Here is a 71,864-nt window from a genome sequence, read left to right as displayed (position 1 = left end):
TTTTGCAAAGAGATAGGCATTGGAAAATTCAGGGCTATAACGTGTAGATGAAGCACTAATAGGAGGCTTTAAAATTTTCATTCTAGTGTCCTTCGTTTGGGAGAAAAATGCAAAGGTACAATACAGCTTTTCCTTGCCGATATCTCTCTTTTGCAAAGAGATAGGCATTGGAAAATTCAGGGCTATAACGTGTAGATGAAGCACTAACAGGAGGCTTTAAAATTTTCATTCTAGTGTCTTTCGTTTGGGAGAAAAATGCAAAGGTACAATACAGCTTTTCCTTGCCGATATCTCTCTTTTGCAAAGAGCTAGGCATTGGAAAATTCAGGGCTATAACGTGTAGATGAAGCACTAACAGTAGACTTTAAAATTTTCATTCTAGTGTCTTTCGTTTGGGAGAAAAATGCAAAGGTACAATACAGCTTTTCCTTGCCAATATCTCTCTTTTGCAAAGAGCTAGGCATTGGAAAATTCAGGGCTATAACGTGTAGATGAAGCACTAACAGGAGGCTTTAAAATTTTCATTCTAGTGTCTTTCGTTTGGGAGAAAAATGCAAAGGTACAATACAGTTTTTCCTTGCCGATATCTCTCTTTTGCAAAGAGATAGGCATTGGAAAATTCAGGGCTATAACGTGTAGATGAAGCACTAACAGGAGGCTTTAAAATTTTCATTCTAGTGTCCTTCGTTTGGGAGAAACATGCAAAGGTACAATACAGCTTTTCCTTGCCGATATCTCTCTTTTGCAAAGAGATAGGCATTGGAAAATTCAGGGCTATAACGTGTAGATGAAGCACTAACAGGAGGCTTTAACATTTTCATTCTAGTGTCTTTCGTTTGGGAGAAAAATGCAAAGGTGCAATACAGCTTTTCCTTGCCGATATCTCTCTTTTGCAAAGAGCTAGGCATTGGAAAATTCAGGGCTATAACGTGTAGATGAAGCACTAATAGGAGGCTTTAAAATTTTCATTCTAGTGTCTTTCGTTTGGGAGAAAAATGCAAAAGTACAATGCTGCTTTTCCTTGCCGATATCTCTCTTTTGCAAAGAGATAGGCATTGGAAAATTCAGGGCTATTACGTGTAGATGAAGCACTAACAGGAGGCTTTAAAATTTTCATTCTAGTGTCCTTCGTTTGGGAGAAAAATGCAAAGGTACAATACAGCTTTTCCTTGCCAATATCTCTCTTTTGCAAAGAGCTAGGCATTGGAAAATTCAGGGCTATTACGTGTAGATGAAGCACTAAAAGGAGGCTTTAAAATTTTCATTCTAGTGTCTTTCGTTTGGGAGAAAAATGTAAAAGTACAATGCAGCTTTTCCTTGCCGATATCTCTCTTTTGCAAAGAGATAGGCATTGGAAAATTCAGGGCTATAACGTGTAGATGAAGCACTAACAGGAGGCTTTAAAATTTTCATTCTAGTGTCTTTCGTTTGGGAGAAAAATGTAAAAGTACAATGCTGCTTTTCCTTGCCGATATCTCTCTTTTGCAAAGAGATAGGCATGAGAAAATTCAGGGCTATAACGTGTATATGAAGCACTAACAGGAGGCTTTAAAATTTTCATTCTAGTGTCTTTCGTTTGGGAGAAAAATGCAAAGGTACAATACAGCTTTTCCTTGCCGATATCTCTCTTTTGCTAAGAGATAGGCATTGGAAAATTCAGGGCTATAACGTGTAGATGAAGCACTAACAGGAGGCTTTAAAATTTTCATTCTAGTGTCCTTCGTTTGGGAGAAAAATGCAAAGGTACAATACAGCTTTTCCTTGCCGATATCTCTCTTTTGCAAAGAGATAGGCATTGGAAAATTCAGGGCTATAACGTGTAGATGAAGCACTAATAGGAGGCTTTAAAATTTTCATTCTAGTGTCCTTCGTTTGGGAGAAAAATGCAAAGGTACAATACAGCTTTTCCTTGCCGATATCTCTCTTTTGCAAAGAGATAGGCATTGGAAAATTCAGGGCTATAACGTGTAGATGAAGCACTAACAGGAGGCTTTAAAATTTTCATTCTAGTGTCTTTCGTTTGGGAGAAAAATGCAAAGGTACAATACAGCTTTTCCTTGCCGATATCTCTCTTTTGCAAAGAGCTAGGCATTGGAAAATTCAGGGCTATAACGTGTAGATGAAGCACTAACAGTAGACTTTAAAATTTTCATTCTAGTGTCTTTCGTTTGGGAGAAAAATGCAAAGGTACAATACAGCTTTTCCTTGCCAATATCTCTCTTTTGCAAAGAGCTAGGCATTGGAAAATTCAGGGCTATAACGTGTAGATGAAGCACTAACAGGAGGCTTTAAAATTTTCATTCTAGTGTCTTTCGTTTGGGAGAAAAATGCAAAGGTACAATACAGTTTTTCCTTGCCGATATCTCTCTTTTGCAAAGAGATAGGCATTGGAAAATTCAGGGCTATAACGTTTAGATGAAGCACTAACAGGATGCTTTAAAATTTTCATTCTAGTGTCTTTCGTTTGGGAGAAAAATGCAAAGGTACAATACAGCTTTTCCTTGCCGATATCTCTCTTTTGCAAAGAGATAGGCATTTGAAAATTCAGGGCTATAACGTGTAGATGAAGCACTAACAGGAGGCTTTAAAATTTTCATTCTAGTGTCTTTCGTTTGGGAGAAAAATGCAAAGGTACAATACAGTTTTTCCTTGCCGATATCTCTCTTTTGCAAAGAGATAGGCATTGGAAAATTCAGGGCTATAACGTGTAGATGAAGCACTAACAGGAGGCTTTAAAATTTTCATTCTAGTGTCTTTCGTTTGGGAGAAAAATGTAAAAGTACAATGCAGCTTTTCCTTGCCGATATCTCTCTTTTGCAAAGAGATAGGCATGAGAAAATTCAGGGCTATAACGTGTATATGAAGCACTAACAGGAGGCTTTAAAATTTTCATTCTAGTGTCTTTCGTTTGGGAGAAAAATGCAAAGGTACAATACAGCTTTTCCTTGCCGATATCTCTCTTTTGCAAAGAGATAGGCATTGGAAAATTCAGGGCTATAACGTTTAGATGAAGCACTAACAGGATGCTTTAAAATTTTCATTCTAGTGTCTTTCGTTTGGGAGAAAAATGCAAAGGTACAATACAGCTTTTCCTTGCCGATATCTCTCTTTTGCAAAGAGATAGGCATTTGAAAATTCAGGGCTATAACGTGTAGATGAAGCACTAACAGGAGGCTTTAAAATTTTCATTCTAGTGTCTTTCGTTTGGGAGAAAAATGCAAAGGTACAATACAGTTTTTCCTTGCCGATATCTCTCTTTTGCAAAGAGATAGGCATTGGAAAATTCAGGGCTATAACGTGTAGATGAAGCACTAACAGGAGGCTTTAAAATTTTCATTCTAGTGTCTTTCGTTTGGGAGAAAAATGTAAAAGTACAATGCAGCTTTTCCTTGCCGATATCTCTCTTTTGCAAAGAGATAGGCATGAGAAAATTCAGGGCTATAACGTGTATATGAAGCACTAACAGGAGGCTTTAAAATTTTCATTCTAGTGTCTTTCGTTTGGGAGAAAAATGCAAAGGTACAATACAGCTTTTCCTTGCCGATATCTCTCTTTTGCTAAGAGATAGGCATTGGAAAATTCAGGGCTATAACGTGTAGATAAAGCACTAACAGGAGGCTTTAAAATTTTCATTCTAGTGTCCTTCGTTTGGGAGAAAAATGCAAAGGTACAATACAGCTTTTCCTTGCCGATATCTCTCTTTTGCAAAGAGATAGGCATTGGAAAATTCAGGGCTATAACGTGTAGATGAAGCACTAATAGGAGGCTTTAAAATTTTCATTCTAGTGTCCTTCGTTTGGGAGAAAAATGCAAAGGTACAATACAGCTTTTCCTTGCCGATATCTCTCTTTTGCAAAGAGATAGGCATTGGAAAATTCAGGGCTATAACGTGTAGATGAAGCACTAACAGGAGGCTTTAAAATTTTCATTCTAGTGTCTTTCGTTTGGGAGAAAAATGCAAAGGTACAATACAGCTTTTCCTTGCCGATATCTCTCTTTTGCAAAGAGCTAGGCATTGGAAAATTCAGGGCTATAACGTGTAGATGAAGCACTAACAGTAGACTTTAAAATTTTCATTCTAGTGTCTTTCGTTTGGGAGAAAAATGCAAAGGTACAATACAGCTTTTCCTTGCCAATATCTCTCTTTTGCAAAGAGCTAGGCATTGGAAAATTCAGGGCTATAACGTGTAGATGAAGCACTAACAGGAGGCTTTAAAATTTTCATTCTAGTGTCTTTCGTTTGGGAGAAAAATGCAAAGGTACAATACAGTTTTTCCTTGCCGATATCTCTCTTTTGCAAAGAGATAGGCATTGGAAAATTCAGGGCTATAACGTTTAGATGAAGCACTGACAGGAGGCTTTAAAATTTTCATTCTAGTGTCTTTCGTTTGGGAGAAAAATGCAAAGGTACAATACAGCTTTTCCTTGCCGATATCTCTCTTTTGCAAAGAGATAGGCATTTGAAAATTCAGGGCTATAACGTGTAGATGAAGCACTAACAGGAGGCTTTAAAATTTTCATTCTAGTGTCCTTCGTTTGGGAGAAAAATGCAAAGGTACATTACAGCTTTTCCTTGCCGATATCTCTCTTTTGCAAAGAGATAGGCATTGGAAAATTCAGGGCTATAACGTGTAGATGAAGCACTAACAGGAGGCTTTAAAATTTTCATTCTAGTGTCTTTCGTTTGGGAGAAAAATGCAAAGGTACAATACAGCTTTTCCTTGCCAATATCTCTCTTTTGCAAAGAGCTAGGCATTGGAAAATTCAGGGCTATAACGTGTAGATGAAGCACTAACAGGAGGCTTTAAAATTTTCATTCTAGTGTCTTTCGTTTGGGAGAAAAATGCAAAGGTACAATACAGCATTTCCTTGCCGATATCTCTCTTTTGCAAAGAGATAGGCATTGGAAAATTCAGGGCTATTACGTGTAGATGAAGCACTAAAAGGAGGCTTTAAAATTTTCATTCTAGTGTCTTTCGTTTGGGAGAAAAATGTAAAAGTACAATGCAGCTTTTCCTTGCCGATATCTCTCTTTTGCAAAGAGATAGGCATTGGAAAATTCAGGGCTTTAACGTGTAGATGAAGCACTAACAGGAGGCTTTAAAATTTTCATTCTAGTGTCTTTCGTTTGGGAGAAAAATGCAAAGGTACAATACAGCTTTTCCTTGCCGATATCTCTCTTTTGCAAAGAGCTAGGCATTGGAAAATTCAGGGCTATAACGTGTAGATGAAGCACTAACAGTAGACTTTAAAATTTTCATTCTAGTGTCTTTCGTTTGGGAGAAAAATGCAAAGGTACAATACAGCTTTTCCTTGCCAATATCTCTCTTTTGCAAAGAGCTAGGCATTGGAAAATTCAGGGCTATAACGTGTAGATGAAGCACTAACAGGAGGCTTTAAAATTTTCATTCTAGTGTCTTTCGTTTGGGAGAAAAATGCAAAGGTACAATACAGTTTTTCCTTGCCGATATCTCTCTTTTGCAAAGAGATAGGCATTGGAAAATTCAGGGCTATAACGTTTAGATGAAGCACTGACAGGAGGCTTTAAAATTTTCATTCTAGTGTCTTTCGTTTGGGAGAAAAATGCAAAGGTACAATACAGCTTTTCCTTGCCGATATCTCTCTTTTGCAAAGAGATAGGCATTTGAAAATTCAGGGCTATAACGTGTAGATGAAGCACTAACAGGAGGCTTTAAAATTTTCATTCTAGTGTCCTTCGTTTGGGAGAAAAATGCAAAGGTACATTACAGCTTTTCCTTGCCGATATCTCTCTTTTGCAAAGAGATAGGCATTGGAAAATTCAGGGCTATAACGTGTAGATGAAGCACTAACAGGAGGCTTTAAAATTTTCATTCTAGTGTCTTTCGTTTGGGAGAAAAATGCAAAGGTACAATACAGCTTTTCCTTGCCAATATCTCTCTTTTGCAAAGAGCTAGGCATTGGAAAATTCAGGGCTATAACGTGTAGATGAAGCACTAACAGGAGGCTTTAAAATTTTCATTCTAGTGTCTTTCGTTTGGGAGAAAAATGCAAAGGTACAATACAGCATTTCCTTGCCGATATCTCTCTTTTGCAAAGAGATAGGCATTGGAAAATTCAGGGCTATTACGTGTAGATGAAGCACTAAAAGGAGGCTTTAAAATTTTCATTCTAGTGTCTTTCGTTTGGGAGAAAAATGTAAAAGTACAATGCAGCTTTTCCTTGCCGATATCTCTCTTTTGCAAAGAGATAGGCATTGGAAAATTCAGGGCTTTAACGTGTAGATGAAGCACTAACAGGAGGCTTTAAAATTTTCATTCTAGTGTCTTTCGTTTGGGAGAAAAATGCAAAGGTACAATACAGTTTTTCCTTGCCGATATCTCTCTTTTGCAAAGAGATAGGCATTGGAAAATTCAGGGCTATAACGTGTAGATGAAGCACTAATAGGAGGCTTTAAAATTTTCATTCTAGTGTCCTTCGTTTGGGAGAAAAATGCAAAGGTACAATACAGCTTTTCCTTGCCGATATCTCTCTTTTGCAAAAAGATAGGCATTGGAAAATTCAGGGCTATAACGTGTAGATGAAGCACTAACAGGAGGCTTTAAAATTTTCATTCTAGTGTCTTTCGTTTGGGAGAAAAATGCAAAGGTACAATACAGCTTTTCCTTGCCGATATCTCTCTTTTGCAAAGAGATAGGCATTGGAAAATTCAGGGCAATAACGTGTAGATGAAGCACTAACAGGAGGCTTTAAAATTTTCATTCTAGTGTCTTTCGTTTGGGAGAAAAATGCAAAGGTACAATACAGCATTTCCTTGCCGATATCTCTCTTTTGCAAAGAGATAGGCATTGGAAAATTCAGGGCTATTACGTGTAGATGAAGCACTAAAAGGAGGCTTTAAAATTTTCATTCTAGTGTCTTTCGTTTGGGAGAAAAATGTAAAAGTACAATGCAGCTTTTCCTTGCCGATATCTCTCTTTTGCAAAGAGATAGGCATTGGAAAATTCAGGGCTATAACGTGTAGATGAAGCACTAACAGGAGGCTTTAAAATTTTCATTCTAGTGTCTTTCGTTTGGGAGAAAAATGCAAAGGTACAATACAGTTTTTCCTTGCCGATATCTCTCTTTTGCAAAGAGATAGGCATTGGAAAATTCAGGGCTATAACGTGTAGATGAAGCACTAATAGGAGGCTTTAAAATTTTCATTCTAGTGTCCTTCGTTTGGGAGAAAAATGCAAAGGTACAATACAGCTTTTCCTTGCCGATATCTCTCTTTTGCAAAAAGATAGGCATTGGAAAATTCAGAGCTATAACGTGTAGATGAAGCACTAACAGGAGGCTTTAAAATTTTCATTCTAGTGTCTTTCGTTTGGGAGAAAAATGCAAAGGTACAATACAGCTTTTCCTTGCCGATATCTCTCTTTTGCAAAGAGATAGGCATTGGAAAATTCAGGGCTATAACGTGTAGATGAAGCACTAACAGGAGGCTTTAAAATTTTCATTCTAGTGTCTTTCGTTTGGGAGAAAAATGCAAAGGTACAATACAGCTTTTCCTTGCCGATATCTCTCTTTTGCAAAGAGATAGGCATGAGAAAATTCAGGGCTATAACGTGTATATGAAGCACTAACAGGAGGCTTTAAAATTTTCATTCTAGTGTCTTTCGTTTGGGAGAAAAATGCAAAGGTACAATACAGCTTTTCCTTGCCGATATCTCTCTTTTGCTAAGAGAGGCATTGGAAAATTCAGGGCTATAACGTGTAGATGAAGCACTAACAGGAGGCTTTAAAATTTTCATTCTAGTGTCCTTCGTTTGGGAGAAAAATGCAAAGGTACAATACAGCTTTTCCTTGCCGATATCTCTCTTTTGCAAAGAGATAGGCATTGGAAAATTCAGGGCTATAACGTGTAGATGAAGCACTAATAGGAGGCTTTAAAATTTTCATTCTAGTGTCCTTCGTTTGGGAGAAAAATGCAAAGGTACAATACAGCTTTTCCTTGCCGATATCTCTCTTTTGCAAAGAGATAGGCATTGGAAAATTCAGGGCTATAACGTGTAGATGAAGCACTAACAGGAGGCTTTAAAATTTTCATTCTAGTGTCTTTCGTTTGGGAGAAAAATGCAAAGGTACAATACAGCTTTTCCTTGCCGATATCTCTCTTTTGCAAAGAGCTAGGCATTGGAAAATTCAGGGCTATAACGTGTAGATGAAGCACTAACAGTAGACTTTAAAATTTTCATTCTAGTGTCTTTCGTTTGGGAGAAAAATGCAAAGGTACAATACAGCTTTTCCTTGCCAATATCTCTCTTTTGCAAAGAGCTAGGCATTGGAAAATTCAGGGCTATAACGTGTAGATGAAGCACTAACAGGAGGCTTTAAAATTTTCATTCTAGTGTCTTTCGTTTGGGAGAAAAATGCAAAGGTACAATACAGTTTTTCCTTGCCGATATCTCTCTTTTGCAAAGAGATAGGCATTGGAAAATTCAGGGCTATAACGTTTAGATGAAGCACTAACAGGAGGCTTTAAAATTTTCATTCTAGTGTCTTTCGTTTGGGAGAAAAATGCAAAGGTACAATACAGCTTTTCCTTGCCGATATCTCTCTTTTGCAAAGAGATAGGCATTTGAAAATTCAGGGCTATAACGTGTAGATGAAGCACTAACAGGAGGCTTTAAAATTTTCATTCTAGTGTCCTTCGTTTGGGAGAAAAATGCAAAGGTACATTACAGCTTTTCCTTGCCGATATCTCTCTTTTGCAAAGAGATAGGCATTGGAAAATTCAGGGCTATAACGTGTAGATGAAGCACTAACAGGAGGCTTTAAAATTTTCATTCTAGTGTCTTTCGTTTGGGAGAAAAATGCAAAGGTACAATACAGCTTTTCCTTGCCAATATCTCTCTTTTGCAAAGAGCTAGGCATTGGAAAATTCAGGGCTATAACGTGTAGATGAAGCACTAACAGGAGGCTTTAAAATTTTCATTCTAGTGTCTTTCGTTTGGTAGAAAAATGCAAAGGTACAACACAGCATTTCCTTGCCGATATCTCTCTTTTGCAAAGAGATAGGCATTGGAAAATTCAGGGCTATTACGTGTAGATGAAGCACTAAAAGGAGGCTTTAAAATTTTCATTCTAGTGTCTTTCGTTTGGGAGAAAAATGTAAAAGTACAATGCAGCTTTTCCTTGCCGATATCTCTCTTTTGCAAAGAGATAGGCATTGGAAAATTCAGGGCTATAACGTGTAGATGAAGCACTAACAGGAGGCTTTAACATTTTCATTCTAGTGTCTTTCGTTTGGGAGAAAAATGCAAAGGTACAATACAGTTTTTCCTTGCCGATATCTCTCTTTCTCTATCGTCCTAGTGGATGCTGGGGTTCCTGAAAGGACCATGGGGAATAGCGGCTCCGCAGGAGACAGGGCACAAAAAGTAAAGCTTTTCCAGATCAGGTGGTGTGCACTGGCTCCTCCCCCTATGACCCTCCTCCAGACTCCAGTTAGATTTTTGTGCCCGGCCGAGAAGGGTGCAATCTAGGTGGCTCTCCTAAAGAGCTGCTTAGAGAAAGTTTAGCTTAGGTTTTTTATTTTACAGTGAGTCCTGCTGGCAACAGGATCACTGCAACGAGGGACTGAGGGGAGAAGAAGTGAACTCACCTGCGTGCAGGATGGATTGGCTTCTTGGCTACTGGACATTAGCTCCAGAGGGACGATCACAGGTACAGCCTGGATGGTCACCGGAGCCGCGCCGCCGGCCCCCTTGCAGATGCTGAAGTTAGAAGAGGTCCAGAATCGGCGGCTGAAGACTCTGACAGTCTTCTAAAGGTAGCGCACAGCACTGCAGCTGTGCGCCATTTTCCTCTCAGCACACTTCACACGCTGTCACTGAGGGTGCAGGGCGCTGGGGGGGGGCGCCCTGGGAGGCAAATGTAAACCTATATACTGGCTAAAAATACCTCACATATAGCCCCCAGAGGCTATATGGAGATATTTAACCCCTGCCAAACTTCACTAAAGAGCGGGAGACGAGCCCGCCGTAAAAGGGGCGGGGCCTATCTCCTCAGCACACAGCGCCATTTTTTCTCTCACAGAAAGGCTGGAGAGAAGGCTCCCAGGCTCTCCCCTGCACTGCACTACAGAAACAGGGTTTAAACAGAGAGGGGGGGCACTAATTGGCGATATAAATATATATATAAAGATGCTATTAGGGAGAAACACTTATATAAGGTTGTCCCTATGTAATTATAGCGTTTTTTGGTGTGTGCTGGCAAACTCTCCCTCTGTCTCTCCAAAGGGCTAGTGGGGTCCTGTCCTCTGTCAGAGCATTCCAGGTGTGTGTGCTGTGTGTCGGTACGTGTGTGTCGACATGTATGAGGACGATGCTGGAGGAGGCGGAGAAATTGCCTGTAATGGTGATGTCACTCTCTAGGGAGTCGACACCGGAATGGATGGCTTATTTAGGGAATTACGTGAGAATGTCAACACGCTGCAAGGTCGGTTGACGACATGAGACGGCCGACAAACAATTAGTAACGGTCCAGGCGTCTCAGAAACACCGTCAGGGGTTTTTTTTTATAAAAAACGCCCATTTACCTCAGTCGGTCGACACAGACACAGACACGGACACTGAATCCAGTGTCGACGGTGAATAAACAAACGTATTCCTCATTAGGGCCACACGTTAAGGGCAATGAAGGAGCTGTTACATATTTCTGATACTACAAGTACCACAGAAAAGGGTATTATGTGGAAGTGAAAAAACTACCTGTAGTTTTTCCTGAATCAGATAAAATAAAATGAAGTGTGTGATGATGCGTGGGTTTACCCCGATAGCAAATATTGGCGTTATACCTTTTCCCGCCAGAAGTTAGGGCGCATTGGGAAACACCCATTAGGGTGGATAAGGCGCTCACACACTTATCAAGTGGCGTTACCGTCTCCAAATACGGCCGCCCTCAAGGAGCCAGCTGATAGGCAGCTGGAAAAATATCCTAAAAAGTATATACACACAGACGGTGGTTATACTGCGACCAGCGATCGCCATCAGCCTGGAGATGCAGTGCTGGGTTGGCTTGGTCGAATTCCCTGACTAAAAATATTTTATTGATATGGAGCATTTAATAGGATGCATTCTATATATATGTATGCGAGATGCACAGAGGGATATTTGCACTCTGGCATCAAGATAAGTGCGTTGTCCATATCTCCCAGAAGATGTCATGGACACGACAGTGGTCAGGTGATACAGATCCCATACGGCACATGGAAGTATTGCCGTATAAAGGGAAGGAGTTATTTGGGGTCGGTCCGTCGGACCTGGGGGCCACGGCCACAGCTGGGAAATCCAACCTTTTTACCCCAAGTTACATCTCAGCAGAAAAAGACACTGTCTTTTCAGCCTCAATCCTTCCGTTCCCATGTGGGCAAGCGGGCAAAAGGCCAGTCATATCTGCCCAGACATAGAGGAAAGGGAAGTAGACTGCAGCAGGCAGCCCCTTCCCAGGAAAAGAAACACTCCACCAGTGGGGGGGTAGTCTCAAGAGTCTCAGCGCGCAGTGGGATCACTCGCAAGTTGACCCCTAGATCATACAAGTATTATCCCAGGGGTACAGATTGGAGAGTCGAGACATTTTTTCCTCGCAGGTTCCTGAAGCCTGCTTTACCAACGGCTCCCTCCGACAAGGAGGCAGTATTGGGAAAAAAATTCACAAGCTGTATTTCCAGCAGGTGAAAATCAAAGTACCCCTCCTACAACAAGGAAAAGGGTATTAGTCCTCCACACTATATTGTGGTACTGAAGCCAGACGGCTTGGTGAGACATAGTCTAAATCTGAAATCTTTGAACACTTACATTAAAAGGTTCAAATCAAGATGGAGTCACTCAGAGCAGTGATAGAGAACCGGAAAAAAGGGGACTATATGGTGTCCCTGGACATCAAGGATTACCTCCATGTCCAAATTTGCCCTTCTCAACAAGGGTACCTCTGGTTCGTGATACAGAACTGTCAATATCAGTTTCAGACGCTGCCGTTGAATTATCCACGGCACCCCGGGCCTTTACCAAGGTAATGGCCGAAAAGATGATTCTTAAAAGAAGAAAGGCATCTAAATTATCCCTTACTTGGACGATATCCTGAAAGGGACAAGTTTCCAGAGAACAGTTGGAGGTCGGAAAAGAACTATCTAAAGTAGTTCTACGACAGCACGAGTGGATTCTAAATATTCCAAAAATCGCAGCTGTTTTCCGATGATACGTCTGCTGTTCCTAGGAATGATTCTGGGCATAGTCCAGAAAGAGGTATTTCCCCTGGAGGGGAAAGCCAGGGAGCTATCCGACCTAGTCAGAAACCTCCTAAATCCAGGCCAAGTATCAGTGCATCAATGCACAGGAGTCCTGGGAAAAATGGTGGCTTCTTACGAAGCGATTCCATTCGGCAGATCTCACGCAAAAACTTTTCAGGGGGATTTGCTGGACGAATGGTCCGGATCGCATCTTCAGATGCATCAGCGGATAACCCTGTCTCCAAGGACAAGGGTGTCTCTTCTGTGGGGGCTGCAGAGTGCTCATCTTCTAGAGGGCAGCACATTCAGCATTCAGGACTGTGTTCTGGTGACCACGGATGCCAGCCTGAGAGGCTGGGGAACAGTCACACAAGGAAGAAATTTCCAAGGAAGTGTGGTCAAGTCTGGAGATTTCTCTCCACATGAATATACTGGAGCTAAGGGCAATTTACGATGCTCTGAGCCTAGGAAGACCTCTGCTTCAAAGTCAACCGGTGCTGATCCAGTAGGACATCATCATGGCAGTCGCCCACGTAAACAGACGGGGCGGCACAAGAAGCAGGAGGGCAATGACAGCAAGGATTCTTCGCTGGGCGAAAGATCATGTGATAACACTGTCAGCAGTGTTCATTCCGGGAGTGGACAACTAGGAAGATTTCCTCAGCATAAATGAATTCCACCCGGAAAAGTGGGAACTTCATCTGGAAGTTTCCACATGTTTGTAAACCGTTGGGAAAGACCAAAGGTGGTTATGATGGCGTCCCACATGAAGCGCCAGGTCTAGAGACCCTCAGGCAATAGCTGGGACGCTCTGGTAACACCGTGGGTGTACCAGTCGGTGTATGTGTTCCCTCCTCTGCCTTTCATACCCAGTGTATGGAGAATGATAGGATGGAGAGGAGTAAGAACTATACTCGTGGTTCCGGTTTGGGCCAAGAAGAACTTGGTACCCGGAACTTCAAGAGATACTAGAAAGGATCTTGATTCAGCAAGAATCATGTCTGTTCCATGACTTACCGCAGCTGCGTTGACGCCAGGGCGGGTGAACGCCGGATCCTAAGGGAAAAAGGCATTCCGGAAGAGGTCATCCCTACCCTGGTCAGAGCCAGGAAGGAGGTGACCGCACAACATTATCACCGCTTAGGTGAAAATATGTTCCATGGTGTGAGGCCAGGAAGGCTCCACGGAAGAATTTCAACTGGGTTAATTCCTACATTTCCTGCAAGCAGGAGTGTATATGGGTCTCAAATTGGGGTCCATTAAGGTTCAAATTTCGACCGGTCGATTTTCTTCCAGAAAGAAATTGGCTTCAGTTCCTGAAGTCCAGAAGTTGTTAAGGGAGTACTGCATATACAACCCCTTTTTGATGTCTCCAGTGGCACTGGGCGATCTCAACGTAGTTTGGGATTCCTAAAATCACATTGTTTTAAACAACTCAAATCTGTGGATTTGATATATCTCACATGGAAAGTGACCATGCTGTTGGTCCTGGCCTCGGCCAGGCGAGTGTCAGAATTGGCGGCTTTATCTCACAAAGCCATATCTGATCGTCCATTCGGACAGAGCAAAGCTGTGGACTCGTCCCCAGTTTCTCCCTAAGGTGGTGTCAGCGTTTCACCTGAACCAGCTTATTGTGGTGCCTGCGGCTACTAGGGACTTGGAGGACTCCAAGTTGCTGGATGTTGTCAGGGCCCTGAAAATATAGTTTCCAGGTCGGCTGGAGTCAGGAAATCTGACTTGCTGTTTATCCTGTATGCACCCAACAAGCTGGGTGCTCCTGCTTCTAAGCAGACTATTGCTCGTGGATTTGTAGTACAATTCAGCTTGCACATTCTGTGGCAGGCTTGCCACAGCAAAAAATATGTAAATGCCCATTCCACAAGGAAGGTGGGCTCATCTTGGGCGGCTGCCCGAGGGGTCTCGGCATTGCAACTCTGCCGAGCAACTACGTGGTCGGGGGAGAACACGTTTGTAAAATTTTACAAATTTGATACCCTGGCAAAAGAGGACCTGGAGTTCTCTCATTCGGTGCTGCAGAGTCATCCGCACTCTCCCGCCCGTTTGGGAGCTTTGGTATAATCCCCATGGTCCTTTCAGGAACCCCAGCATCCACTAGGACGATAGAGAAAATAAGAATTTACTTACCGATAATTCTATTTCTCGGAGTCCGTAGTGGATGCTGGGCGCCCATCCCAAGTGCGGATTATTCTGCAATACTTGTACATAGTTATTGTTACAAAAATCGGGTTATTGTTGTAGGAAGCCGTCTTTCAGAGGCTCCTTTTGTTATCATACTGTTAACTGGGTTTAGATCACAAGTTGTACGGTGTGATTGGTGTGGCTGGTATGAGTCTTACCCGGGATTCAAAATCCTCCCTTATTGTGTACGCTCGTCCGGGCACAGTACCTAACTGGAGTCTGGAGGAGGGTCATAGGGGGAGGAGCCAGTGCACACCACCTGATCTGGAAAAGCTTTACTTTTTGTGCCCTGTCTCCTGCGGAGCCGCTATTCCCCATGGTCCTTTCAGGAACCCCAGCATCCACTACGGACTCCGAGAAATAGAATTATCGGTAAGTAAATTCTTATTTTTGCAAAGAGATAGGCATTGGAAAATGCAGGGCTATAACGTGTATATGAAGCACTAACAGGAGGCTTTAAAATTTTCATTCTAGTGTCTTTCGTTTGGGAGAAAAATGCAAAGGTACAATACAGCTTTTCCTTGCCGATATCTCTCTTTTGCAAAGAGATAGGCATTGGAAAATTCAGGGCTATAACGTGTAGATGAAGCACTAAAAGGAGGCTTTAAAATTTTCATTCTAGTGTCCTTCGTTTGGGAGAAAAATGCAAAGGTACAATACAGCTTTTCCTTGCCGATATCTCTCTTTTGCAAAGAGATAGGCATTGGAAAATGCAGGGCTATAACGTGTATATGAAGCACTAACAGGAGGATTTAAAATTTTCATTCTAGTGTCTTTCGTTTGGGAGAAAAATGCAAAGGTACAATACAGCTTTTCCTTGCCGATATCTCTCTTTTGCTAAGAGATAGGCATTGGAAAATTCAGGGCTATAACGTGTAGATGAAGCACTAAAAGGAGGCTTTAAAATTTTCATTCTAGTGTCCTTCGTTTGGGAGAAAAATGCAAAGGTACAATACAGCTTTTCCTTGCCGATATCTCTCTTTTGCAAAGAGATAGGCATTGGAAAATTCAGGGCTATAACGTGTAGATGAAGCACTAACAGGAGGCTTTAAAATTTTCATTCTAGTGTCTTTCGTTTGGGAGAAAAATGCAAAGGTACAATACAGCATTTCCTTGCCGATATCTCTCTTTTGCAAAGAGATAGGCATTGGAAAATTCAGGGGTATTACGTGTAGATGAAGCACTAAAAGGAGGCTTTAAAATTTTCATTCTAGTGTCTTTCGTTTGGGAGAAAAATGTAAAAGTACAATGCAGCTTTTCCTTGCCGATATCTCTCTTTTGCAAAGAGATAGGCATTGGAAAATTCAGGGCTATAACGTGTAGATGAAGCACTAACAGGAGGCTTTAAAATTTTCATTCTAGTGTCTTTCGTTTGGGAGAAAAATGTAAAAGTACAATGCAGCTTTTCCTTGCCGATATCTCTCTTTTGCAAAGAGATAGGCATTGGAAAATTCAGGGCTATAACGTGTATATGAAGCACTAACAGGAGGCTTTAAAATTTTTCATTCTAGTGTCTTTCGTTTGGGAGAAAAATGCAAAGGTACAATACAGCTTTTCCTTGCCGATATCTCTCTTTTGCAAAGAGATAGGCATTGGAAAATTCAGGGCTATAACGTGTAGATGAAGCACTAACAGGAGGCTTTAAAATTTTCATTCTAGTGTCTTTCGTTTGGGAGAAAAATGCAAAGGTACAATACAGCTTTTCCTTGCCGATATCTCTCTTTTGCAAAGAGCTAGGCATTTGAAAATTCAGGGCTATAACGTGTAGATGAAGCACTAACAGTAGACTTTAAAATTTTCATTCTAGTGTCTTTCGTTTGGGAGAAAAATGCAAAGGTACAATACAGCTTTTCCTTGCCGATATCTCTCTTTTGCTAAGAGATAGGCATTGGAAAATTCAGGGCTATAACGTGTAGATGAAGCACTAAAAGGAGGCTTTAAAATTTTCATTCTAGTGTCCTTCGTTTGGGAGAAAAATGCAAAGGTACAATACAGCTTTTCCTTGCCGATATCTCTCTTTTGCAAAGAGATAGGCATTGGAAAATTCAGGGCTATAACGTGTAGATGAAGCACTAACAGGAGGCTTTAAAATTTTCATTCTAGTGTCCTTCGTTTGGGAGAAAAATGCAAAGGTACAATACAGCTTTTCCTTGCCAATATCTCTCTGTTGCAAAGAGCTAGGCATTGGAAAATTCAGGGCTATAACGTGTAGATGAAGCACTAACAGGAGGCTTTAAAATTTTCATTCTAGTGTCTTTCGTTTGGGAGAAAAATGCAAAGGTACAATACAGCATTTCCTTGCCGATATCTCTCTTTTGCAAAGAGATAGGCATTGGAAAATTCAGGGCTATTACGTGTAGATGAAGCACTAAAAGGAGGCTTTAAAATTTTCATTCTAGTGTCTTTCGTTTGGGAGAAAAATGTAAAAGTACAATGCAGCTTTTCCTTGCCGATATCTCTCTTTTGCAAAGAGATAGGCATTGGAAAATTCAGGGCTATAACGTGTAGATGAAGCACTAACAGGAGGCTTTAAAATTTTCATTCTAGTGTCTTTCGTTTGGGAGAAAAATGCAAAGGTACAATACAGCTTTTCCTTGCCGATATCTCTCTTTTGCTAAGAGATAGGCATTGGAAAATTCAGGGCTATAACGTGTAGATGAAGCACTAAAAGGAGGCTTTAAAATTTTCATTCTAGTGTCCTTCGTTTGGGAGAAAAATGCAAAGGTACAATACAGCTTTTCCTTGCCGATATCTCTCTTTTGCAAAGAGATAGGCATTGGAAAATTCAGGGCTATAACGTGTAGATGAAGCACTAATAGGAGGCTTTAAAATTTTCATTCTAGTGTCCTTCGTTTGGGAGAAAAATGCAAAGGTACAATACAGCTTTTCCTTGCCGATATCTCTCTTTTGCAAAGAGATAGGCATTGGAAAATTCAGGGCTATAACGTGTAGATGAAGCACTAACAGGAGGCTTTAAAATTTTCATTCTAGTGTCTTTCGTTTGGGAGAAAAATGCAAAGGTACAATACAGTTTTTCCTTTCCGATATCTCTCTTTTGCAAAGAGCTAGGCATTGGAAAATTCAGGGCTATAACGTGTAGATGAAGCACTAACAGGAGGCTTTAAAATTTTCATTCTAGTGTCTTTCGTTTGGGAGAAAAATGCAAAGGTACAATACAGTTTTTCCTTGCCGATATCTCTCTTTTGCAAAGAGATAGGCATTGGAAAATTCAGGGCTATAACGTGTAGATGAAGCACTAAAAGGAAGCTTTAAAATTTTCATTCTAGTGTCTTTCGTTTGGGAGAAAAATGCAAAGGTACAATACAGCTTTTCCTTGCCGATATCTCTCTTTTGCAAAGAGATAGGCATTTGAAAATTCAGGGCTATAACGTGTAGATGAAGCACTAACAGAAGGCTTTAAAATTTTCATTCTAGTGTCCTTCGTTTGGGAGAAAAATGCAAAGGTACAATACAGCTTTTCCTTGCCGATATCTCTCTTTTGCAAAGAGATAGGCATTGGAAAATTCAGGGCTATAACGTGTAGATGAAGCACTAACAGGAGGCTTTAAAATTTTCATTCTAGTGTCTTTCGTTTGGGAGAAAAATGCAAAGGTACAATACAGCTTTTCCTTGCCGATATCTCTCTTTTGCAAAGAGATAGGCATTTGAAAATTCAGGGCTATAACGTGTAGATGAAGCACTAACAGAAGGCTTTAAAATTTTCATTCTAGTGTCCTTCGTTTGGGAGAAAAATGCAAAGGTACAATACAGCTTTTCCTTGCCGATATCTCTCTTTTGCAAAGAGATAGGCATTGGAAAATTCAGGGCTATAACGTGTAGATGAAGCACTAATAGGAGGCTTTAAAATTTTCATTCTAGTGTCCTTCGTTTGGGAGAAACATGCAAAGGTACAATACAGCTTTTCCTTGCCGATATCTCTCTTTTGCAAAGAGCTAGGCATTGGAAAATTCAGGGCTATAACGTGTAGATGAAGCACTAATAGGAGGCTTTAAAATTTTCATTCTAGTGTCTTTCGTTTGGGAGAAAAATGCAAAAGTACAATGCTGCTTTTCCTTGCCGATATCTCTCTTTTGCAAAGAGATAGGCATTGGAAAATTCAGGGCTATAACGTGTAGATGAAGCACTAACAGGAGGCTTTAAAATTTTCATTCTAGTGTCCTTCGTTTGGGAGAAAAATGCAAAGGTACAATACAGCTTTTCCTTGCCAATATCTCTCTTTTGCAAAGAGCTAGGCATTGGAAAATTCAGGGCTATAACGTGTAGATGAAGCACTAACAGGAGGCTTTAAAATTTTCATTCTAGTGTCTTTCGTTTGGGAGAAAAATGCAAAGGTACAATACAGCTTTTCCTTGCCGATATCTCTCTTTTGCAAAGAGATAGGCATTTGAAAATTCAGGGCTATAACGTGTAGATGAAGCATTAACAGAAGGCTTTAAAATTTTCATTCTAGTGTCCTTCGTTTGGGAGAAAAATGCAAAGGTACAATACAGCTTTTCCTTGCCGATATCTCTCTTTTGCAAAGAGATAGGCATTGGAAAATTCAGGGCTATAACGTGTAGATGAAGCACTAATAGGAGGCTTTAAAATTTTCATTCTAGTGTCCTTCGTTTGGGAGAAACATGCAAAGGTACAATACAGCTTTTCCTTGCCGATATCTCTCTTTTGCAAAGAGATAGGCATTGGAAAATTCAGGGCTATAACGTGTAGATGAAGCACTAACAGGAGGCTTTAAAATTTTCATTCTAGTGTCTTTCGTTTGGGAGAAAAATGCAAAGGTACAATACAGCTTTTCCTTGCCAATATCTCTCTTTTGCAAAGAGCTAGGCATTGGAAAATTCAGGGCTATAACGTGTAGATGAAGCACTAACAGGAGGCTTTAAAATTTTCATTCTAGTGTATTTCGTTTGGGAGAAAAATGCAAAGGTACAATACAGCATTTCCTTGCCGATATCTCTCTTTTGCAAAGAGATAGGCTTTGGAAAATTCAGGGCTATTACGTGTAGATGAAGCACTAAAAGGAGGCTTTAAAATTTTCATTCTAGTGTCTTTCGTTTGGGAGAAAAATGTAAAAGTACAATGCAGCTTTTCCTTGCCGATATCTCTCTTTTGCAAAGAGATAGGCATTGGAAAATTCAGGGCTATAACGTGTAGATGAAGCACTAACAGGAGGCTTTAAAATTTTCATTCTAGTGTCTTTCGTTTGGGAGAAAAATGTAAAAGTACAATGCAGCATTTCCTTGCCGATATCTCTCTTTTGCAAAGAGATAGGCATGAGAAAATTCAGGGCTATAACGTGTATATGAAGCACTAACAGGAGGCTTTAAAATTTTCATTCTAGTGTCTTTCGTTTGGGAGAAAAATGCAAAGGTACAATACAGCTTTTCCTTGCCGATATCTCTCTTTTGCTAAGAGATAGGCATTGGAAAATTCAGGGCTATAACGTGTAGATGAAGCACTAACAGGAGGCTTTAAAATTTTCATTCTAGTGTCCTTCGTTTGGGAGAAAAATGCAAAGGTACAATACAGCTTTTCCTTGCCGATATCCCTCTTTTGCAAAGAGATAGGCATTGGAAAATTCAGGGCTATAACGTGTAGATGAAGCACTAATAGGAGGCTTTAAAATTTTCATTCTAGTGTCCTTCGTTTGGGAGAAAAATGCAAAGGTACAATACAGCTTTTCCTTGCCGATATCTCTCTTTTGCAAAGAGATAGGCATTGGAAAATTCAGGGCTATAACGTGTAGATGAAGCACTAACAGGAGGCTTTAAAATTTTCATTCTAGTGTCTTTCGTTTGGGAGAAAAATGCAAAGGTACAATACAGCTTTTCCTTGCCGATATCTCTCTTTTGCAAAGAGCTAGGCATTGGAAAATTCAGGGCTATAACGTGTAGATGAAGCACTAACAGCAGACTTTAAAATTTTCATTCTAGTGTCTTTCGTTTGGGAGAAAACTGCAAAGGTACAATACAGCTTTTCCTTGCCAATATCTCTCTTTTGCAAAGAGCTAGGCATTGGAAAATTCAGGGCTATAACGTGTAGATGAAGCACTAACAGGAGGCTTTAAAATTTTCATTCTAGTGTCTTTCGTTTGGGAGAAAAATGCAAAGGTACAACACAGCATTTCCTTGCCGATATCTCTCTTTTGCAAAGAGATAGGCATTGGAAAATTCAGGGCTATAACGTGTAGATGAAGCACTAAAAGGAGGCTTTAAAATTTTCATTCTAGTGTCCTTCGTTTGGGAGAAAAATGCAAAGGTACAATACAGCTTTTCCTTGCCGATATCTCTCTTTTGCAAAGAGATAGGCATTGGAAAATTCAGGGCTATAACGTGTAGATGAAGCACTAACAGGAGGCTTTAAAATTTTCATTCTAGTGTCTTTCGTTTGGGAGAAAAATGCAAAGGTACAATACAGCATTTCCTTGCCGATATCTCTCTTTTGCAAAGAGATAGGCATTGGAAAATTCAGGGGTATTACGTGTAGATGAAGCACTAAAAGGAGGCTTTAAAATTTTCATTCTAGTGTCTTTCGTTTGGGAGAAAAATGTAAAAGTACAATGCAGCTTTTCCTTGCCGATATCTCTCTTTTGCAAAGAGATAGGCATTGGAAAATTCAGGGCTATAACGTGTAGATGAAGCACTAACAGGAGGCTTTAAAATTTTCATTCTAGTGTCTTTCGTTTGGGAGAAAAATGTAAAAGTACAATACAGTTTTTCCTTGCCGATATCTCTCTTTTGCAAAGAGATAGGCATTGGAAAATTCAGGGCTATAACGTGTATATGAAGCACTAACAGGAGGCTTTAAAATTTTTCATTCTAGTGTCTTTCGTTTGGGAGAAAAATGCAAAGGTACAATACAGCTTTTCCTTGCCGATATCTCTCTTTTGCAAAGAGATAGGCATTGGAAAATTCAGGGCTATAACGTGTAGATGAAGCACTAACAGGAGGCTTTAAAATTTTCATTCTAGTGTCTTTCGTTTGGGAGAAAAATGCAAAGGTACAATACAGCTTTTCCTTGCCGATATCTCTCTTTTGCAAAGAGCTAGGCATTTGAAAATTCAGGGCTATAACGTGTAGATGAAGCACTAACAGTAGACTTTAAAATTTTCATTCTAGTGTCTTTCGTTTGGGAGAAAAATGCAAAGGTACAATACAGCTTTTCCTTGCCGATATCTCTCTTTTGCTAAGAGATAGGCATTGGAAAATTCAGGGCTATAACGTGTAGATGAAGCACTAAAAGGAGGCTTTAAAATTTTCATTCTAGTGTCCTTCGTTTGGGAGAAAAATGCAAAGGTACAATACAGCTTTTCCTTGCCGATATCTCTCTCTTGCAAAGAGATAGGCATTGGAAAATTCAGGGCTATAACGTGTAGATGAAGCACTAACAGGAGGCTTTAAAATTTTCATTCTAGTGTCCTTCGTTTGGGAGAAAAATGCAAAGGTACAATACAGCTTTTCCTTGCCAATATCTCTCTGTTGCAAAGAGCTAGGCATTGGAAAATTCAGGGCTATAACGTGTAGATGAATCACTAACAGGAGGCTTTAAAATTTTCATTCTAGTGTCTTTCGTTTGGGAGAAAAATGCAAAGGTACAATACAGCATTTCCTTGCCGATATCTCTCTTTTGCAAAGAGATAGGCATTGGAAAATTCAGGGCTATTACGTGTAGATGAAGCACTAAAAGGAGGCTTTAAAATTTTCATTCTAGTGTCTTTCGTTTGGGAGAAAAATGTAAAAGTACAATGCAGCTTTTCCTTGCCGATATCTCTCTTTTGCAAAGAGATAGGCATTGGAAAATTCAGGGCTATAACGTGTAGATGAAGCACTAACAGGAGGCTTTAAAATTTTCATTCTAGTGTCTTTCGTTTGGGAGAAAAATGTAAAAGTACAATGCAGCTTTTCCTTGCCGATATCTCTCTTTTGCAAAGAGATAGGCATTGGAAAATTCAGGGCTATAACGTGTATATGAAGCACTAACAGGAGGCTTTAAAATTTTCATTCTAGTGTCTTTCGTTTGGGAGAAAAATGCAAAGGTACAATACAGCTTTTCCTTGCCGATATCTCTCTTTTGCTAAGAGATAGGCATTGGAAAATTCAGGGCTATAACGTGTAGATGAAGCACTAAAAGGAGGCTTTAAAATTTTCATTCTAGTGTCCTTCGTTTGGGAGAAAAATGCAAAGGTACAATACAGCTTTTCCTTGCCGATATCTCTCTTTTGCAAAGAGATAGGCATTGGAAAATTCAGGGCTATAACGTGTAGATGAAGCACTAATAGGAGGCTTTAAAATTTTCATTCTAGTGTCCTTCGTTTGGGAGAAAAATGCAAAGGTACAATACAGCTTTTCCTTGCCGATATCTCTCTTTTGCAAAGAGATAGGCATTGGAAAATTCAGGGCTATAACGTGTAGATGAAGCACTAACAGGAGGCTTTAAAATTTTCATTCTAGTGTCTTTCGTTTGGGAGAAAAATGCAAAGGTACAATACAGTTTTTCCTTGCCGATATCTCTCTTTTGCAAAGAGCTAGGCATTGGAAAATTCAGGGCTATAACGTGTAGATGAAGCACTAACAGGAGGCTTTAAAATTTTCATTCTAGTGTCTTTCGTTTGGGAGAAAAATGCAAAGGTACAATACAGTTTTTCCTTGCCGATATCTCTCTTTTGCAAAGAGATAGGCATTGGAAAATTCAGGGCTATAACGTGTAGATGAAGCACTAACAGGAGGCTTTAAAATTTTCATTCTAGTGTCTTTCGTTTGGGAGAAAAATGCAAAGGTACAATACAGCTTTTCCTTGCCGATATCTCTCTTTTGCAAAGAGATAGGCATTTGAAAATTCAGGGCTATAACGTGTAGATGAAGCACTAACAGAAGGCTTTAAAATTTTCATTCTAGTGTCCTTCGTTTGGGAGAAAAATGCAAAGGTACAATACAGCTTTTCCTTGCCGATATCTCTCTTTTGCAAAGAGATAGGCATTGGAAAATTCAGGGCTATAACGTGTAGATGAAGCACTAACAGGAGGCTTTAAAATTTTCATTCTAGTGTCTTTCGTTTGGGAGAAAAATGCAAAGGTACAATACAGCTTTTCCTTGCCGATATCTCTCTTTTGCAAAGAGATAGGCATTTGAAAATTCAGGGCTATAACGTGTAGATGAAGCACTAACAGAAGGCTTTAAAATTTTCATTCTAGTGTCCTTCGTTTGGGAGAAAAATGCAAAGGTACAATACAGCTTTTCCTTGCCGATATCTCTCTTTTGCAAAGAGATAGGCATTGGAAAATTCAGGGCTATAACGTGTAGATGAAGCACTAATAGGAGGCTTTAAAATTTTCATTCTAGTGTCCTTCGTTTGGGAGAAACATGCAAAGGTACAATACAGCTTTTCCTTGCCGATATCTCTCTTTTGCAAAGAGCTAGGCATTGGAAAATTCAGTGCTATAACGTGTAGATGAAGCACTAATAGGAGGCTTTAAAATTTTCATTCTAGTGTCTTTCGTTTGGGAGAAAAATGCAAAAGTACAATGCTGCTTTTCCTTGCCGATATCTCTCTTTTGCAAAGAGATAGGCATTGGAAAATTCAGGGCTATAACGTGTAGATGAAGCACTAACAGGAGGCTTTAAAATTTTCATTCTAGTGTCCTTCGTTTGGGAGAAAAATGCAAAGGTACAATACAGCTTTTCCTTGCCAATATCTCTCTTTTGCAAAGAGCTAGGCATTGGAAAATTCAGGGCTATAACGTGTAGATGAAGCACTAACAGGAGGCTTTAAAATTTTCATTCTAGTGTCTTTCGTTTGGGAGAAAAATGCAAAGGTACAATACAGCTTTTCCTTGCCGATATCTCTCTTTTGCAAAGAGATAGGCATTTGAAAATTCAGGGCTATAACGTGTAGATGAAGCATTAACAGAAGGCTTTAAAATTTTCATTCTAGTGTCCTTCGTTTGGGAGAAAAATGCAAAGGTACAATACAGCTTTTCCTTGCCGATATCTCTCTTTTGCAAAGAGATAGGCATTGGAAAATTCAGGGCTATAACGTGTAGATGAAGCACTAATAGGAGGCTTTAAAATTTTCATTCTAGTGTCCTTCGTTTGGGAGAAACATGCAAAGGTACAATACAGCTTTTCCTTGCCGATATCTCTCTTTTGCAAAGAGATAGGCATTGGAAAATTCAGGGCTATAACGTGTAGATGAAGCACTAACAGGAGGCTTTAAAATTTTCATTCTAGTGTCTTTCGTTTGGGAGAAAAATGCAAAGGTACAATACAGCTTTTCCTTGCCAATATCTCTCTTTTGCAAAGAGCTAGGCATTGGAAAATTCAGGGCTATAACGTGTAGATGAAGCACTAACAGGAGGCTTTAAAATTTTCATTCTAGTGTATTTCGTTTGGGAGAAAAATGCAAAGGTACAATACAGCATTTCCTTGCCGATATCTCTCTTTTGCAAAGAGATAGGCTTTGGAAAATTCAGGGCTATTACGTGTAGATGAAGCACTAAAAGGAGGCTTTAAAATTTTCATTCTAGTGTCTTTCGTTTGGGAGAAAAATGTAAAAGTACAATGCAGCTTTTCCTTGCCGATATCTCTCTTTTGCAAAGAGATAGGCATGAGAAAATTCAGGGCTATAACGTGTATATGAAGCACTAACAGGAGGCTTTAAAATTTTCATTCTAGTGTCTTTCGTTTGGGAGAAAAATGCAAAGGTACAATACAGCTTTTCCTTGCCGATATCTCTCTTTTGCTAAGAGATAGGCATTGGAAAATTCAGGGCTATAACGTGTAGATGAAGCACTAACAGGAGGCTTTAAAATTTTCATTCTAGTGTCCTTCGTTTGGGAGAAAAATGCAAAGGTACAATACAGCTTTTCCTTGCCGATATCTCTCTTTTGCAAAGAGATAGGCATTGGAAAATTCAGGGCTATAACGTGTAGATGAAGCACTAATAGGAGGCTTTAAAATGTTCATTCTAGTGTCCTTCGTTTGGGAGAAAAATGCAAAGGTACAATACAGCTTTTCCTTGCCGATATCTCTCTTTTGCAAAGAGATAGGCATTGGAAAATTCAGGGCTATAACGTGTAGATGAAGCACTAACAGGAGGCTTTAAAATTTTCATTCTAGTGTCTTTCGTTTGGGAGAAAAATGCAAAGGTACAATACAGCTTTTCCTTGCCGATATCTCTCTTTTGCAAAGAGCTAGGCATTGGAAAATTCAGGGCTATAACGTGTAGATGAAGCACTAACAGCAGACTTTAAAATTTTCATTCTAGTGTCTTTCGTTTGGGAGAAAACTGCAAAGGTACAATACAGCTTTTCCTTGCCAATATCTCTCTTTTGCAAAGAGCTAGGCATTGGAAAATTCAGGGCTATAACGTGTAGATGAAGCACTAACAGGAGGCTTTAAAATTTTCATTCTAGTGTCTTTCGTTTGGGAGAAAAATGCAAAGGTACAATACAGTTTTTCCTTGCCGATATCTCTCTTTTGCAAAGAGATAGGCATTGGAAAATTCAGGGCTATAACGTTTAGATGAAGCACTAACAGGAGGCTTTAAAATTTTCATTCAAGTGTCTTTCGTTTGGGAGAAAAATGCAAAGGTACAATACAGCTTTTCCTTGCCGATATCTCTCTTTTGCAAAGAGATAGGCATTTGAAAATTCAGGGCTATAACGTGTAGATGAAGCACTAACAGGAGGCTTTAAAATTTTCATTCTAGTGTCCTTCGTTTGGGAGAAAAATGCAAAGGTACATTACAGCTTTTCCTTGCCGATATCTCTCTTTTGCAAAGAGATAGGCATTGGAAAATTCAGGGCTATAACGTGTAGATGAAGCACTAACAGGAGGCTTTAAAATTTTCATTCTAGTGTCTTTCGTTTGGGAGAAAAATGCAAAGGTACAATACAGCTTTTCCTTGCCAATATCTCTCTTTTGCAAAGAGCTAGGCATTGGAAAATTCAGGGCTATAACGTGTAGATGAAGCACTAACAGGAGGCTTTAAAATTTTCATTCTAGTGTCTTTCGTTTGGGAGAAAAATGCAAAAGTACAATGCTGCTTTTCCTTGCCGATATCTCTCTTTTGCAAACAGATAGGCATTGGAAAATTCAGGGCTATAACGTGTAGATGAAGCACTAACAGGAGGCTTTAAAATTTTCATTCTAGTGTCTTTCGTTTGGGAGAAAAATGCAAAAGTACAATGCTGCTTTTCCTTGCCGATATCTCTCTTTTGCAAAGAGATAGGCATTGGAAAATGCAGGGCTATAACATGTAGATGAAGCACTAACAGGAGGCTTTAAAAATTTTCATTCTAGTGTCTTTCGTTTGGGAGAAAAATGCAAAAGTACAATGCTGCTTTTCCTTGCCGATATCTCTCTTTTGCAAAGAGATAGGCATTGGAAAATGCAGGGCTATAACGTGCAGATGAAGCACTAACAGGAGGCTTTAACATTTTCATTCTAGTGTCTTTCGTTTGGGAGAAAAATGCAAAGGTACAATACAGCTTTTCCTTGCCAATATCTCTCTTTTGCAAAGAGCTAGGCATTGGAAAATGCAGGGCTATAACGTGTAGATGAAGCACTAACAGGAGGCTTTACAATTTTCATTCTAGTGTCTTTCGTTTGGGAGAAAAATGCAAAGGTACAATGCTGCTTTTCCTTGCCGTTATCTCTCTTTTGCAAAGAGATAGGCATTGGAAAATGCAGGGCTATAACGTGTAGATGAAGCACTAACAGGAGGCTTTTAAATTTTCATTCTAGTGTCCTTCGTTTGGGAGAAAAATGCAAAGGTACAATACAGTTTTTCCTTGCCGATATCTCTCTTTTGAAAAGAGATAGGCATTGGAAAATTCAGGGCTATAACGTGTAGATGAAGCACTAACAGGAGGCTTTAAAATTTTCATTCTAGTGTCTTTCGTTTGGGAGAAAAATGCAAAGGTACAATACAGCTTTTCCTTACCAATATCTCTCTTTTGCAAAGAGCTAGGCATTGGAAAATTCAGGGCTATAACGTGTAGATGAAGCACTAACAGGAGGCTTTAAAATTTTCATTCTAGTGTCTTTCGTTTGGGAGAAAAATGCAAAAGTACAATGCTGCTTTTCCTTGCCGATATCTCTCTTTTGCAAAGAGATAGGCATTGGAAAATGCAGGGCTATAACGTGTAGATGAAGCACTAACAGTAGGCTTTAAAAATTTCATTCTAGTGTCTTTCGTTTGGGAGAAAAATGCAAAGGTACAATACAGCTTTTCCTTGAAGATATCTCTCTTTTGCAAAGAGATAGGCATTGGAAAATGCAGGGCTATAACGTGTAGATGAAGCACTAACAGTAGGCTTTAAAAATTTCATTCTAGTGTCTTTCGTTTGGGAGAAAAATGCAAAGGTACAATACAGCTTTTCCTTGCCGATATCTCTCTTTTGCAAAGAGATAGGCATTGGAAAATTCAGGGCTATAACGTGTAGATGAAGCACTAACAGGAGGCTTTAAATTTTTCATTCTAGTGTCTTTCGTTTGGGAGAAAAATGCAAAGGTACAATACAGTTTTTCCTTGCCGATATCTCTCTTTTGCAAAGAGATAGGCATTGGAAAATTCAGGGCTATAACGTGTAGATGAAGCACTAACAGGAGGCTTTAAAATTTTCATTCTAGTGTCTTTCGTTTGGGAGAAAAATGCAAAGGTACAATACAGCATTTCCTTGCCGATATCTCTCTTTTGCAAAGAGATAGGCATTGGAAAATTCAGGGCTATTACGTGTAGATGAAGCACTAAAAGGAGGCTTTAAAATTTTCATTCTAGTGTCTTTCGTTTGGGAGAAAAATGTAAAAGTACAATGCAGCTTTTCCTTGCCGATATCTCTCTTTTGCAAAGAGATAGGCATTGGAAAATTCAGGGCTATAACGTGTAGATGAAGCACAAACAGGAGGCTTTAAAATTTTCATTCTAGTGTCTTTCGTTTGGGAGAAAAATGCAAAAGTACAATGCAGCTTTTCCTTGCCGATATCTCTCTTTTGCAAAGAGATAGGCATTGGAAAATTCAGGGCTATAACGTGTATATGAAGCACTAACAGGAGGCTTTAAAATTTTCATTCTAGTGTCTTTCGTTTGGGAGAAAAATGCAAAGGTACAATACAGCTTTTCCTTGCCGATATCTCTCTTTTGCTAAGAGATAGGCATTGGAAAATTCAGGGCTATAACGTGTAGATGAAGCACTAAAAGGAGGCTTTAAAATTTTCATTCTAGTGTCCTTCGTTTGGGAGAAAAATGCAATGGTACAATACATCTTTTCCTTGCCGATATCTCTCTTTTGCAAAGAGATAGGCATTGGAAAATTCAGGGCTATAACGTGTAGATGAAGCACTAACAGGAGGCTTTAAAATTTTCATTCTAGTTTCTTTCGTTTGGGAGAAAAATGCAAAGGTACAATACAGCATTTCCTTGCCGATATCTCTCTTTTGCAAAGAGATAGGCATTGGAAAATTCAGGGGTATTACGTGTAGATGAAGCACTAAAAGGAGGCTTTAAAATTTTCATTCTAGTTTCTTTCGTTTGGGAGAAAAATGTAAAAGTACAATGCAGCTTTTCCTTGCCGATATCTCTCTTTTGCAAAGAGATATGCATTGGAAAATTCAGGGCTATAACGTGTAGATGAAGCACTAACAGGAGGCTTTAAAATTTTCATTCTAGTGTCTTTCGTTTGGGAGAAAAATGTAAAAGTACAATGCAGCTTTTCCTTGCCGATATCTCTCTTTTGCAAAGAGATAGGCATTGGAAAATTCAGGGCTATAACGTGTATATGAAGCACTAACAGGAGGCTTTAAAATTTTCATTCTAGTGTCTTTCGTTTGGGAGAAAAATGCAAAGGTACAATACAGCTTTTCCTTGCCAATATCTCTCTTTTGCAAAGAGCTAGGCATTGGAAAATTCAGGGCTATAACGTGTAGATGAAGCACTAACAGGAGGCTTTAAAATTTTCATTCTAGTGTCTTTCGTTTGGGAGAAAAATGCAAAGGTACAATACAGCATTTCCTTGCCGATATCTCTCTTTTGCAAAGAGATAGGCATTGGAAAATTCAGGGCTATTACGTGTAGATGAAGCACTAAAAGGAGGCTTTAAAATTTTCATTCTAGTGTCTTTCGTTTGGGAGAAAAATGTAAAAGTACAATGCAGCTTTTCCTTGCCGATATCTCTCTTTTGCAAAGAGATAGGCATTGGAAAATTCAGGGCTATAACGTGTAGATGAAGCACTAACAGGAGGCTTTAAAATTTTAATTCTAGTGTCTTTCGTTTGGGAGAAAAATGCAAAGGTACAATACAGCTTTTCCTTGCCAATATCTCTCTTTTGCAAAGAGCTAGGCATTGGAAAATTCAGGGCTATAACGTGTAGATGAAGCACTAACAGGAGGCTTTAAAATTTTCATTCAAGTGTCTTTCGTTTGGGAGAAAAATGCAAAGGTACAATACAGCTTTTCCTTGCCGATATCTCTCTTTTGCAAAGAGATAGGCATTTGAAAATTCAGGGCTATAACGTGTAGATGAAGCACTAACAGGAGGCTTTAAAATTTTCATTCTAGTGTCCTTCGTTTGGGAGAAAAATGCAAAGGTACATTACAGCTTTTCCTTGCCGATATCTCTCTTTTGCAAAGAGATAGGCATTGGAAAATTCAGGGCTATAACGTGTAGATGAAGCACTAACAGGAGGCTTTAAAATTTTCATTCTAGTGTCTTTCGTTTGGGAGAAAAATGCAAAGGTACAATACAGCTTTTCCTTGCCAATATCTCTCTTTTGCAAAGAGCTAGGCATTGGAAAATTCAGGGCTATAACGTGTAGATGAAGCACTAACAGGAGGCTTTAAAATTTTCATTCTAGTGTCTTTCGTTTGGGAGAAAAATGCAAAAGTACAATGCTGCTTTTCCTTGCCGATATCTCTCTTTTGCAAACAGATAGGCATTGGAAAATTCAGGGCTATAACGTGTAGACGAAGCACTAACAGGAGGCTTTAAAATTTTCATTCTAGTGTCTTTCGTTTGGGAGAAAAATGCAAAAGTACAATGCTGCTTTTCCTTGCCGATATCTCTCTTTTGCAAAGAGATAGGCATTGGAAAATGCAGGGCTATAACATGTAGATGAAGCACTAACAGGAGGCTTTAAAAATTTTCATTCTAGTGTCTTTCGTTTGGGAGAAAAATGCAAAAGTACAATGCTGCTTTTCCTTGCCGATATCTCTCTTTTGCAAAGAGATAGGCATTGGAAAATGCAGGGCTATAACGTGCAGATGAAGCACTAACAGGAGGCTTTAACATTTTCATTCTAGTGTCTTTCGTTTGGGAGAAAAATGCAAAGGTACAATACAGCTTTTCCTTGCCAATATCTCTCTTTTGCAAAGAGCTAGGCATTGGAAAATGCAGGGCTATAACGTGTAGATGAAGCACTAACAGGAGGCTTTACAATTTTCATTCTAGTGTCTTTCGTTTGGGAGAAAAATGCAAAGGTACAATGCTGCTTTTCCTTGCCGTTATCTCTCTTTTGCAAAGAGATAGGCATTGGAAAATGCAGGGCTATAACGTGTAGATGAAGCACTAACAGGAGGCTTTTAAATTTTCATTCTAGTGTCCTTCGTTTGGGAGAAAAATGCAAAGGTACAATACAGTTTTTCCTTGCCGATATCTCTCTTTTGAAAAGAGATAGGCATTGGAAAATTCAGGGCTATAACGTGTAGATGAAGCACTAACAGGAGGCTTTAAAATTTTCATTCTAGTGTCTTTCGTTTGGGAGAAAAATGCAAAGGTACAATACAGCTTTTCCTTACCAATATCTCTCTTTTGCAAAGAGCTAGGCATTGGAAAATTCAGGGCTATAACGTGTAGATGAAGCACTAACAGGAGGCTTTAAAATTTTCATTCTAGTGTCTTTCGTTTGGGAGAAAAATGCAAAAGTACAATGCTGCTTTTCCTTGCCGATATCTCTCTTTTGCAAATAGATAGGCATTGGAAAATGCAGGGCTATAACGTGTAGATGAAGCACTAACAGTAGGCTTTAAAAATTTCATTCTAGTGTCTTTCGTTTGGGAGAAAAATGCAAAGGTACAATACAGCTTTTCCTTGAAGATATCTCTCTTTTGCAAAGAGATAGGCATTGGAAAATGCAGGGCTATAACGTGTAGATGAAGCACTAACAGTAGGCTTTAAAAATTTCATTCTAGTGTCTTTCGTTTGGGAGAAAAATGCAAAGGTACAATACAGCTTTTCCTTGCCGATATCTCTCTTTTGCAAAGAGATAGGCATTGGAAAATTCAGGGCTATAACGTGTAGATGAAGCACTAACAGGAGGCTTTAAATTTTTCATTCTAGTGTCTTTCGTTTGGGAGAAAAATGCAAAGGTACAATACAGTTTTTCCTTGCCGATATCTCTCTTTTGCAAAGAGATAGGCATTGGAAAATTCAGGGCTATAACGTGTAGATGAAGCACTAACAGGAGGCTTTAAAATTTTCATTCTAGTGTCTTTCGTTTGGGAGAAAAATGCAAAGGTACAATACAGCATTTCCTTGCCGATATCTCTCTTTTGCAAAGAGATAGGCATTGGAAAATTCAGGGCTATTACGTGTAGATGAAGCACTAAAAGGAGGCTTTAAAATTTTCATTCTAGTGTCTTTCGTTTGGGAGAAAAATGTAAAAGTACAATGCAGCTTTTCCTTGCCGATATCTCTCTTTTGCAAAGAGGTAGGCATTGGAAAATTCAGGGCTATAACGTGTAGATGAAGCACAAACAGGAGGCTTTAAAATTTTCATTCTAGTGTCTTTCGTTTGGGAGAAAAATGCAAAAGTACAATGCAGCTTTTCCTTGCCGATATCTCTCTTTTGCAAAGAGATAGGCATTGGAAAATTCAGGGCTATAACGTGTATATGAAGCACTAACAGGAGGCTTTAAAATTTTCATTCTAGTGTCTTTCGTTTGGGAGAAAAATGCAAAGGTACAATACAGCTTTTCCTTGCCGATATCTCTCTTTTGCTAAGAGATAGGCATTGGAAAATTCAGGGCTATAACGTGTAGATGAAGCACTAAAAGGAGGCTTTAAAATTTTCATTCTAGTGTCCTTCGTTTGGGAGAAAAATGCAATGGTACAATACATCTTTTCCTTGCCGATATCTCTCTTTTGCAAAGAGATAGGCATTGGAAAATTCAGGGCTATAACGTGTAGATGAAGCACTAACAGGAGGCTTTAAAATTTTCATTCTAGTTTCTTTCGTTTGGGAGAAAAATGCAAAGGTACAATACAGCATTTCCTTGCCGATATCTCTCTTTTGCAAAGAGATAGGCATTGGAAAATTCAGGGGTATTACGTGTAGATGAAGCACTAAAAGGAGGCTTTAAAATTTTCATTCTAGTTTCTTTCGTTTGGGAGAAAAATGTAAAAGTACAATGCAGCTTTTCCTTGCCGATATCTCTCTTTTGCAAAGAGATATGCATTGGAAAATTCAGGGCTATAACGTGTAGATGAAGCACTAACAGGAGGCTTTAAAATTTTCATTCTAGTGTCTTTCGTTTGGGAGAAAAATGTAAAAGTACAATGCAGCTTTTCCTTGCCGATATCTCTCTTTTGCAAAGAGATAGGCATTGGAAAATTCAGGGCTATAACTTGTATATGAAGCACTAACAGGAGGCTTTAAAATTTTCATTCTAGTGTCTTTCGTTTGGGAGAAAAATGCAAAGGTACAATACAGCTTTTCCTTGCCAATATCTCTCTTTTGCAAAGAGCTAGGCATTGGAAAATTCAGGGCTATAACGTGTAGATGAAGCACTAACAGGAGGCTTTAAAATTTTCATTCTAGTGTCTTTCGTTTGGGAGAAAAATGCAAAGGTACAATACAGCATTTCCTTGCCGATATCTCTCTTTTGCAAAGAGATAGGCATTGGAAAATTCAGGGCTATTACGTGTAGATGAAGCACTAAAAGGAGGCTTTAAAATTTTCATTCTAGTGTCTTTCGTTTGGGAGAAAAATGTAAAAGTACAATGCAGCTTTTCCTTGCCGATATCTCTCTTTTGCAAAGAGATAGGCATTGGAAAATTCAGGGCTATAACGTGTAGATGAAGCACTAACAGGAGGCTTTAAAATTTTCATTCTAGTGTCTTTCGTTTGGGAGAAAAATGCAAAGGTACAATACAGCTTTTCCTTGCCAATATCTCTCTTTTGCAAAGAGCTAGGCATTGGAAAATTCAGGGCTATAACGTGTAGATGAAGCACTAACAGGAGGCTTTAAAATGTTCATTCTAGTGTCTTTCGTTTGGGAGAAAAATGCAAAGGTACAATACAGCATTTCCTTGCCGATATCTCTCTTTTGCAAAGAGATAGGCATTGGAAAATTCAGGGCTATTACGTGTAGATGAAGCACTAAAAGGAGGCTTTAAAATTTTCATTCTAGTGTCTTTCGTTTGGGAGAAAAATGTAAAAGTACAATGCAGCTTTTCCTTGCCGATATCTCTCTTTTGCAAAGAGATAGGCATTGGAAAATTCAGGGCTATAACGTGTAGATGAAGCACTAACAGGAGGCTTTAAAATTTTCATTCTAGTGTCTTTCGTTTGGGAGAAAAATGTAAAAGTACAATGCAGCTTTTCCTTGCCGATATCTCTCTTTTGCAAAGAGATAGGCATTGGAAAATTCAGGGCTATAACGTGTAGATGAAGCACTAACAGGAGGCTTTAAAATTTTCATTCTAGTGTCTTTCGTTTGGGAGAAAAATGCAAAGGTACAATACAGCTTTTCCTTGCCGATATCTCTCTTTTGCTAAGAGATAGGCATTGGAAAATTCAGGGCTATAACGTGTAGATGAAGCACTAAAAGGAGGCTTTAAAATTTTCATTCTAGTGTCCTTCGTTTGGGAGAAAAATGCAAAGGTACAATACAGCTTTTCCTTGCCGATATCTCTCTTTTGCAAAGAGATAGGCATTGGAAAATTCAGGGCTATAACGTGTAGATGAAGCACTAATAGGAGGCTTTAAAATTTTCATTCTAGTGTCCTTCGTTTGGGAGAAAAATGCAAAGGTACAATACAGCTTTTCCTTGCCGATATCTCTCTTTTGCAAAGAAATAGGCATTGGAAAATTCAGGGCTATAACGTGTAGATGAAGCACTAACAGGAGGCTTTAAAATTTTCATTCTAGTGTCTTTCGTTTGGGAGAAAAATGCAAAGGTACAATACAGCTTTTCCTTGCCGATATCTCTCTTTTGCAAAGAGCTAGGCATTGGAAAATTCAGGGCTATAACGTGTAGATGAAGCACTAACAGTAGACTTTAAAATTTTCATTCTAGTGTCTTTCGTTTGGGAGAAAAATGCAAAGGTACAATACAGCTTTTCCTTGCCAATATCTCTCTTTTGCAAAGAGCTAGGCATTGGAAAATTCAGGGCTATAACGTGTAGATAAAGCACTAACAGGAGGCTTTAAAATTTTCATTCTAGTGTCTTTCGTTTGGGAGAAAAATGCAAAAGTACAATGCTGCTTTTCCTTGCCGATATCTCTCTTTTGCAAAGAGATAGGCATTGGAAAATTCAGGGCTATAACGTGTAGATGAAGCACTAACAGGAGGCTTTAAAATTTTCATTCTAGTGTCCTTCGTTTGGGAGAAAAATGCAAAGGTACAATACAGCTTTTCCTTGCCAATATCTCTCTTTTGCAAAGAGCTAGGCATTGGAAAATTCAGGGCTATAACGTGTAGATGAAGCACTAACAGGAGGCTTTAAAATTTTCATTCTAGTGTCTTTCGTTTGGGAGAAAAATGCAAAGGTACAATACAGCATTTCCTTGCCGATATCTCTCTTTTGCAAAGAGATAGGCATTGGAAAATTCAGGGCTATTACGTGTAGATGAAGCACTAAAAGGAGGCTTTAAAATTTTCATTCTAGTGTCTTTCGTTTGGGAGAAAAATGTAAAAGTACAATGCAGCTTTTCCTTGCCGATATCTCTCTTTTGCAAAGAGATAGGCATTGGAAAATTCAGGGCTATAACGTGTAGATGAAGCACTAACAGGAGGCTTTAAAATTTTCATTCTAGTGTCTTTCGTTTGGGAGAAAAATGCAAAGGTACAATACAGCTTTTCCTTGCCAATGTCTCTCTTTTGCAAAGAGCTAGGCATTGGAAAATGCAGGGCTATAACGTGTAGATGAAGCACTAACAGGAGGCTTTACAATTTTCATTCTAGTGTCTTTCGTTTGGGAGAAAAATGCAAAGGTACAATGCTGCTTTTCCTTGCCGATATCTCTCTTTTGCAAAGAGATAGGCATTGGAAAATTCAGGGCTATAACGTGTATATGAAGCACTAACAGGAGGCTTTAAAATTTTCATTCTAGTGTCTTTCGTTTGGGAGAAAAATGCAAAGGTACAATACAGCTTTTCCTTGCCGATATCTCTCTTTTGCTAAGAGATAGGCATTGGAAAATTCAGGGCTATAACGTGTAGATGAAGCACTAAAAGGAGGCTTTAAAATTTTCATTCTAGTGTCCTTCGTTTGGGAGAAAAATGCAAAGGTACAATACAGCTTTTCCTTGCCGATATCTCTCTTTTGCAAAGAGATAGGCATTGGAAAATTCAGGGCTATAACGTGTAGATGAAGCACTAATAGGAGGCTTTAAAATTTTCATTCTAGTGTCCTTCGTTTGGGAGAAAAATGCAAAGGTACAATACAGCTTTTCCTTGCCGATATCTCTCTTTTGCAAAGAAATAGGCATTGGAAAATTCAGGGCTATAACGTGTAGATGAAGCACTAACAGGAGGCTTTAAAATTTTCATTCTAGTGTCTTTCGTTTGGGAGAAAAATGCAAAGGTACAATACAGCTTTTCCTTGCCGATATCTCTCTTTTGCAAAGAGCTAGGCATTGGAAAATTCAGGGCTATAACGTGTAGATGAAGCACTAACAGTAGACTTTAAAATTTTCATTCTAGTGTCTTTCGTTTGGGAGAAAAATGCAAAGGTACAATACAGCTTTTCCTTGCCAATATCTCTCTTTTGCAAAGAGCTAGGCATTGGAAAATTCAGGGCTATAACGTGTAGATAAAGCACTAACAGGAGGCTTTAAAATTTTCATTCTAGTGTCTTTCGTTTGGGAGAAAAATGCAAAAGTACAATGCTGCTTTTCCTTGCCGATATCTCTCTTTTGCAAAGAGATAGGCATTGGAAAATTCAGGGCTATAACGTGTAGATGAAGCACTAACAGGAGGCTTTAAAATTTTCATTCTAGTGTCCTTCGTTTGGGAGAAAAATGCAAAGGTACAATACAGCTTTTCCTTGCCAATATCTCTCTTTTGCAAAGAGCTAGGCATTGGAAAATTCAGGGCTATAACGTGTAGATGAAGCACTAACAGGAGGCTTTAAAATTTTCATTCTAGTGTCTTTCGTTTGGGAGAAAAATGCAAAGGTACAATACAGCATTTCCTTGCCGATATCTCTCTTTTGCAAAGAGATAGGCATTGGAAAATTCAGGGCTATTACGTGTAGATGAAGCACTAAAAGGAGGCTTTAAAATTTTCATTCTAGTGTCTTTCGTTTGGGAGAAAAATGTAAAAGTACAATGCAGCTTTTCCTTGCCGATATCTCTCTTTTGCAAAGAGATAGGCATTGGAAAATTCAGGGCTATAACGTGTAGATGAAGCACTAACAGGAGGCTTTAAAATTTTCATTCTAGTGTCTTTCGTTTGGGAGAAAAATGCAAAGGTACAATACAGCTTTTCCTTGCCAATATCTCTCTTTTGCAAAGAGCTAGGCATTGGAAAATGCAGGGCTATAACGTGTAGATGAAGCACTAACAGGAGGCTTTACAATTTTCATTCTAGTGTCTTTCGTTTGGGAGAAAAATGCAAAGGTACAATGCTGCTTTTCCTTGCCGATATCTCTCTTTTGCAAAGAGATAGGCATTGGAAAATGCAGGGCTATAACGTGTAGATGAAGCACTAACAGGAGGCTTTAAAATTTTCATTCTAGTGTCTTTCGTTTGGGAGAAAAATGCAAAGGTACAATACAGCTTTTCCTTGCCAATATCTCTCTTTTGCAAAGAGCTAGGCATTGGAAAATTCAGGGCTATAACGTGTAGATGAAGCACTAACAGGAGGCTTTAAAATTTTCATTCTAGTGTCTTTCGTTTGGGAGAAAAATGCAAAAGTACAATGCAGCTTTTCCTTGCCGATATCTCTCTTTTGCAAAGAGATAGGCATTGGAAAATGCAGGGCTATAACGTGTAGATGAAGCACTAACAGTAGGCTTTAAAAATTTCATTCTAGTGTCTTTCGTTTGGGAGAAAAATGCAAAAGTACAATGCAGCTTTTCCTTGCCGATATCTCTCTTTTGCAAAGAGATAGGCATTGGAAAATTCAGGGCTATAACGTGTAGATGAAGCACTAATAGGAGGCTTTAAAATTTTCATTCTAATGTCCTTCGTTTGGGAGAAAAATGCAAAGGTACAATACAGCTTTTCCTTGCCGATATCTCTCTTTTGCAAAGAGATAGGCATTGGAAAATTCAGGGCTATAACATGTAGATGAAGCACTAACAGGAGGCTTTAAAATTTTCATTCTAGTGTCTTTCGTTTGGGAGAAAAATGCAAAAGTACAATGCAGCTTTTCCTTGCCGATATCTCTCTTTCGCAAAGAGATAGGCATTGGAAAATTCAGGGCTATACCGTGTAGATGAAGCACTAACAGGAGGCTTTTACATTTTCATTCTAGTGTCCTTCGTTTGGGAGAAAAATGCAAAGGTACAATACAGCTTTTCCTTGCCGATATCTCTCTTTTGCAAAGAGCTAGGCATTGGAAAATTCAGGGCTATAACGTGTAGATGAAGCACTAACAGGAGGCTTTAAAATTTTCATTCTAGTGTCTTTCGTTTGGGAGAAAAATGCAAAGGTACAATACAGTTTTTCCTTGCCGATATCTCTCTTTTGCAAAGAGATAGGCATTGGAAAATTCAGGGCTATAACGTGTAGATGAAGCACTAACAGGAGGCTTTAAAATTTTCATTCTAGTGTCCTTCGTTTGGGAGAAAAATGCAAAGGTACAATACAGCTTTTCCTTGCCAATATCTCTCTTTTGCAAAGAGCTAGGCATTGGAAAATTCAGGGCTATACCGTGTAGATGAAGCACTAACAGGAGGCTTTTACATTTTCATTCTAGTGTCCTTCGTTTGGGAGAAAAATGCAAAGGTACAATACAGCTTTTCCTTGCCGATATCTCTCTTTTGCAAAGAGATAGGCATTGGAAAATTCAGGGCTATAACGTGTAGATGAAGCACTAACAGGAGGCTTTAAAATTTTCATTCTAGTGTCTTTCGTTTGGGAGAAAAATGCAAAGGTACAATACAGCTTTTCCTTGCCGATATCTCTCTTTTGCAAAGAGATAGGCATTTGAAAATTCAGGGCTATAACGTATAGATGAAGCACTAACAGGAGGCTTTAAAATTTTCATTCTAGTGTCCTTCGTTTGGGAGAAAAATGCAAAGGTACAATACAGCTTTTCCTTGCCGATATCTCTCTTTTGCAAAGAGATAGGCATTGGAAAATTCAGGGCTATAACGTGTAGATGAAGCACTAATAGGAGGCTTTAAAATTTTCATTCTAGTGTCCTTCGTTTGGGAGAAAAATGCAAAGGTACAATACAGCTTTTCCTTGCCGATATCTCTCTTTTGCAAAGAGATAGGCATTGGAAAATTCAGGGCTATAACGTGTAGATGAAGCACTAACAGGAGGCTTTAAAATTTTCATTCTAGTGTCTTTCGTTTGGGAGAAAAATGCAAAGGTACAATACAGCTTTTCCTTGCCGATATCTCTCTTTTGCAAAGAGCTAGGCATTGGAAAATTCAGGGCTATAACGTGTAGATGAAGCACTAATAGGAGGCTTTAAAATTTTCATTCTAATGTCCTTCGTTTGGGAGAAAAATGCAAAGGTACAATACAGCTTTTCCTTGTCGATATCTCTCTTTTGCAAAGAGATAGGCATTGGAAAATTCAGGGCTATAACGTGTATATGAAGCACTAACAGGAGGCTTTAAAATTTTCATTCTAGTGTCTTTCGTTTGGGAGAAAAATGCAAAGGTACAATACAGCTTTTCCTTGCCGATATCTCTCTTTTGCAAAGAGCTAGGCATTGGAAAATTCAGGGCTATAACGTGTAGATGAAGCACTAACAGTAGACTTTAAAATTTTCATTCTAGTGTCTTTCGTTTGGGAGAAAAATGCAAAGGTACAATACAGCTTTTCCTTGCCAATATCTCTCTTTTGCAAAGAGCTAGGCATTGGAAAATTCAGGGCTATAACGTGTAGATGAAGCACTAACAGGAGGCTTTAAAATTTTCATTCTAGTGTCTTTCGTTTGGGAGAAAAATGCAAAGGTACAATACAGCTTTTCCTTGCCGATATCTCTCTTTTGCAAAGAGATAGGCATTGGAAAATTCAGGGCTATAACGTGTAGATGAAGCACTAACAGGAGGCTTTAAAATTTTCATTCTAGTGTCTTTCGTTTGGGAGAAAAATCAGCTTGAATGCTTCAGGGGCTGGGGCATAGCCAACATGAGCCCCACACCGAAGGAGGGTGGAGGTGTTTAATGCAAACTAGGGGTCAGACAAGCGCCGCAAAAGGCCACCATGCCCTGCACGCCCCTTTTCTGTTTTCATATGCAGACGAGGGTTGAAGCCAACTTTGACCCACTGCTTGGATGACATCACCATATGCAAATCCATCTGCGGCAGGCCTTCCCCCAGGAATGCTTGCACTAGTTGTTGCATTTGGTTTGTTGTTTGGGGGTGCTTCAGTATTAGGCAGCCTTCTGCCCTCCCATGTTCATCTGAAAATATGTGTTCTCCCTGCAGTTGTTGTCCCCAGATGAGAGTTCCCTTGTGCTGCCTCAGTTGAATCTCCTTAACTTGACAGAGATGTGCCTGAGCAGCGGCCCTCCCCAGCTCTATCCCAAATCATACTTATTTTGCATAGGAGATACCATGGTCATAAGGATTATTCTCCCAGGGTGAGGTTCATTCATTGCATTCTGGGTATGCTGACCCCTGTGATTTCCCCAAATGTGGGAAACTCGACTGCTTTATTTGTGGTAGTGGGGGACTGTGTTTGTGTTTTCCTCTGGTCAGCTCTGGTAAAAGTCAGATTTCTTTGTTTCAGAGCCTTGTTCTTCTTTTGAGAGTTCCCTTGTGCTAGTTCTTCAGAACGAACAAATCTTTTGCCTTTTACTAAAGATTTCCGTGGAGAGGAGCAAAACTGAGTTTTATCTCAATTTTTGCATGCCCCGTCTTATTGGGGTTTCTTTTATCAGTTTAAAGATAGAACGAGTGTGCTTTAATGTAAGCTCATTTGCGTAGAAATGACAGTAAATGTTTGTTTCTTTTCAAACAGAACTTTCTTGACTATACTAATTGCTTGAAAGATCTGGGAGCACATGGAAAAGAGTACAAACCATGTTTATAGCAAGGGGAAGCCTGGTGAGAAATCTGCTTTCTTTCTTTCAAATTGGGTGCTCACTTTGAGCTGAATGAGGACTGCTGGCATGGCACTCAGGCGACAGGTAGAATCTTGGTCATGCTGTGGTTTCTCTTCAGAACGAACAAATCTTTCGCCTTTTACTAAAGATTTCCGTGGAGAGGAGCAAAACTGAGTTTTATCTCAATTTTTGCATGCCCCATCTTATTGGGGTTTTATTTTATTGGTTTAAAGATAGAACGAGTGTGCTTTAATGTAAGCTCATTTGCATAGAAATGACAGTAAATGTTTGTTTCTTTTCAAACAGAACTTTCTTGACCACACTAATTGTTTGAAAGATCTGGGAGCACATGGAAAAGAGTACAAACCATGTTTATAGCAAGGGGAAGCCTGGTGAGAAATCTGCTTTCTTTCATTCAAATTGGGTGCTCACTTTGAGCTGAATGAGAACTGCTGGCATGGCACTCAGGCGACAGGTGGAATCTTGGTCATGCTCTGGTTTCTCTTCAGAACTAACAAATATTTCGCCTTTTATTAAAGATTTCCGTGGAGAGGAGCAAAACTGAGTTTTATCTCAATTTTTGCATGCCCCATATTATTGGGGTTTCTTTTATCAGTTTAAAGACAGAACGAGTGTGCTTTCTTGTTAGCTTTAATGTAAGTTTATTTGCATAACAATGACAGTAAATGTTTGTTTCTTTTCAAACAGAACTTTCTTGACCATGCTACTTGCTTGAAAGATCTGGGAGCACATGGAAAACAGTACAAACCATGCAGTATCACAAGAGCCTTTATTTGATCTTTCATGAAGATAGAGCAGAATTGAGGACACGTCAACAATTTCTGCCGAAGGTGGTTCATCTTTCCACATGGTGCCTTTGGCCACTGACACCTTCGTTGAGTCAAAGTCTCTGGCTGTGGTCAGAACTTTGAAAATTTATGTCACCAGAACGGTTCAGATTAGGAAAACAGAGGCTCTGTTTGTCCTGTATGCTCCCAACATGATTGGGTGTCCTGCTTCCATGCAGACCATTATGCGCTGGATCTGTGGTAAAATTCAGCATGCTCATTCCACGGCAGGATTGCCGTTACTGAATTAGGTGAAGACCCATTCTACTAGAAAGGTGGGTTCATCCTGGGCAGCTGGTCGGGGAGTCTCGGCATTGCAACTTTGCCGAGCAGCTATTTAGTAAACACTTTTGCTAAGTTTTACAAGTTTGATACCTTGGCTGATGATAACCTCAAGTTGGGTCATTCGGTGCTGCAGAGTCGTACGCACTCTCCCACCCGTTCAAGAGCTTTGGTATAACCCCATGGTTCTTAATGTGACCCCAGCATCCTCTAGGTCGTATGAGAAAATAGGATTTTAATACCTACCGGTAAATCCTTTTCTCTTAGTACGTAGAGGATGCTGGGCACCCGTCCCAGTCCATACTGTGTCTGCAGTTATTACTTGTGGTTATACACATGTTGTGTTACGGTTCTGGTCAGCTTTTTGCTGCAATTGTTCATGCCGTTGGCTTGTGTTCTGTTGAATGCCACGTTCTGCGGCATGCTTAAGGTGTGAGCTGGTAAGATGCTCACCTTAGTTTAACAATAAATCCTTTCCTCGAAATGTCCGTCTCCCTGGGCACAGTTCCTATAACTGGAGTCTGGAGGAGGGGCATAGAGGGAGGAGCCAGTTCACACCCTTTGAAAGTCTTAAAGTGCCCATGTCTCTTGCGGATCCCGTCTATACCCCATGGTTCTTAATGTGACCCCAGCATCCTCTACGGACTAAGAGAAAAGGATGCCCTTGTGTACTATCCTGACTTCTCCTCCCGTCTGCTTACTTTGTGCCTTCCAACGCACAATGCGAACTACAGGTGGTGCTGCAGGGCCCACACCCTTTTACTTGCCTTACAGAGCAGCTCTGGAGCTGTTACAGTGCCCAGCTGCTGCAAGAAATCAGCATGAATGCTTCAGGGGATGGGGCATGGCCAACATGAGCCCCACACCAAAGGAGGGTGGGGGTGTTTAATGCGAACTAGGGGTCATCCAAGCACTGCAAAAGGCCGCCATGCCCTGCATGCCCCTTTTCTCTTTTTATATGCAGATGAGGGTTCCAGCCAACTTTGGCCCACTGCTTGGATGACATCACCGTATGCAAATCCGTCTGCTGCAGACCTTCCCCCAGGAATGCTGTTACTAGTTGTTGGATATGGTTTGATATTTGATGGTGCTTCAGTATTAGGCAGCCTTCCGCCATCCCATGTTCATCTGAAAAGATGTGGTCTCCCTGCAGTTGTTGTCCCCAGACGAGAGTTCCCTTGTGCTTCCTCAGTTGAATCTCCTTAACTTGACGGGGGAGGGGCTGCCCGAGCTGCCACCCTCCCCAGCCCTATCCCAACTCATACTTATTTTACATATTAGATCTCTTGATCATGAAGATTGTTCTCACAGGGTGAGGTTCATCCATTATATTTTAAAATAGGAAGGTACAAATTACATATTTGAATTGCATCTATGTGCTGGATTCAAATGTCCCCCCCCCTTCCTTTCTCAATTGTGCCCGTCAGCAGCTATTCTAAGGTTGCTGCCAATGGGTGTGACACATTAATTTCTTCTGTGGGGTACACTGGACTCCACAAGGATTCACATTGGGGTGTAGAGTAGGATCTTGATCTGAGGCACCAACCGGCTCAAAGCTTTTGACTGTTCCCAAGAAGCTCAGTGCATTCTCCTCTATAACCCCGCTTCCATGAACAGGGAGCTCAGTTTGTAGTTGGTGCCTTCAGTAGCAGGCCAATTAACAGGGGCCTGCCTCAGGCAGCCTATTCTTAGCTATTAATTTTGACAAGAAAAGAAGAACTTGTTTTATGAGAATCTACAAGGGCTGCAGCAGGCTAGGTCTAATAGACATCTTTACTGCAGCTTCATCACTCCCAGCGGCGCTATATACTCCCGTGCCCTGGTTGCTGGGTCACTGCAGCGGAGGCTCCGGTTTCATCCTAAGGTCAGTCACACACACACCACCCTTCCGGATCACGAGGCCGCTGATGAAGGGGAGCGAGGCCGTAGGGGGTGGGCCGTGTGCGCACTGCGGTGGACACTGATTACTGGGCAGCCGCTCCACTAGCCACCAGGTACAGTTAAGGAGCACAGGTCTGGGGGTTTTTCTCCTATATTAACCCAATTTTGTACTGCCCGCAGCGCATTGTGATAGGTAATAGGGCCTGATTCAGGTTGGATTGCAATCACAATAAGCGATCCAACTGCAAAAATTGCTAAGAGCATACGCATGTGCCTGCATTTTCTGCGGCACCCCGCAGAGAATGTGATCGCCTCTGCCTGTCAATCGGGGTGGGGAAGGGGGGGAGAGGTGGGTCAGCAACACTCCATTTCCAAGTCAGGGATGGAGCGGTGCGGGGGCAAGGCTTCAAAATGGGGTCTGCAACGGAGGAGACACAGGGGGCGTGGTCACAGCGGCTGTATGACATCACATTCAGCCGCTGTGATCACAAAAATGGTGGCGGCTTCCTGCGCGCACATACAGTCTGCACCAGCAGGAGCCTACACCATTTTTTATGATCACGCTGAACTGCAGTGCGACTGCAATTACAGCATGGTCAAGAAGGGAGGCGTCATGCTGGGTGGCCATGCCCTGTCACTGTGCAGGAGCCAGCACCGCTCACACACTAGTCCCCGGGTGCAGCCCCCAACCCCCGGGACACCCGGAGCAACAAAATGTAGATTCAGGCCACCAGGCCACGCCCCTACCTATGAAACCATGCCTCCTTTTTACCATTGCGCTGCTTATCTGCGCGCACTGCATTACAATCTCCCTCGCCACCTCTCTGTGTGTCACCAGTGATAGTGACACCTCTGCCATGCTTGTAGCAGCTGGTCCTAAGATCTACGCCTCAAACCCTGAGTGTTTGCCCTTGTGACTTGTTGATCATCATAGCGAAGCAGATGCTTACAGAAAACTGCAGGGGCTTAGATTGAAAATAAAAAAATTGATGGGTATAAGGTAGAGAGGAGCGGGTTCGGTTCTCCGAGAACCGAATTCCCCACGAACTCCACGTGGTTTACACTGGTCCGAGGCAGGCTCGGTTGTTCCCGCCTGACTCGGAAAACCTGAACAAGGGAAAATGTCATCATCCCGCTGTCGGATTCTCGCGAGATTCGGATTCCATATAAAGAGCTGCGCGTTGCTGCCATTTTTACTCGTGCATTGAAGAGAGAGCGGAGAGGACGTGGCTATGTTCTCTCAGTGGAAATCTCAATATCAGTGCTCAGTATCAGTGGTTACTTATTGCTGCTCAGTAATACTAGTAGTGTGTCTCTCCTGCTCAGTGTCAGTTCTCAGTAGTATCCTCATCAGTGCTCAGTATCACTGCTCATTGTCTTGTGCTGCATTGTGGTGCTCAGCATACTACAGTACATTACTAATAGTCCAGTGCTGCATCTTGCTGCTCAGTGTCAGTTCTAGTATCCTCATCAGTGCTCACTATCACTGCTCATTGCATTGTGGTGTTCTGTATACTACAATAACATAGTAATATAGTAACATAGTTTTTGAGGTTGAATAGAGGCAAATTGCCCATCGTGTTCAACCTGTTTTAAGTTGTGATGATTCTACATACTTGCTGAATAATGTTTTATGACTAGTTAGCTACTATAACTCATGTTACCCCCGGATTAACCATGTTGATATTTTAAGTATTATAACCTTGGATAGCTTTTTCATTCAGAAATGTATCCATTCCTTTTTTAAATCCAATTACAGAGTCCGCCATTACCACCTTCCCTGGCAGGGAATTCCACATCCTGATTGCCCTAACAGTGAAGAAACCTTTCCTCCATTGCGTTCTGAACTTTCCTCCAGTCGCAGCGAGTGACCACGTGTTCTTTTAATAAATAATTCCTCTGATAACTCTTTGTTATGTATCTTTACATATTTGAAGATATTAATAATATCTCCTCTTAGGCACCTCTTTTCTAGTGTATAAATATTCAGCCTAGTAAGTCTTTCCTTATAGTCCAGTACTTTTAGGCCTTTAATCAATTTAGTCTTCAGGATCTCTTACACTTCCATGAGCAGCAGAGTAGTGCAATGGAAGCATGCTGGGCCCATAACCCAGAGGTCGATTGATCGAAACTATCCTCTGCTATGTGCATTTTTTTTTTTATAATTAAAGTAATCAAAAACTGGGATTGATATTTTGGCTCTTTTATTTTTACTTAAAGTACAATAACTTTTATCATTTTAATTTGTTTTAATAGTATATTGACAGCATTGTTTTCTTTAAAAAATCCACTTAATTTTCTTTACCCTATTACTGAAATGGTAATTGACAAAAACAAACTACATTGTCACCAGAAGAGCAATGCAAAATGTACAAGTGATATATGAAAATCATCTTCCATCTTGAATTTCAATGATGCATTGGGACAACAATTTGTGAGAAACATCTTCACCCACAAAGAAAGATTTTCTTAATTCCTTACCTGTGTGCTGATTAGATATCACCTTGTTTTCACATTAAACAGACTTCCCCGTGAGGAAGCAGCAAGGATGCAGTGACGTTTCCTGGTGTCAACCTGTATTATTTCAGTAGACATTGAAATGAGGATGCATCTTTGATGCCTTTCCAATGAAGCAAGTTTATTTCAGTAATAGGTGAAAAACCATTCCTACAAAGGTGTTAATCAGAGACTTGGCTTTGTGGACACTTTTCAGAGAGCAAATTTGTTAGCATAAACATAAAATCAGAAAATGAAGAGCTGTTTAATCACTCAATTGGACTTTTCTGCCAGCATATTTTTTTTCTCTGCAACCCACTGCTAAATTGTGCTTCCTAGCTGTTTTTTTATAAAATCACTTAATCAAATCTAACTCTGATTACATCAGAGAAGGCCAGGTACCCTACACCATAAGGGGGGTTTTTGAAATTTTGACTTGTCTACTTAAAGATCACCAAAATCTGATTACAAGGTCAATTACATCCCTGGGTGGGATTGAACCACCAACCTTTTGGTTAATAGCCAAACATGCTAACCGATTGCGCCACAGAGACACCTTGCAAAAGTCAATACTGACAAAGGCTAATAATCATTCATCTAGAACGTTTCCTAGAAAAACTTTAAAAAGTCAATAATCTGGAGAATTTTTGTAAGAAACACATTGGTACTTTCCCATGATGAGTGAGTGCTTCAGGATTTCTTGCACTTACATGGGCTATTAACCAAAAGGTTGGTGGTTCAATCCCACCCAGGGATGTAATTGACCTTGTCATCAGATTTTGGTGATCTTTAAGTAGACAAGTCAAAATTTCAAACCCCCTCTTATGGTGTAGGGTACCTGGCCTTCTCTGACGTAATCAGAGTTAGATTTAATTAAGTGATTTTATAAAAAACAGCTAGGAAGCACAATTTAGCAGTGGGTTGCAGAGAAAAAAATAACATTTTAAACCTACCGGTAATTTTTTTTTCTCGTAGTCCGTAGAGGATGATGGGGACTCCGTAAGGACCATGGGGGATAGACGGGCTCCGCAGCAGACATGGGCACTTTAAGAAAGACTTTAGATCTGGGTGTGCACTGGCTCCTCCCTCTATGCCCCTCCTCCATACCTCAGTTAGAGAAACTGTGCCCAGAGGAGACAGACAGTTCGAGGAAAGGATTTTTGTTAATCCAAGGTCAAGATTCATACCAGCCACACCAATCACACCGTATAACTTGTGATATACTACCCAGTTAACAGTATGAATCAAATCTAACTCTGATTACATCAGAGAAGGCCAGGTACCCTACACCATAACAGGGGTTTTCGAAATTTTGACTTGTCTACTTAAAGATCAACAAAATCTGATTACAAGTTCAATTACATCCCTGGGTGGGATTGAACCACCAACCTTTTGGTTAATAGCCGTACACACTAACTGATTGCGCCACAGCGAAACTTTGCAAAAGTACATACTGACAAAGGCTAATAAGCATTCATCTAGAACGATTCCTAGAAAAACTTTAAAAAGTCAATAATAAGGAGAGTTTTTGTAAGATGTTTCTTCCAGCAACCAATGAAGAAACACATTGGTACTTTCGCATGATGAGTGAGTGCTTCAGGATCTCTTGCACTTACATGTGCAGCAGAGTACTGTAATGGAAGCATGCTGGGTCCATAACCCAGAGGTAGGCAGATTGAAACTATCCTCTGCTATATGACTTGTCTACTTAAATATTACCAAAATTTGATGACAAGGTCAATTACGTCCCTGGATGGGATTGAACCACCAACCTTTTGATTAATAGCTGAACACACTAACCGATTGCGCCACAGAGACACTTTGCAAAAAGTACATACTGACAAAGACTAATAAGCATTCATCTAGAACGTTTCCTAGAAAAACTTTAAAAAGTCAATAATCTGGAGAGTTTTTGTAAGATGTTTCTTCCAGCAACCAATGAAGAAACACATTGGTACTTTCCCATGATGAGTGAGTGCTTCAGGATCTCTTGCACTTACATGTGCAGCAGAGTACTGCAATGGAAGCATGCTGGGCCCATAACCCAGAGGTAGGCAGATTGAAACTATCCTTTGCTATATGCATTTTTTTTTTGTTCATTAAAGTAATCCAAAACTGGGATTGATATTTTAGCTTTTATTTTTACTTAAAGTACAATAACTTTTACCATTTTAATTTGTTTTAATAGTATATTGACAGTGTTGTTTTCTTTCAAAAATCCAATTAATTTTCTTTACCCGATTATTAAAATGGTAATTGACAAAAACAAACTACATTGTCACCAGAAGAGCAATACAAAATGTACAAGTGATATATTAAAATCATCTTTCCAGCTTGAATTTCAATGATGCATTGGGGCAACGATTTTGTGAGAAACATCTTCACCCTTAAATAAAGATTTTCTTTATTCCTTACCTGTGTGCTAATTAGATATCACCTTGTTTTCACATTAAACAGACTTCCACATGAGAAAGCAGCAAGGATGCAGTGGCGTTAATGTTTCCTGGTGTCAACCTGTATTATTTCAGTAGATATTGAAATGAGGATGCATCTTGCTGCCTTTCCAATGAAGCAAGTTTAATTTAGTAATAGGTGAAAAACCATCCCTACAAATATGTTAATCAGATACTTGGCTTTGTGGACACTTTTCAGAGAACAAATTAGTTAGCATAAAAATAAAGCCAGAAAATGAAGAGCTGTTTAATCACTCAATTGGATTTTTCTGCCAGCATATTTCTTTTTCTCTGCAACCCACTGCTAAATTGTGCTTCCTAGCTGTTTTTTTATAAAATCACTGATTCAAATCTAACTCTGATTACATCAGAGTAGGCCAGGTACCCTACACCATAAGAAGGGGGTTTGAAATTTTGACTTGTCTACTTAAAGATCACCAAAATCTGATAACAAGGTCAATTACATCGTTGGGTGGGATTGAACCACCAACCCTTTGATTAATAACCAAACACACTAACCGATTGCGCCACAGAGACACTTTACAAACATACATACTGACAAAGGCTAATAAGCATTCATCTAGAACGTTTCCTAGAAAAACTTTAAAAAGTCAATAATCTGGAGAGTTTTTGTAAGATGTTTCTTCCATCAACCAACGAAGAAACACATTGGTACTTTCCCATGATGAGTGAGTGCTTCAGGATCTCTTGCACTTACATGTGCAGCAGAGTACTGCAATGGAAACATGCTGGGCCCATAACCCAGAGGTAGGCAGATTGAAACTATCCTCTGCTATATGCATTTTTTTTTGTTAATTAAAGTAATCCAAAACTGGGATTGATATTTTTGCTCTTTTATTTTTACTTAAAGTACAATAACTTTTACCATTTTAATTTGTTTTAATAGTATATTGACAGTATTGTTTTCTTTCAAAAATCCACTTAATTTTCTTTACCCTATTATTAAAATGGTAATTGACAAAAACAAACTACATTGTCACCAGAAGAGCAATACAAAATGTACAAGTGATATATTAAAATCATCTTTCCAGCTTGAATTTCAATGATGCATTGGGGCAACGATTTTGTGAGAAACACCTTCACCCTTAAATAAAGATTTTCTTAATTCCTTACCTGTGTGCTAATTAGATATCACCTTGTTTTCACATTAAACAGACTTCCACATGCGAAAGCAGCAAGGATGCAGTGGCGTTTATGTTTCCTGGTGTCAACCTGTATTATTTCAGTAGACATTGAAATGAGGATGCATCTTGCTGCCTTTCCAATGAAGCAAGTTTAATTCAGTAATAGGTGAAAAACCATTCCTACAAAGATGTTAATCAGAGACTTGGCTTTGTGGACACTTTTCAGAGAGCAAATTTGTTAGCATAAACATAAAATCAGAAAATGAAGAGCTGTTTAAACAGCTACTGCCTGAGGGTCTCTTGACCTGGTGCAATACCTCTGTAGCTTTTTGTTGAGGCGGGACGCCATCATGTCTATCTGGAACAGTCCCCACCGACTTGCAATCTGTGCGAAGACTTCCTGATGGAGTCCCCACTCTCCTGGATGTAGGTCGTGTCTGCTGAGGAAGTCTGCTTCCCAGTTGTCCACTCCCGGAATGAACACTGCTGACAGTGCGCTTACATGATTCTCCGCCCAGCGAAGAATTCTGGTGGCTTCCGCCATCGCCACTCTGCTCCTTGTGCCGCCTTGGCGGTTTACATGAACTACTGCGGTGACGTTGTCTGACTGGATCAGAACTGGTTGGTCGCGAAGTAAGGTCTCCGCTTGACATAGGGCGTTGTATATGGCCCTTAGCTCCAGGATGTTGATGTGAAGACAAGTCTCCTGACTTGACCAAAGACCTTGGAAATTTCTTCCCTGTGTGGCTGCTCCCCAACCTCGGAGGCTCGCGTTCGTGGTCACCAGGATCCAGTCCTGAATGCCGAACCTGCGGCCCTCTAGAAGGTGAGCACTCTGCAGCCACCACAGGAGAGATACCCTGGCCCTAGGGGACAGGGTGATCAACTGATGAATCTGTAGATGTGACCCGGACCACTTGTCCAGTAGGTCCCATTGCAAGATCCTCGCATGGAACCTGCCGAAGGGAATGGCCTCGTATGATGCCACCATCATTCCCAGGACTCGAGTGCAGTGATGCACTGACACCTGTTTTGGTTTCAATAGGTTCCTGACCAGAGTCATGAGTTCCTGGGCCTTTTCTATCGGAAGATAAACCCTTTTCTGGTCCGTATCCAGAATAATGCCCAAGCAAAGTCAGACGAGTCGTAGGAACCAACTGCGACTTCGGGATATTGAGAATCCAGCCGTTTTGCTGTAACACCTTCAATGAAAGTTATACGCTGTTCAGCAACTGCTCTCTTGATCTCGCTTTTATGAGGAGATCGTTCAAGTACGGGATAATTGTGACACCTTGCTTTCGCAGGAGCACCATAATTTCCGTCATTACCTTGGTGAAAATTCTCGGAGAAAATTCTGGAGAGACCAAACGGCAACGTCTGAAATTGGTAATGACAATACTGTACCGCAAATCTTAGGTACGCCTGATGAGGTGGATAAATGAGTACATGAAGGTATGCATCCTTTATGTCCAGAGATATCATAAAATCCCCCCCTTCTAGGCTGGCGATGACCGCTCTTAGCGATTCCATCTTGAACTTGAACCTTTTCAAGTATAGGTTCAGGGATTTTAAATTTAATATGGGTCTGACCAAACCGTCCGGTTTTGGGACTACAAACAGGGTCGAATAATTTCCCTTTCCTTGTTGAAGCAGGGGAACCTTGACCACCACCTGTTGAAGATACAATTTGTGAATTGCATTTAACACTATCTCCCTTTCCTGGGGAGAAGATGGTAGGGCCGATTTGAAAAACCGGCGAGGAGGCACCTCTTCGAATTTCAGCTTGTAACCCTGAGAAACAATTTCTATTGCCTAGGGATCCACCTGCGAATGAACCCAGATGTGGCTGAAAACACGAAGACGTGCCCCCAACTGGGCGGACTCCTTTAGCGGAGCCCCAGCGTCATGCGGTGGATTTTGTAGAGGCCGGGGAGGACTTCTGTTCCTGGGAACTAGCTGTGTTGTGCAGCTTCTTCCCTCTGCCCTTACCTCTGGCAAGAAAGGACGCACCTCGTACTTTCTTGTTTCTCTGTGATCGAAAGGACTGCATTTGATAATGTGGTGCTTTCTTAGGCTGTGAGGGAATATAAGGCAAAAAATTTGATTTACCAGCTGTAGCTGTGGAGACAAGGTCCGAGAGACCTTCCCCAAACAATTCCTCACACCTGTAAGGTAAAACCTCCATATGCCTTTTTGAGTCGGCATCACCTGTCCATTGCCGGGTCCATAGGACTCGTCTAGCAGAAATCGACATAGCGTTTATTCTAGAACCCAGTAGACTAATGTCACTTTGAGCATCTCTCATATATAGGACAGCATCTTTTATATGCCCTATGGTCAATAACATAGCATCCTTATCTAGGGTCTCAATCTCTGCTGATAAGGTATCTGTCCATGCTGCCACCGCGCTACAACCTCGGCCGACGCAATTGCCGGTCTGAGTAAGGTACCAGAATGTGTGTAAATGGACTTTAGGGTAACCTCCTGCTTGCGGTCAGCAGGGTCCCTGATGGTAGCCGTATCCTGGGATGGCAGCGCTACCTTTTTGGATAAGCGTGTCAATGCTTTATCCACCCTAGGGGAGGATTCCCACCGTATCCTGTCCATTGGCGGGAAAGGATACGCCATAAGAATCCTTTTGGGAATCTGCAGCTTTTTGTCTGGAGATTCCCAAGCTTTTTCACATAATTCGTTCAACTCATGTGAGGGGGGAAAGGTTATCTCAGGTTTCTTTCCCTTATACATGTGTACCCTCGTGTCAGGGACAGGGGACTCTGTGATGTGCAAAACATCTTTTATTGCAATAATCATATATCGAATACATTTAGCCAATTTTGGTTGTAACTTTGCATCATCGTAGTCGACACTGGAGTCAGAATCTGTGTCGGTATCTGTGTCAACTATTTGGGATAGTGGGCGCTTTTGAGACCCCGAAGGTCCCTGCGACATAGGGACAGGCATGGGTTGACTCCCTGACTGTTCCCTAGCTTCAGCTTTGTCTAATCTCTTGTGTAATAAGTTTACATTAGCACTTAAAACATTCCACATATCCATCCAGTCAGGTGTCGGCGTTGTCGATGGAGACACCACATTAATTTGCTCCTGCTCCTCTCTAGGAGAGCCTTCTACCTCAGACATGTCGACACACGTGTACCGACACACCATACACTCAGGGAATCCTCTTATCTGAGGACAGTTCCCCAACAAGGCCCTTTGGAGAGACAGAGAGAGAAAGTATGCCAGCACACACCCCAGCGCTATATGACCCAGGAAAAAAACACAATCATTTTATGTTTACCCAGTAGCGCTGTATTTCCATATATATATGCGCCTAATTATGTGCCCCCTCTTCTTTAAGACCCTCTTTCTACCGTGGTATAAGCAGGGGAGAGTCCATGGAGCTTCCCCTCAGCGGTGCTGTGGAGAAAATGGCGCTGGGGAGTGCTGAGGGAGAAGCCCCACCCCCTCAGCGACGGGCTTCTGTCCCGCTCAAATAGCCCCCCCCATAAAAAAATGGCGGGGGCTCTTATATATATATACAGTGCCTAGCTGCATATATATTTATTTTGCCAAAGAGAGGTCTATATTGCTGCCCAGGGCGTCCCCCCTGCGCCCTTCACCCTTACACTGACTGCCGTGTGTGAGGTGTATGGGAGCAATGGAGCACAGCTTTACTGCTGTGCGTTACCTCAGTGAAGATCATGAAGTCTTCCGCCGCCTCTGAAGTCTTCTTTTCTTCTCATACTCACCCGGCTTCTATCTTCCGGCTCTGCGAGGGGGACGGCGGCGCGGCTCTGGGACGGACGGCGAGGGTGAGACCTGCGTACCGATCCCTCTGGAGCTAATGCTGTACAGTAGCCTAAGAAGCAGAGCCTATCAACTCACAGAAGTAGGTGTGCATCTCTCCCCTCCGCCCCTCGATGCAGGGAGTCTGTTGCCAGCAGGCTCCCTGAAAATAAAAAAATCTAACAAATATACTTTCTGTCAGGAAACTCAGGAGAGCTCCCTGAAAAGCACCCAGTCTCCTCTGGGCACAGTAGTAAACTGAGGTCTGGAGGAGGGGCATAGAGGGAGGAGCCAGTGCACACCCAGATCTAAAGTCTTTCTTAAAGTGCCCATGTCTCCTGCGGAGCCCGTCTATCCCCCATGGTCCTTACGGAGTCCCCAGCATCCTCTAGGACGTAAGATAAAAATTATGCTGGCAGAAAAATCCAATTGAGTGATTAAACAGCTCCAGAGCTGCTCTGTAAGGCAAGTAAAAGGGTGTGGGCCCTGCAGCACTACCTGTAGTTTGCATTGTGCATTGGAAGCCTAGTTTGCTGTCTGTTTCCACTTCTTTTTTCTTGATCCCCTCCCGTCTATACCCTTGTGCACTATCCTGACTTCTCCTCCCGTCTGCTTACTTTGTGCCTTCCAATGCACAATGCAAACTACAGGTAGTGCTGCAGGGCCCACACCCTTTTACTTGCCTTACAGAGCAGCTCTTGAGCTGTTACAGTGCCCAGCTGCTGCAAGAAATCAGCGTGAATGCTTCAGGGGCTGGGGCATGGCCAACATGAGCCCCACACCGAAGGAGGGTGGGGGTGTTTAATGCGAACTAGGGGTCTTGCACAATGCGAACTACAGGTAGTGCTGCAGGGCCCACACCCTTTTACTTGCCTTACAGAGCAGCTCTGGAGCTGTTACAGTGCCCAGCTGCTGCAAGAAATCAGCTTGAATCCTTCAGGGGCTGGGGCATAGCCAACATGAGCCCCACACCGACAGAGGGTGGAGGTGTTTAATGCGAACTAGGGGTCATCCAAGTGCCGCAAAAGGCCGCCATGCCCTGCACGCCCCTTTTCTCTTTTCATATGCAGACGAGGGTTGAAGCCAACTTTGACCCACTGCTTGGATGACATCGCCATATGCAAATCCATCTGCTGCAGGCCTTCCCCCAGGAATGCTTGCACTAGTTGTTGCATTTGGTTTGTTGTTTGGGGGTGCTTCAGTATTAGGCAGCCTTCTGCCCTCCCATGTTCATCTGAAAATATGTGTTCTCCCTGCAGTTGTTGTCCCCAGATGAGAGTTCCCTTGTGCTGCCTCAGTTGAATCTCCTTTACTTGACAGAGATGTGCCTGAGCAGCGGCCCTCCCCAGCCCTATCCCAAATCATACTTATTTTGCATAGGAGATACCATGGTCATGAAGACTGTTCTCCCAGGGTGCGGTTCATTCATTGCATTCTGGGTATGCTGACCCCTGTGATTTCCCCAAATGTGGGAAACTCGACTGCATTATTTAATGCGAACTAGGGGTCATCCAAGCACCGCAAAAGGCCGCCATGCCCTGCATACCCCTTTTCTCTTTTCATAAGCAGACGAGGTTTGAAGCCAACCTTGACCCACTGCTTGGATGACATCACTTGCTGCCTTTCCAATGAAGCAAGTTTAATTTAATAATAGGTGAAAAACCATCCCTACAAAGGTGTTAATAAGATACTTGGCTTTGTGGACACTTTTCAGAGCACAAATTTGTTAGCATAAAAATAAAGCCAGAAAATGAAGAGCTGTTTAATCACTCAATTGGATTTTTCTGCCAGCATATTTCTTTTTCTCTGCAACCCACTGCTAAATTGTGCTTCGTGGCTGTTTTTTTTATAAAATCACTTAATCAAATCTAACTCTGATTACATCAGAGAAGGCCAGGTACCCTACACCATAACAGGGGTTTTCGAAATTTTGACTTGTCTACTTAAAGATCACCAAAATCTGATAACAAGGTCAATTACGTCCCTAGGTGGGATTGAACCACCAACCTTTTGGTTAACAACTGAACACGCTAACTGTTTGTGCCTCAGAGACACTTTGCGAAAGTACATACTGACAAAGGCTAATAAGCATTCATCTAGAACGTTTCCTAGAAAAACTTTAAAAAGTCAATAATCTGGAGAGTTTTTGTAAGATGTTTCTTCCATCAACCAATGAAGAAACACATTGGTACTTTCCCATGATGAGTGAGTGCTTCAGGATCTCTTGCACTTACATGTGCAGCAGAGTACTGTAATGGAAGCATGCTGGGTCCATAACCCAGAGGTAGGCAGATTGAAACTATCCTCTGCTATATGCATTGTTTTTTGTTAATTAAAGTAATCCAAAACTGGGATTGATATTTTTGCTCTTTTATTTTTACTTAAAGTACAATAACTTTTACCATTTTAATTTGTTTTAATAGTATATTGACAGTATTGTTTTCTTTCAAAAATCCACTTAATTTTCTTTACCCTATTATTAAAATGGTAATTGACAAAAACAAACTACATTGTCACCAGAAGAGCAGTACAAAATATACAAGTGATATATTAAAATCATCTTTCCAGCTTTAATTTCAATGATGCCTTGGTGCAACAATTTTGTGAGAAACATCTTCACCCATAAAGAAAGATTTTCTTAATTCCTTACCTGTGTGCTGATTAGATATCACCTTGTTTTCACATTAAACAGACTTCCCCATGAGGAAGCAGCAAGGATGCAGTGACGTTTATGTTTCCTGGTGTCAACCTGTATTATTTCAGTAGACATTGAAATGAGGATGCATCTTGCTTCCTTTCCAATGAAGCAAGTTTAATTCAGTAATAGGTGGATAATCATTCCTACAAAGGTGTTAATCAGAGACTTGGCTTTGTGGACACTTTTCAGAGAGCAAATTTGTTAGCATAAACATAAAATCAGAAAATGAAGAGCTGTTTAATCACTCAATTGGACTTTTCTGCCAGCATAATTTTTTTTCTCTGCAACCCACTGCTAAATTGTGCTTCCTAGCTGTTTTTTATAAAATCACTTAATCAAATCTAACTCTGATTACATCAGAGAAGGCCGGGTACCCTACACCATAAGAGGGGGTTTGAAATTTTGACTTGTCTACTTAAAGATCACCAAAATCTGATAACAAGGTCAATTACGTCCCTGGGTGGGATTGAATCACCAACCTTTAGGTTAATAGCCATACACACTGACTGATTGCGCCACAGCGACACTTTGCAAAAGTACATACTGACAAAGGCTAATAAGCATTCATCTAGAACGTTTCCTAGAAAAACTTTAAAAAGTCAATAATCTGGAGAATTTTTGTAAGAAACACATTGGTACTTTCCCATGATGAGTGAGTGCTTCAGGATCTCTTGCACTTACATGGGCTATTAACCAAAAGGTTCCCACCCAGTGATGTAATTGACCTTGTGATCAGATTTTGGTGATCTTTAAGTAGACAAGTCAAAATTTCAAACCCCCTCTTATGGTGTAGGGTACCTGGCCTTCTCTGACGTAATCAGAGTTAGATTTAATTAAGGTGCGCAAGGACATAGAAAGGAGCGGTTTAAGAAAAGAGAAGTGGAAACAGACAGCAAACTAGGCTGGAGAGAGACCTGAGACAAAGAGATCTGAATTATACGAGAGCCGACCAGGGGAAACACAAATTATGCAGTCAAGTTTCCCACATTTGGGGAAATCGCAGGAGCAGCACACCCAGAGTGCAATGGGTGAGCCTTGCCCTGGGAGAAGCACCTTCATGATCATAGTATCTCACCTGGCAGGTAAGTAGGAGTTGGGCTAGTGCTGGGGAGGGTCGCTGCTCGGGTACGCCCCTGTCAAGTGAAGGAGATCCAACTGAGGCAGCACAAGGGAACTCTCGAAAGAACAACAAGGCTAGAGGAAGATCTGAGACAAAGAAATCTGACTTTTACCAGAGCTGACCAGAGGAAAGCACAAACACAGTCCCCCACTACCACCAGGAAACATTAACGCCACTGCATCCTTGCTGCTTTCTCATGTGGAAGTCTATTTAATGTGAAAACAAGGTGCTATCTAATTAGCACACAGAAAAGAAAATTAAGTGAATTTTTGAAAGAAAACAATACTGTCAATATACTATTAAAACAAATTAAAATGGTAAAAGTTATTGTACTTTAAGTAAAAATAAAAGAGCAAAAATGTCAATCCCAGTTTTGGATTACTTTAATTAACAAAAAAAATGCATATAGCAGAGGATAGTTTCAATCTGCCTACCTCTGGGTTATGGACCCAGCATGCTTCCATTACAGTACTCTGCTGCACATGTAAGTGCAAGAGATCCTGAAGCACTCACTCATCATGGGAAAGTACCAATGTGTTTCTTCATTGGTTGATGGAAGAAACATCTTACAAAAACTCTCCACATTATTGACTTTTTAAAATGTTTCTAGGAAACGTTCTAGATGAATGCTTATTAGCCTTTTTCAGTATATGCTTTTGCAAAGTGTCGCTGTGGCGCAATCAGTTAGTGTGTAAGGCTATTAACCAAAAAGTTGGTGGTTCAATCCCACCCAGGGACGTAATTGACCTTGTTATCAGATTTTGGTGATCTTTATGTAGACAAGTAAAAATTTCAAACCCCCTCTTATGGTGTAGGGTACCTGGCCTTCTCTGATGTAATCAGAGTTAGATTTGATTCAGTGATTTTATAAAAAACAGCTAGGAAGCACAATTTAGCAGTGGGTTGCAGAGAAAAAGAAATATGCTGGCAAAAAAATCCAATTGAGTGATTAAACAGCTCTTCATTTTCTGGCTTTATTTTTATGCTAACAAATTTGTTCTGTGAAAAGTGTCCACAAAGCCAAGTCTCTGATTAACACCTTTGTAGGGATGGTTTTTCACCTATTACTAAATTAAACTTGCTTCATTGGAAAGGCAGCAAGATGCATCCTCATTTCAATATCTACAGAAATAATACAGGTTGACACCAGGAAACATTAACGCCACTGCAAACTTGCTGCTTTCTCATGTGGAAGTCTGTTTAATGTGAAAACAAGGTGATATCTAATTAGCACACAGGTAAGGAATTAAGAAAATCTTTATTTAAGGGTGAAGATGTTTCTCACAAAATCGTTGCCCCAATGCATCATTGAAATTCAAGCTGGAAAGATGATTTTAATATATCACTTGTACATTTTGTATTGCTCTTCTGGTGACAATGTAGTTTGTTTTTGTCAATTACCATTTTAATAATCGGGTAAAGAAAATTAATTGGATTTTTGAAAGAAAACAATACTGTCAATATACTATTAAAACAAATTAAAATGGTAAAAGTTATTGTACTTTAAGTAAAAATAAAAGAGCAAAAATATCAATCCCAGTTTTGGATTACTTTAATTAACAAAAAAAAATGCATATAGCAGAGGATAGTTTCAATCTGCCTACCCCTGGGTTATGGACCCAGCATGCTTCCATTACAGTACTCTGCTGCACATGTAAGTGCAAGAGGTCCTGAAGCACTCACTTATCATGGGAAAGTACCAATGTGTTTCTTCATTGGTTGATGGAAGAAACATCTTACAAAAACTCTCCACATTATTGACTTTTTAAAATGTTTCTAGGAAGCGTTCTAGATGAATGCTTATTAGCCTTTGTCAGTATGTACTTTTGCAAAGTGTCGCTGTGGCGCAATCAGTTAGTGTGTATGGTTATTAACCAAAAGGTTGGTGGTTCAATCCCACCCAGGGACGTAATTGACCTTGTTATCAGATTTTGGTGATCTTTAAGTAGACAAGTCAAAATTTCAAACCCCCTGTTATGGTGTAGGGTACCTGGCCTTCTCTGATGTAATCAGAGTTAGATTTGATTCAGTGATTTTATAAAAACAGCTAGGAAGCACAATTTAGCAGTGGGTTGCAGAGAAAAAGAAATATGCTGGCAAAAAAATCCAATTGAGTGATTAAACAGCTCTTCATTTTCTGGCTTTATTTTTATGCTAACAAATTTGTTCTCTGAAAAGTGTCCACAAAGCCAAGTCTCTGATTAACACCTTTGTAGGGATGGTTTTTCACCTATTACTAAATTAAACTTGCTTCATTGGAAAGGCAGCAAGATGCATCCTCATTTCAATGTCTACTGAAATAATACAGGTTGACACCAGGAAACATTAACGCCACTGCATCCTTGCTGCTTTCGCATGTTGAAGTCTGTTTAATGTGAAAACAAGGTGATATCTAATTAGCACACAGGTAAGGAATTAAGAAAATCTTTATTCAAGGGTGAAGGTGTTTCTCACAAAATCGTTACCCCAATGCATCATTGAAATTCAAGCTGGAAAGATGATTTTAATATATCACTTGTACATTTTGTATTGCTCTTCTGGTGACAATGTAGTTTGTTTTTGTCAATTACCATTTTAATAATAGGGTAAAGAAAATTAAGTGGATTTTTGAAAGAAAACAATACTGTCAATATACTATTAAAACAAATTAAAAAGGTAAAAGTTATTGCACTTTAAGTAAAAATAAAAGAGCAAAAATATCAATCCCAGTTTTGGATTACTTTAATTAACAAAAAAAAATGCATATAGCAGAGGATAGTTTCAATCTGCCTACCTCTGGGTTATGGGCCCAGCATTTTTCCATTGCAGTACTCTGCTGCACATGTAAGTGCAAGAGATCCTGAAGCACTCACTCATCATGGGAAAGTACCAATGTGTTTCTTCGTTGGTTGATGGAAGAAACATCTTACAAAAACTCTCCAGATTATTGACTTTTTAAAGTTTTTCTAGGAAACGTTCTAGATGAATGCTTATTAGCCTTTGTCAGTATGTACGTTTGTAAAGTGTCTCTGTGGCGCAATCTGTTGGTGTGTTTGGTTATTAATCACAGGGTTGGTGGTTCAATCCCACGCAGGGATGTAATTGACCTTGTTATCAGATTTTGGTGATCTTTAAGTAGACAAGTCAAAATTTCAAACCCCCTTCTTATGGTGTAGGGTACCTGGCCTACTCTGATGTAATCAGAGTTAGATTTGAATCAGTGATTTTATAAAAAAAACAGCTAGGAAGCACAATTTAGCAGTGGGTTGCAGAGAAAAAGAAATATGCTGGCAGAAAAATCCAATTGAGTGATTAAACAGCTCTTCATTTTCTGGCTTTATTTTTATGCTAACGAATTTGTTCTCTGAAAAGTGTCCACAAAGCCAAGTATCTGATTAACATATTTGTAGGGATGGTTTTTCACCTATTACTAAATTAAACTTGCTTCATTGGAAAGGCAGCAAGATGCATCCTCATTTCAATATCTACTGAAATAATACAGGTTGACACCAGGAAACATTAACGCCACTGCATCCTTGCTGCTTTCTCATGTGGAAGTCTGTTTAATTTGAAAACAAGGTGATATCTAATTAGCACACAGGTAAGGAATTAAGAAAATCTTTATTTAAGGGTGAAGATGTTTCTAACAAAATCGTTGCCCCAATGCATCATTGAAATTCAAGCTGGAAAGATGATTTTAATATATCACTTGTACATTTTGTATTGCTCTTCTGGTGACAATGTAGTTTGTTTTTGTCAATTACCATTTTAATAATCGGGTAAAGAAAATTAATAGGATTTTTGAAAGAAAACAATACTGTCAATATACTATTAAAACAAATTAAAATGGTAAAAGTTATTGTACTTTAAGTAAAAATAAAAGCTAAAATATCAATCCCAGTTTTGGATTACTTTAATGAACAAAAAAAAAATGCATATAGCAAAGGATAGTTTCAATCTGCCTACCTCTGGGTTATGGGCCCAGCATGCTTCCATTGCAGTACTCTGCTGCACATGTAAGTGCAAGAGATCCTGAAGCACTCACTCATCATGCGAAAGTACCAATGTGTTTCTTCATTGGTTGCTGGAAGAAACATCTTACAAAAACTCTCCAGATTATTGACTTTTTAAAGTTTTTCTAGGAAACGTTCTAGATGAATGCTTATTAGTCTTTGTCAGTATGTACTTTTCGCAAAGTGTCTCTGTGGCGCAATCGGTTAGTGTGTTCAGCTATTAATCAAAAGGTTGGTGGTTCAATCCCATCCAGGGACGTAATTGACCTTGTGATCAGATTTTGGTAATATTTAAGTAGACAAGTCAAAATTGCAAACCCCCTCTTATGGTGTAGGGTACCTGGCCTTCTCTGATGTAATCAGAGTTAGATTTGATTAAGTGATTTTATAAAAAAACAGCTAGGAAGCACAATTTAGCAGTGGGTTGCAGAGAAAAAGAAAAATGCTGGCAGAAAAATCCAATTAAGTGATTAAACAGCTCTTCATTTTCTGGCTTTATTTTTATGATTACAAATTTGTTCTCTGAAAAGTGTCCACAAAGCCAAGTATCTGATTAACATCTTTGTAGGGATGGTTTTTCACCTATTACTAAATTAAACTTGCTTCATTGGAAAGGCAGCAAGATGCATCCTCATTTCAATATCTACGGAAATAATACAGGTTGACACCAGGAAACATTAACGCCACTGCATCTTTGCTGTTTTCTCATGTGGAAGTCTGTTTAATGTGAAAACAAGGTGATATCTAATTAGCACACAGGTAAGGAATTAAGAAAATCTTTATTTAAGGGTGAAGATGTTTCTCACAAAATCGTTGCCCCAATGCATCATTGAAATTCAAGCTGGAAAGATGATTTTAATATATCACTTGTACATTTTGTATTGCTCTTCTGGTGACAATGTAGTTTGTTTTTGTCAATTACCATTTTAATAATCGGGTAAAGAAAATTAAGTGGATTTTTGAAAGAAAACAATACTGTCAATATACTCTTAAAACAAATTAAAATGGTAAAAGTTATTGTACTTTAAGTAAAAATAAAAGAGCAAAAATATCAATCCCAGTTTTGGATTACTTTAATTAACAAAAAAAAATGCATATAGCAGAGGATAGTTTCAATCTGCCTACCTCTGGGTTATGGACCCAGCATGCTTCCATTACAGTACTCTGCTGCACATGTAAGTGCAAGAGGTCCTGAAGCACTCACTTATCATGGGAAAGTACCAATGTGTTTCTTCATTGGTTGATGGAAGAAACATCTTACAAAAACTCTCCACATTATTGACTTTTTAAAATGTTTCTAGGAATCGTTCTAGATGAATGCTTATTAGCCTTTGTCAGTATGTACTTTTGCAAAGTGTAGCTGTGGCGCAATCAGTTAGTGTGTAAGGCTATTAACCAAAAGGTTGGTTGTTCAATCCCACCCAGGGACTTAATTGACCTTGTTATCAGATTTTGGTGATCTTTAAGTAGACAAGTCAAAATTTCAAACCCCCTGTTATGGTGTAGGGTACCTGGCCTTCTCTGATGTAATCAGAGTTAGATTTGATTCAGTGATTTTATAAAAACAGCTAGGAAGCACAATTTGGCAGTGGGTTGCAGAGAAAAAGAAATATGCTGGCAGAAAAATCCAATTGAGTGATTAAACAGCTCTTCATTTTCTGGCTTTATTTTTATACTAACTAATTTGTTCTCTGAAAAGTGTCCACAAAGCCAAGTATCTGATTAACATATTTGTAGGGATGGTTTTTCACCTATTACTAAATTAAACTTGCTTCATTGGAAAGGCAGCAAGATGCATCCTCATTTCAATATCTACTGAAATAATACAGGTTGATACCAGGAAACATTAACGCCACTGCATCCTTGCTGCTTTCTCATGTGGAAGTCTGTTTAATGTGAAAACAAGGTGATATCTAATTAGCACACAGGTAAGGAATTAAGAAAATCTTTATTTAAGGGTGAAGATGTTTCTCACAAAATCGTTGCCCCAATGCATCATTGAAATTCAAGCTGGAAAGATGATTTTAATATATCACTTGTACATTTTGTATTGCTCTTATGGTGACAATGTAGTTTGTTTTTGTCAATTACCATTTTAATAATAGGGTAAAGAAAATTAAGTGGATTTTTGAAAGAAAACAATACTGTCAATATACTATTAAAACAAATTAAAATGGTAAAAGTTATTGTACTTTAAGTAAAAATAAAAGCTAAAATATCAATCCCAGTTTTGGATTACTTTAATGAACAAAAAAAAAAATTCATATAGCAAAGGATAGTTTCAATCTGCCTACCTCTGGGTTATGGGCCCAGCATGCTTCCATTGCAGTACTCTGCTGCACATGTAAGTGCAAGAGATCCTGAAGCACTCACTCATCATGCGAAAGTACCAATGTGTTTCTTCATTGGTTGCTGGAAGAAACATCTTACAAAAACTCTCCAGATTATTGACTTTTTAAAGTTTTTCTAGGAAACGTTCTAGATGAATGCTTATTAGTCTTTGTCAGTATGTGCTTTTTGCAAAGTGTCGCTGTGGCGCAATCAGTTAGTGTGTAAGGCTGTTAACCAAAAGGTTGGTGGTTCAATCCCACCCAGGGACTTAATTGACCTTGTTATCAGATTTTGGTGATATTTAAGTAGACAAGTCAAAATTGCAAACCCCCTCTTATGGTATAGGGTACCTGGCCTTCTCTGATGTAATCAGAGTTAGATTTGATTAAGTGATTTTATAAAAAAACAGCTAGGAAGCACAATTTAGCAGTGGGTTGCAGAGAAAAAGAAAAATGCTGGCAGAAAAATCCAATTGAGTTATTAAACAGCTCTTCATTTTCTGGCTTTATTTTTATGATTACAAATTTGTTCTCTGAAAAGTGTCCACAAAGCCAAGTATCTGATTAACATATTTGTAGGGATGGTTTTTCACCTATTACTAAATTAAACTTGCTTCATTGGAAAGGCAGCAAGATGCATCCTCATTTCAATATCTACTGAAATAATACAGGTTGACACCAGGAAACATTAACGCCACTGCATCCTTGCTGCTTTCTCATGTGGAAGTCTGTTTAATGTGAAAACAAGGTGATATCTAATTAGCACACAGGTAAGGAATAAAGAAAATCTTTATTTAAGGGTGAAGATGTTTCTCACAAAATCGTTGCCCCAATGCATCATTGAAATTCAAGCTGGAAAGATGATTTTAATATATCACTTGTACATTTTGTATTGCTCTTCTGGTGACAATGTAGTTTGTTTTTGTCAATTACCATTTTAATAATCGGGTAAAGAAAATTAATTGGATTTTTGAAAGAAAACAACACTGTCAATATACTATTAAAACAAATTAAAATGGTAAAAGTTATTGTACTTTAAGTAAAAATAAAAGCTAAAATATCAATCCCAGTTTTGGATTACTTTAATGAACAAAAAAAAAATGCATATAGCAAAGGATAGTTTCAATCTGCCTACCTCTGGGTTATGGGCCCAGCATGCTTCCATTGCAGTACTCTGCTGCACATGTAAGTGCAAGAGATCCTGAAGCACTCACTCATCATGGGAAAGTACCAATGTGTTTCTTCATTGGTTGCTGGAAGAAACATCTTACAAAAACTCTCCAGATTATTGACTTTTTAAAGTTTTTCTAGGAAACGTTCTAGATGAATGCTTATTAGTCTTTGTCAGTATGTACTTTTTGCAAAGTGTCTCTGTGGCGCAATCGGTTAGTGTGTTCAGCTATTAATCAAAAGGTTGGTGGTTCAATCCCATCCAGGGACGTAATTGACCTTGTCATCAAATTTTGGTAATATTTAAGTAGACAAGTCATATAGCAGAGGATAGTTTCAATCTGCCTACCTCTGGGTTATGGACCCAGCATGCTTCCATTACAGTACTCTGCTGCACATGTAAGTGCAAGAGATCCTGAAGCACTCACTCATCATGCGAAAGTACCAATGTGTTTCTTCATTGGTTGCTGGAAGAAACATCTTACAAAAACTCTCCTTATTATTGACTTTTTAAAGTTTTTCTAGGAATCGTTCTAGATGAATGCTTATTAGCCTTTGTCAGTATGTACTTTTGCAAAGTTTCGCTGTGGCGCAATCAGTTAGTGTGTACGGCTATTAACCAAAAGGTTGGTGGTTCAATCCCACCCAGGGATGTAATTGAACTTGTAATCAGATTTTGTTGATCTTTAAGTAGACAAGTCAAAATTTCGAAAACCCCTGTTATGGTGTAGGGTACCTGGCCTTCTCTGATGTAATCAGAGTTAGATTTGATTCATACTGTTTTACTGGGTAGTATATCACAAGTTATACGGTGTGATTGGTGTGGCTGGTATGAATCTTGACCTTGGATTAACAAAAATCCTTTCCTCGAACTGTCTGTCTCCTCTGGGCACAGTTTCTCTAACTGAGGTATGGAGGAGGGGCATAGAGGGAGGAGCCAGTGCACACCCAGATCTAAAGTCTTTCTTAAAGTGCCCATGTCTGCTGCGGAGCCCGTCTATCCCCCATGGTCCTTACGGAGTCCCCATCATCCTCTACGGACTACGAGAAAAAAAAATTACCGGTAGGTTTAAAATGTTATTTTTTTCTCTGCAACCCACTGCTAAATTGTGCTTCCTAGCTGTTTTTTATAAAATCACTTAATTAAATCTAACTCTGATTACGTCAGAGAAGGCCAGGTACCCTACACCATAAGAGGGGGTTTGAAATTTTTACTTGTCTACTTAAAGATCACCAAAATCTGATGACAAGGTCAATTACATCCCTGGGTGGGATTGAACCACCAACCTTTTGGTTAATAGCCCATGTAAGTGCAAGAAATCCTGAAGCACTCACTCATCATGGGAAAGTACCAATGTGTTTCTTACAAAAATTCTCCAGATTATTGACTTTTTAAAGTTTTTCTAGGAAACGTTCTAGATGAATGATTATTAGCCTTTGTCAGTATTGACTTTTGCAAGGTGTCTCTGTGGCGCAATCGGTTAGCATGTTTGGCTATTAACCAAAAGGTTGGTGGTTCAATCCCACCCAGGGATGTAATTGACCTTGTAATCAGATTTTGGTGATCTTTAAGTAGACAAGTCAAAATTTCAAAAACCCCCCTTATGGTGTAGGGTACCTGGCCTTCTCTGATGTAATCAGAGTTAGATTTGATTAAGTGATTTTATAAAAAAACAGCTAGGAAGCACAATTTAGCAGTGGGTTGCAGAGAAAAAAAATATGCTGGCAGAAAAGTCCAATTGAGTGATTAAACAGCTCTTCATTTTCTGATTTTATGTTTATGCTAACAAATTTGCTCTCTGAAAAGTGTCCACAAAGCCAAGTCTCTGATTAACACCTTTGTAGGAATGGTTTTTCACCTATTACTGAAATAAACTTGCTTCATTGGAAAGGCATCAAAGATGCATCCTCATTTCAATGTCTACTGAAATAATACAGGTTGACACCAGGAAACGTCACTGCATCCTTGCTGCTTCCTCACGGGGAAGTCTGTTTAATGTGAAAACAAGGTGATATCTAATCAGCACACAGGTAAGGAATTAAGAAAATCTTTCTTTGTGGGTGAAGATGTTTCTCACAAATTGTTGTCCCAATGCATCATTGAAATTCAAGATGGAAGATGATTTTCATATATCACTTGTACATTTTGCATTGCTCTTCTGGTGACAATGTAGTTTGTTTTTGTCAATTACCATTTCAGTAATAGGGTAAAGAAAATTAAGTGGATTTTTTAAAGAAAACAATGCTGTCAATATACTATTAAAACAAATTAAAATGATAAAAGTTATTGTACTTTAAGTAAAAATAAAAGAGCCAAAATATCAATCCCAGTTTTTGATTACTTTAATTATAAAAAAAAAAATGCACATAGCAGAGGATAGTTTCGATCAATCGACCTCTGGGTTATGGGCCCAGCATGCTTCCATTGCACTACTCTGCTGCTCATGGAAGTGTAAGAGATCCTGAAGACTAAATTGATTAAAGGCCTAAAAGTACTGGACTATAAGGAAAGACTTACTAGGCTGAATATTTATACACTAGAAAAGAGGTGCCTAAGAGGAGATATTATTAATATCTTCAAATATGTAAAGATACATAACAAAGAGTTATCAGAGGAATTATTTATTAAAAGAACACGTGGTCACTCGCTGCGACTGGAGGAAAGTTCAGAACGCAATGGAGGAAAGGTTTCTTCACTGTTAGGGCAATCAGGATGTGGAATTCCCTGCCAGGGAAGGTGGTAATGGCGGACTCTGTAATTGGATTTAAAAAAGGAATGGATACATTTCTGAATGAAAAAGCTATCCAAGGTTATAATACTTAAAATATCAACATGGTTAATCCGGGGGTAACATGAGTTATAGTAGCTAACTAGTCATAAAACATTATTCAGCAAGTATGTAGAATCATCACAACTTAAAACAGGTTGAACACGATGGGCAATTTGCCTCTATTCAACCTCAAAAACTATGTTACTATATTACTATGTTATTGTAGTATACAGAACACCACAATGCAATGAGCAGTGATAGTGAGCACTGATGAGGATACTAGAACTGACACTGAGCAGCAAGATGCAGCACTGGACTATTAGTAATGTACTGTAGTATGCTGAGCACCACAATGCAGCACAAGACAATGAGCAGTGATACTGAGCACTGATGAGGATACTACTGAGAACTGACACTGAGCAGGAGAGACACACTACTAGTATTACTGAGCAGCAATAAGTAACCACTGATACTGAGCACTGATATTGAGATTTCCACTGAGAGAACATAGCCACGTCCTCTCCGCTCTCTCTTCAATGCACGAGTAAAAATGGCAGCAACGCGCAGCTCTTTATATGGAATCCGAATCTCGCGAGAATCCGACAGCGGGATGATGACATTTTCCCTTGTTCAGGTTTTCCGAGTCAGGCGGGAACAACCGAGCCTGCCTCGGACCAGTGTAAACCACGTGGAGTTCGTGGGGAATTCGGTTCTCGGAGAACCGAACCCGCTCCTCTCTACCTTATACCCATCAATTTTTTTATTTTCAATCTAAGCCCCTGCAGTTTTCTGTAAGCATCTGCTTCGCTATGATGATCAACAAGTCACAAGGGCAAACACTCAGGGTTTGAGGCGTAGATCTTAGGACCAGCTGCTACAAGCATGGCAGAGGTGTCACTATCACTGGTGACACACAGAGAGGTGGCGAGGGAGATTGTAATGCAGTGCGCGCAGATAAGCAGCGCAATGGTAAAAAGGAGGCATGGTTTCATAGGTAGGGGCGTGGCCTGGTGGCCTGAATCTACATTTTGTTGCTCCGGGTGTCCCGGGGGTTGGGGGCTGCACCCGGGGACTAGTGTGTGAGCGGTGCTGGCTCCTGCACAGTGACAGGGCATGGCCACCCAGCATGACGCCTCCCTTCTTGACCATGCTGTAATTGCAGTCGCACTGCAGTTCAGCGTGATCATAAAAAATGGTGTAGGCTCCTGCTGGTGCAGACTGTATGTGCGCGCAGGAAGCCGCCACCATTTTTGTGATCACAGCGGCTGAATGTGATGTCATACAGCCGCTGTGACCACGCCCCCTGTGTCTCCTCCGTTGCAGACCCCATTTTGAAGCCTTGCCCCCGCACCGCTCCATCCCTGACTTGGAAATGGAGTGTTGCTGACCCACCTCTCCCCCCCTTCCCCACCCCGATTGACAGGCAGAGGCGATCACATTCTCTGCGGGGTGCCGCAGAAAATGCAGGCACATGCGTATGCTCTTAGCAATTTTTGCAGTTGGATCGCTTATTGTGATTGCAATCCAACCTGAATCAGGCCCTATTACCTATCACAATGCGCTGCGGGCAGTACAAAATTGGGTTAATATAGGAGAAAAACCCCCAGACCTGTGCTCCTTAACTGTACCTGGTGGCTAGTGGAGCGGCTGCCCAGTAATCAGTGTCCACCGCAGTGCGCACACGGCCCACCCCCTACGGCCTCGCTCCCCTTCATCAGCGGCCTCGTGATCCGGAAGGGTGGTGTGTGTGTGACTGACCTTAGGATGAAACCGGAGCCTCCGCTGCAGTGACCCAGCAACCAGGGCACGGGAGTATATAGCGCCGCTGGGAGTGATGAAGCTGCAGTAAAGATGTCTATTAGACCTAGCCTGCTGCAGCCCTTGTAGATTCTCATAAAACAAGTTCTTCTTTTCTTGTCAAAATTAATAGCTAAGAATAGGCTGCCTGAGGCAGGCCCCTGTTAATTGGCCTGCTACTGAAGGCACCAACTACAAACTGAGCTCCCTGTTCATGGAAGCGGGGTTATAGAGGAGAATGCACTGAGCTTCTTGGGAACAGTCAAAAGCTTTGAGCCGGTTGGTGCCTCAGATCAAGATCCTACTCTACACCCCAATGTGAATCCTTGTGGAGTCCAGTGTACCCCACAGAAGAAATTAATGTGTCACACCCATTGGCAGCAACCTTAGAATAGCTGCTGACGGGCACAATTGAGAAAGGAAGGGGGGGGGGCATTTGAATCCAGCACATAGATGCAATTCAAATATGTAATTTGTACCTTCCTATTTTAAAATATAATGGATGAACCTCACCCTGTGAGAACAATCTTCATGATCAAGAGATCTAATATGTAAAATAAGTATGAGTTGGGATAGGGCTGGGGAGGGTGGCAGCTCGGGCAGCCCCTCCCCCGTCAAGTTAAGGAGATTCAACTGAGGAAGCACAAGGGAACTCTCGTCTGGGGACAACAACTGCAGGGAGACCACATCTTTTCAGATGAACATGGGATGGCGGAAGGCTGCCTAATACTGAAGCACCATCAAATATCAAACCATATCCAACAACTAGTAACAGCATTCCTGGGGGAAGGTCTGCAGCAGACGGATTTGCATACGGTGATGTCATCCAAGCAGTGGGCCAAAGTTGGCTGGAACCCTCATCTGCATATAAAAAGAGAAAAGGGGCATGCAGGGCATGGCGGCCTTTTGCAGTGCTTGGATGACCCCTAGTTCGCATTAAACACCCCCACCCTCCTTTGGTGTGGGGCTCATGTTGGCCATGCCCCATCCCCTGAAGCATTCATGCTGATTTCTTGCAGCAGCTGGGCACTGTAACAGCTCCAGAGCTGCTCTGTAAGGCAAGTAAAAGGGTGTGGGCCCTGCAGCACCACCTGTAGTTCGCATTGTGCGTTGGAAGGCACAAAGTAAGCAGACGGGAGGAGAAGTCAGGATAGTACACAAGGGCATCCTTTTCTCTTAGTCCGTAGAGGATGCTGGGGTCACATTAAGAACCATGGGGTATAGACGGGATCCGCAAGAGACATGGGCACTTTAAGACTTTCAAAGGGTGTGAACTGGCTCCTCCCTCTATGCCCCTCCTCCAGACTCCAGTTATAGGAACTGTGCCCAGGGAGACGGACATTTCGAGGAAAGGATTTATTGTTAAACTAAGGTGAGCATCTTACCAGCTCACACCTTAAGCATGCCGCAGAACGTGGCATTCAACAGAACACAAGCCAACGGCATGAACAATTGCAGCAAAAAGCTGACCAGAACCGTAACACAACATGTGTATAACCACAAGTAATAACTGCAGACACAGTATGGACTGGGACGGGTGCCCAGCATCCTCTACGTACTAAGAGAAAAGGATTTACCGGTAGGTATTAAAATCCTATTTTCTCATACGACCTAGAGGATGCTGGGGTCACATTAAGAACCATGGGGTTATACCAAAGCTCTTGAACGGGTGGGAGAGTGCGTACGACTCTGCAGCACCGAATGACCCAACTTGAGGTTATCATCAGCCAAGGTATCAAACTTGTAAAACTTAGCAAAAGTGTTTACTAAATAGCTGCTCGGCAAAGTTGCAATGCCGAGACTCCCCGACCAGCTGCCCAGGATGAACCCACCTTTCTAGTAGAATGGGTCTTCACCTAATTCAGTAACGGCAATCCTGTCGTGGAATGAGCATGCTGAATTTTACCACAGATCCAGCGCATAATGGTCTGCATGGAAGCAGGACACCCAATCATGTTGGGAGCATACAGGACAAACAGAGCCTCTGTTTTCCTAATCTGAACCGTTCTGGTGACATAAATTTTCAAAGTTCTGACCACAGCCAGAGACTTTGACTCAACGAAGGTGTCAGTGGCCAAAGGCACCATGTGGAAAGATGAACCACCTTCGGCAGAAATTGTTGACGTGTCCTCAATTCTGCTCTATCTTCATGAAAGATCAAATAAAGGCTCTTG

General features: G+C 40.3%; 5 non-coding genes and 1 pseudogene across 5 annotated transcripts; 5 read left to right on the top strand and 1 right to left on the bottom strand.

Annotated features, from left to right (window-relative positions):
- The first annotated feature begins 40,405 nt into the window (after positions 1-40,405).
- On the top strand, positions 40,406-40,569 carry LOC135008091 (U1 spliceosomal RNA). The gene has a single exon (XR_010207908.1). It is a non-coding gene; the product is annotated as a U1 spliceosomal RNA (small nuclear RNA).
- Positions 40,570-40,628: 59 nt separating this feature from the next.
- Positions 40,629-40,745, top strand: LOC135008419 (U5 spliceosomal RNA). Its single transcript, XR_010208176.1, has one exon. It is a non-coding gene; the product is annotated as a U5 spliceosomal RNA (small nuclear RNA).
- Positions 40,746-41,019: 274 nt separating this feature from the next.
- On the top strand, positions 41,020-41,135 carry LOC135008395 (U5 spliceosomal RNA). Its single transcript, XR_010208153.1, has one exon. It is a non-coding gene; the product is annotated as a U5 spliceosomal RNA (small nuclear RNA).
- Positions 41,136-41,410: 275 nt separating this feature from the next.
- LOC135008410 (U5 spliceosomal RNA) lies at positions 41,411-41,526 on the top strand. The gene has a single exon (XR_010208168.1). It is a non-coding gene; the product is annotated as a U5 spliceosomal RNA (small nuclear RNA).
- A 13,649-nt stretch (positions 41,527-55,175) lies between these two features.
- On the top strand, positions 55,176-55,354 carry LOC135008366 (U1 spliceosomal RNA; annotated as a pseudogene).
- A 2,083-nt stretch (positions 55,355-57,437) lies between these two features.
- LOC135008192 (U1 spliceosomal RNA) lies at positions 57,438-57,600 on the bottom strand. Its single transcript, XR_010208007.1, has one exon. It is a non-coding gene; the product is annotated as a U1 spliceosomal RNA (small nuclear RNA).
- Between the last annotated feature and the right edge of the window lie 14,264 nt (positions 57,601-71,864).

This window comes from Pseudophryne corroboree, unplaced genomic scaffold, assembly GCF_028390025.1.
Source record: "Pseudophryne corroboree isolate aPseCor3 unplaced genomic scaffold, aPseCor3.hap2 scaffold_222, whole genome shotgun sequence".
Taxonomy (NCBI): Eukaryota; Metazoa; Chordata; class Amphibia; order Anura; family Myobatrachidae; genus Pseudophryne; species Pseudophryne corroboree.
The sequence above is the reverse complement of the archived record's forward strand: the minus strand, read 5'-3'. Positions and strand labels throughout refer to the sequence as shown.